We start from the raw sequence: 71,874 nt of genomic DNA on the forward strand, positions 1-71,874 counted from the left end.
AAGCCTGGGAAAAGTGGCGTCGTCAGACTGGCAGACGACTCTCGTGGTGATTTGGTGACCAAAAAGTGTTTATAAACTTAAAGTATTTGCGTTAGACAGTGCAGTGTGATCGCACGATCGTTGACGGACTAAAAACGTTTAAAACTCATGAAATGTCAGCAGTTTACAGTGACTGGCGAGCGAACGGTATATTCCTATATCATAGACCCTACTCTTCTCCTCAATCAGTGGGCAGTGGTTGCCCAGCAATGATACAGGAGGAACTACAGTTCTTGGTGGAATGCCTGTTTATGTAGGTTATTATTAATAATAACTCATTAGTATTCATAATTATCTAAAATATTGTGCATTTTAATATATTTTATGTTGGCCGCCTTTTTATAAAAGCCATAAGCCGCTTGAGGCAGTGGGTTACTGCGATTCGCGTTGGGCCGGAGAGCTTTATCACCCTTCCCCGGATAAAGTCGCAGTAAACCACGGCCTCTCAGGGCTTATTACTTTTTTATAAGTACAGTCAAAAGAAAATTTGTAAATTTGGTGTGAATTATTTATTTATTATATTATTATTATTATTATTATTATTATTTACAGTAGTGATGGGAACCAGGCGTCGCCATGACTACAACACAGATATAGACACTTTATTTACCATCCAGAACCACCAGAGAACCTACACGAGTCTTCTGAGCTTATATGGAATGTCGATGATGGAAAACAGTGGAAAATCTGGAATAATGAGTTTTCTTTGGGGACTATTTTGCCGCACAGCGCCCTGCATGTCTCCCTCCACCATGAATGGAGTTGAAGTTCTCTAAACTCTCATAAAACAGCGTCTCGGTCATCAGGCAGTGAATTCAGAACCAGTTCATGTAGGAACTTTCTGTAGGAGCTTTTAGAGGGACGTCTGGTTCCTATCACCACCACTGGGAGCAGCTCTGACTCGCTCACCAAACCGCTCTGAATGACTCTGTTTACATCTCAACCATTTAATTATGGGGAATTTTAATCTTCAGTATTTAAACACACAAACTAAATAGTTTGAATGCTTGTTTGCCCTCACTGTGTTGTTCTGCTCTCATTTATTTGCTTGTGTTTGCATTTACAGTCAACACAATGTGAGCATGCAGACAATCCCACAGAGCCTCGTCCACCTTCAGGCTGGTTTAAAGGGCAAACGCAGGAGTTTTCAGGTGCCTTTCATTCCTACGCAATTTATGCTAAATAGATTATGCTAAATAGTTTCTGTGGCGCATCTGTCCTTGTTGGTTTAGCTAATGGACTGTAATAACACAGGTCAGTTGTATTTTTCCAGGCGTAATATTTAATTATATACTCGAATTTCATGAAAACTATGATTTGGAGATGGGTAAGATGCTCCAATTGAAGTCCATTATGCTGTCACTGATCGGAATGTTTGTTAAAAACAGAGGCAGGTTTGTGTTTTTAATAGCTTGTACCGAACGCCACACAGGGTCCAGATGTCCCCCTACGTCCCATGAGATCCTCACGTTGCTCTGATCTAGACATGTAGGCACAAAGACTTCATACAGCAATTTGCATTTTAATCTGTTCAGGGAGGTTTATCCTTTAATGTTTCCCTCAAAGTGCCGGGACCTCTGGCCTCTTAACCCCTCCACAGCTGTCATGTAAACAGCTCCCAGTAATGGATGAAAATAGAGTTTGTGAGTCTTTTTTAAACGCGCGCTGTCAGATTGTGTCCGTCTGTTATAGCAGAACAACAGAGCTGTATAATGTAGTTATAACAGAACTCAACAGTGAAAAGGTACAACCAGCGCAGCTCTTACAACACATTAATCAGCATTCATGGATGGATGGATGGATTGGTAGGTACGTAGGTAGATGGATGGATGGATGGATGGATTGGTAGGTACGTAGGTAGATGGATGGATGGATGGATGGATGGATGGATTGGTAGGTACATGGATGGATGGATGGATTGGTAGGTACGTGGATGGATGGATGGATGGATGGATGGATGGATTGGTAGGTACGTGGATGGATGGATGGATGGATGGATGGATGGATGGATGGATGGATGGATTGGTAGGTACGTAGGTAGATGGATGGATGGATGGATGGATTGGTAGGTACGTGGATGGATGGATGGATGGATTGGTAGGTACGTGGATGGATGGATGGATGGATGGATGGATGGATTGGTAGGTACGTGGATGGATGGATGGATGGATGGATGGATGGATTGGTAGGTACGTGGATGGATGGATGGATGGATTGGTAGGTACGTAGGTAGATGGATGGATGGATGGATGGATGGATGGATGGATTGGTAGGTACGTGGATGGATGGATGGATTGGTAGGTACGTGGATGGATGGATGGATGGATGGATTGGTAGGTACGTGGATGGATGGATGGATGGATGGATTGGTAGGTACGTAGGTGGATGGATGGATGGATGGATTGGTAGGTACGTAGGTAGGTGGATGGATGGATGGATTGGTAGGTACGTAGGTAGATGGATGGATGGATGGATGGATTGGTAGGTATGTAGATGGATGGATGGATGGATGGATTGGTAGGTACATAGGTAGATGGATGGATGGATGGATGGATTGGTAGGTACGTAGGTAGATGGATGGATGGATGGATGGATTGGTAGGTATGTAGATGGATGGATGGATGGATGGATTGGTAGGTACGTAGGTAGATGGATGGATGGATTGGTAGGTACGTAGGTAGATGGATGGATGGATGGATGGATTGGTAGGTATGTAGATGGATGGATGGATGGATGGATGGATGGATTGGTAGGTACATAGGTAGATGGATGGATGGATTGGTAGGTACGTAGGTAGGTGGATGGATGGATGGATGGATGGATGGATGGATGGATGGATGGATGGATATGTAGATAGATCAATAGATATGCACATGGATGGATGGATGGATGGATCAATAGATATATAGATGGATGGATGGAAGGATAGATCTATATATATATATATATATATATATATATATATATATATATGGATGGATAGATCAATAGATATATGGATGGATGGATCAATAGATATATGGATGGATGGATCAATAGATATGGGGATGGATGGATGGATAGATTGGTAGACAGACAGACAGAGGAGTTGGGAATATCACCTAAACATCTGTTTGATGCCTGTTTGATGAAGAAACTTTATATATCAGCTTCGTACTCCGATATTTAAACCGCACCCTTTACACTCAGATTAAAACACGTAAATGAGTCGGACGTATAAAATAAAGCAGAGCCGTTTCAGACATGCCTGCGACGTCCCTGCGCGTCCCTCACAGAAAGCCTGACCGGTGGTCCGTCCTCCGTGGTGGAGACTGATGTGATGAAGTGCTTCAGGATCCTGTGATTTTCCATTACAGCCAAAAGAGCATGATGCACTTTCACAAATCAATCAAACCAATCACAGCACACCGTCCACTAAACCCCTCCCCTGAGTGCCGAATGTCCAGCTGGAACTCGGCCAAGCGGTCAGACGCAGATGGAAATGGTCATCTTTCCTTTTACAGACTTTTAAACGACATCAACAAATATAATCTCTGAACAAAAAAGGAGTCGGGTTTCTGATCTGACGCGCTAACCTCAAACTAATATGGTAGCCCCATGAAAACAACAGTGTGTGTGTGTGTGTGTGTGTACACTATATACATTATATACAGTATGTATAATGTGTGTGTATATGTATGAGTGTGTATGCAGTATGTATAAGGTATGTATGTATGTGTATACAGTGTATACATTATATATGGTATGTATGTGTGAATATGTATGTGTGTATATAGTATATACAGTATGTATGTATGTATGTGTGTATGTATATACATTATATATATAGTATGTATGTATGAGTGTATATACAGTATGTATGTGTATGTATATAGTATGTACAGTATGTATATACAGTATGTATGTATAATGCATGCATGAGTGTGTATACAGTATGTATGTATGTGTATATAGTATGTACAGTATGTATGTGTATGTATATACATTATATACAGTAAGTATGTATGTATGTGTATATACAGTATGTATGTATGTATGTATACACACATAAACCTGGAAATAAAAAACAATACACTTCACACTTTTGAAATATGACAGGAAAGTAAAGTAAAATATGAAAGATGTGTTGATGATTCTGCGCCGTTTCTGGGCTGCAGTTGATCCTGAGCAGCGCGCGGCCGGAGCAGATGAAGGTGGGGTTTGTTGTGGTGGGCTGGATGGAGTGAGAGTCTCAGTGACAGTGCGGCCAGAGACGGAGCGGAGCAGAGCATGGAGGCGGCGCCGCGCACACTCCGGAGCGCTTATTAACACCGACACGGCACAAACGGGGCTTTACTGGCGGATTTCTCACACTCACAACCCCTGAATCCGAACCTGAACCCGAACCCGAACCCGAAGCACCACCGCGCAGCGGCTCGTGGACATGCAGCTTCAGGACGAGCGGCGCGGAGCTGCGAAGCTTTGTTGTGTGGAAGGAGAAGAAGACGGGCCTTCCAGGAGGTCCGGCTAGCGGGCATTAGCTGCTTCACCCCGAGCCAAACCGTCTAATTCAACCCAGCCGCTCGCCTCGCCGCTGGAAGGGAGAACCGCGGGTTCCTGAGCGCCGAACTGAAGAACCTAAAGCCAGCTGTTCCTTTGACATGGCACCTGACAGCTAGCTTAGCTTAGCTTAGCTTAGCTTTAGCTTTAGCTTGGCGGAGCTGCGGTTCTGGTTCCGCCGCCCGTGAACAGACATTTCACTGTCGGGTCTTCTGTCTGGTTCTGTGGCGATGGTTCCTGCGTCTTAGTCGAGCTTTATCAGTCATGTTTTTTAAAAAAGCCTCTTTGTTTTGAGTTCGGCGGGTTTCGCTGACGCTAAGCTAACGCTAAGCTAACAATGATGTAGTCCGTCGAGCCTGCTTCGCGAGCTAATGCTAACGCTGGCTAATAGAGCAGAATAGCCAGGTCAGAGGGTTTTATGTCCTGAAAAGATCAGCTGGTCTGTTTTGTTTAATTTGAGGGTTCACGGTCAGCATTTTAACGATTTAATGGCTAATTAAACTGACCGTGCATGCGAGCTAGCTGACGGGTAGCTAACCTAGTATGCTCAAAGCAGCTAGCATAAAGGAATTTTAGCTTTTTAGTCGACATATTTGTCAGAGTTGAACTTTTTTGGCTTGTAACTGGGCAAAGTAACCTCACCAAACCGCCAAACCAGCTGGCTGAATATTCACGACGGCCAGGCTTTTTTAACTGGCCGGAGTCGAGCCTGGGACTCAGTAAATCAGACTGTTCGGGTCGAATATTCGGCTGGGCAGCGAGTGTTAACTGGCTGAACTGGTCTGAGTGACTTCACGAAACCAGCTGGCTAAATATTTGCGACATTCGCCGTTTTTAAACTGGCCGTACTCGAGCCTGGGACTCGATTAATCGCCGCTCGAAGCGAATATTCGGATCCAGCTTTTGGCTTCAGAGAAAGCGCATCGTAACAGCATTAAACAGCTGAAGTTGCTCTGATGCGAGCGAGGATGGGCACTCAGGGCAGCCCTGTGAAGAGCTACGACTACCTGCTGAAGTTCCTGCTGGTGGGGGACAGCGATGTGGGGAAGGGAGAGATACTGGACAGCCTGCAGGACGGATCCGCGGAGTCGCCTTACGCCTACAGCAGCGGTCAGTTCTCCTTCATGCACATACACAAGCCGCACCGTATGCCCTCCTAACGATCCCTCTTTAGGGCTCTTTTGTACAGACAGGGGCTCTATAGAACCAGGAACACTCATAGAACCATTTGCATGCTTAAGTGGTTCTTTGTAGGGGTAAACGGTTCTTCAGATTGATGGGCAGTGTGTTGTGTATGGTTCTGTGTAGCATCAAAAAGGGTATGATGTATGTAGAACCGTACGCAACACGTTCCACATCAGTCTAAAGAGCCAATTAAGCATGCAAATGGTTCTTTTAATGTTAAGGGTTCTATGTAGAACCATCATCTTTACTTACAGCGTTTTTAGTTGGTGTGTTTGTTGTGGTTTAAATTAAAAATCTGGGATTTTTATTTTATTTAACTCTGGAAATGAACTGCACTGCATAATTTTTGAAATCACAAAGAAGAAATGTAAAATGGAAAAAAGTGAAATTGTGAAATTGACCACGTCGAGTCTTTTTGTACAAAGACGTCCGTTTTTTTTTAACCTCTTCTGTTGAAGCTCATGTTCAGACACCTGGGGTGGATTTGATCTTCTGATCAGAGGCTTTTGTATGTTAATGAGCTCACAGCCGTTGTTCAGCTGACTCAGTCCTGAAAGGTAAAGAGGGGCTTACAGAAAACAGAGATTCTGAAATTCATATGATGTTTAAACCCAATACAAACATAAGTCTACCATCTTTTATCTACACTCACTGTCCACTTTATCAGCTCCACTGACCGTATAGCTGCACTCTGTATTTCTACAGTTACAGACTGTAGTCCATCTGTTTCTCTGATACTCTGTTACCCTGTTCTTCAGTGGTCAGGACCCCCATGGACCCTCACAGAGCAGATACTGTTTGGGTGGTGGGTCATTCTCAGCACCGCAGTAACACTGACTGTGCTGTGTTAGTGTGTGTTGCGCTGGTGTGAGTGGATCAGACACAGCGGTGCTGCTGGAGTGTTTAAACACCTCAGTGTTGCTGCTGGACTGAGAACCAAAAATATCCAGCCAACAGTGTCCTGTGGGCAGTGTCCTGTGGGCAGTGTCCTGTGGGCAGCGTCCTGTGGGCAGTGTCCTGTGGGCAGTGTCCTGTGACCACTGATGAAGGACTAGAGGATGACCAACACAAGCCGTGCAGCAGCAGATGAGCTGTCGTCTCTGACTTTACATCTACAAGGTGGACCGACAAGGTAGGAGTGTCTAATAGAGTGGACAGTGAGTGGACACAGTGTTTAAAACTCCAGCAGCACTGCTGTGTCTGATCCACTCACACCAGCACAACACACACTAACACACCACCATCACATCAGTGCTGCGAATGATCTCTAACAGTACCTGCTCTGTGAGGGTCCATGGGGTCCTGACCACTGAAGAACAGGGTAACAGAGTATCAGAGAAACAGATGGACTACAGTCTGTAACTGTAGAACTACAGAGTGCAACTATACGGTCAGTGGAGCTGATAAAGTGGACAGTGAGTGTAGAAATGAGGATGATGGCTGATCGGGCTGTGTGTGTGTGTGTGTGTGTGTGTGTGTGGGGTTGTTTTCATATTTTCTGAGGTGGATAAGGTGAGGCAGGTAAGATCACTCAAGCTGTGTGTAAACGCTGCTACACCTGAACCAACATATCACAGCGTAATTATTCATGACTCAGTGCTATAAATAGCCAGTCAACTCCACGTTCGGTACAGCGCCTCAGTGGATTCTTCTTGTTTAAAAAGGCCACTGATTTTTAATCCGAGTGTCTAAAATCCCAGTTCGGCCAACTAAAACACCAAATAATCTTATTTATTATTGTTTTATTTTTTGGATGATGATAAATCATCTATTACAGTCAGTTTGGTTGTAAAAAATGCACCCATAAAAATGATTGATCAGTGCATCCTTACTGTTATAATGTATTAATCATCGTATTTGCCCCTTTAGTTTGATGATAGAGCTGGGCATTATGGCAAAAATGATTACCTTGGTATTTTAAAAAGTTTTAACAATACTCTGCATGTCACAATATATTTTTTTTGATTTATATTAAGTAGGAAAAGACAAAGTAGCACCACATTAAAAAAAAGTTTTAAAAAATATGGAAAGTGAACATTTTACAGCAGTAAATCTAGTTGAACCTGACTAATCAGAGTCAAAATGAGTATTTTTATTGTTAAACATTCAAGGAATTAGTTTTGGTGACGGCGTACAAGAAAACAGACGGTTAACACATTTAATTAAGGGAAAAATAAAATACTGTAAATACAGTAAAGAATAAAAAGGAGGTGGAAGGGTTGTTGGTGTGAAAGGAGCTGAAGACGTGTGTGAATATATATGATAACATGTCTGTACATGTGCAGGTCTGAATAGACAGGCTCTAAAATATACTAGAAAAATGATTATTTACCAATTATTCTGGACTAATATGAACATTTAACGTCTGTGCGTTTGTGTAAGCCAAGGCATTGATACAGGGTAGGTACTGTAGTACATAAAACACTCGGCGGATTCTTTTTAAGACTATATCTGTGATATCGTGACGAACTTTATCGTGATGATGATGATGATGATGATGATGATGATGAATATTCTCACATTGCCCAGCCCTGCTTGTACTGGCTTCAGGTGCCAGTAATCAGCGAGTGGAAAGCCGAGATGTACAGAAACCCGTCGCTACCGAAACGTTTAATTGTGCCATTAAATAGTCCCAGGTGAGCTTTGGCTGCTGAGCAGGTTTTACCTTTAGGGTGGAAATAACAGCACAGCTGTTGGAGATCATCTCACTTAATTATCCGAATATTAAGGGAAAAATCCACCAAATTCCTCCCAAATTATGCATAATTGAGTGTTTAAGATGTAAACAGAGTCGTTCAGAGCGGTTTGGTGCGCAACGCACTGTTCTAGAGAAACTTACTGGTCAGAATTGGTCACAGTGGTGGTGATAGGAACCAGACGTCTGAGGTTCAGATTCAGAATACTTTATGGGTCCCAGAGGGAAATTGCAGTCATTACAATTGCGACTGTTTAAGTAAAAGAATAAACGCTTGAATAATTTAAACCAAAAGGGAGAAATTTGCAATATGTACATGTTTAAATTCTTACAGATACAGTAAACTGGCCGTGACTGTGGTAATAAATATGAAACGTAATGTATAAAGCAGTTGAAATTATTGCACACATAATAAATTATTATTACATGTATAAACAGTAAAATTTGGGATTGAGTACGGCGCAGATGAACCGAAGAATCTCTACATCACATAAAGCTATTATATTAAATGCTTATGAGTTCATGGTAGAGAAAAACATGTGTTTTGAGGCAAAATAGACTCCAAAAAAACTTCATAGTCAATAAAATGTGTATATGCATGTGTGTTGTGGTCGTGGCGACCCCTGGTTCCTATCACCACCACTGTAAAGACATCTGAACCATTGCACCCCAGACCACCCTGAAATTTTAAAAATAGGTGGAGTTCCCCTGTGAAAGTCACTGTGCAGTTGTGGAAGAAGGTCAGCCTTGAAGAGAAGCCTGTTGAAAGGCCTGCAGGTCAGTCATGGAGAAATAATGTGGCCTTGACACCAGCATAAACAAATGTGGTCACCGCTTCATGTGATGAGTCAGGTCTTCAGGCCGGCATTGACATCCAAGTCAAAACTGGAGCACCGGCTGCCTATTTATATTACAGCGGAGTCTTTTGCTGTGGCTTCTGTTAGGCGCTCAGACCGAAGCAGTTGCTGGGCTCGTTGGGTTATTGAACATTAATTAAATATTAAACAGCCTATTTACATTTTTCTGGATTTTGATCCATTCCTTGAGGTCCACTTATGACTTATGTGGTGTTTTATGTACCGAAAACACAGAAATGTACTTTTATGTGATCATTTTCAATCTTCATCCCTTAGAAATGACTTTCTGCTACTGTGCTTTTAAGACCGATATATGCAAATGACCTCTGCTGTGATTGGCTGCACCTCTGTCTAAAAGCAGCCTGGGCTGACCCCTGTAACCGCAGTGTGAGCGTACACGGCTGAACGTCTGTAGGCTGAGTGGGTGGCTATATGTAAATTTGTTTTTGTGACATCACAATAAGACGGAAAGATAATTTTAATATCGAAATCGAGTGAAATTTTCAGATCACAAACCTTAGATTTTTATTATAGTCACCAAGGACACATTGCAAGTTTCAAGTAACCTAATTAGAGCATGTGAATTGTGATTAATTGTATAATAATTATTAATAATTGTAATAATATAATATTAAATAAGGAAACAAACCGTGACATTGCAACCAGTGTTAATAGGTGTATGCTGATCTTCTTAGCCACAAGAAAAGGCCCTCAGCTTATAGAAAATAATGTATAGAAAACAATCACAGTTTAAATTTAAAATCACAATACTGGTGATTTAAACAAAAATCGCAATTCAATATTTTGCGGAAAACGTTCAGCCCTACATCGCAAAAGACAAAGAATGTCGAGCAGGCGGCGTCTGATCAGCCTCTCGTGCTACATAAAAAATTATTATAATTTGGCCCTAAATTTTGTTAAACAGGACGACTTTTACCCTCTTCATGATGAAACTTGCAGTTGATCAGCGTCTACAAGTACTGACGATAAACTCTGGGTTCAGAAGACCGTATCGTATTCTACTGTCATATAATTGATCATGATGACGATATATTGCCATATTGCCATATTGCCCAGCCCTAACTAAACTCTCTTATTTCTCCGTATGGGCCCTTTTGATGTCGTACAGGTGGAATTTTACTGGTCATATCGAGGAAAAGCCGGGAGTCGCAGCCCAAATGTTAAGGCGTCATTTTGTCCTTTCGGCAAAAATCAAACCACCTTGGGAGCCTCAACGTTTTACATCAGTTTCACCATCTTGGCTGTAAATATGTCTCAGCCATGTGCCGAGTTAACGTCCTAATATAGGATAAAAATATAATATAAACAGAAACTCAGACTCACTCTGCTCTGCTTTGAGCTTCAGCTCAGCTACAGCTGCTTTTCTCACATCTCCAGCAGGAAACTCTTCCACAGAAGTAGGTCAGTTTCTTCTAAAACGTCTCTCAACGTTCGACTTTTTACGAGGCTGAAGTCGCTTCTTATTCACCAGCTTCTTGTTCAGATTTCCCCGTTCCACCTTAAAAAGTGCCTGAGGCAGCAGAATGTAACTGCTGTACCTTTTAAGGTGGAATGGGACAATTCAGACAAGAAGCTGGTGAATGAGAAGCGACTTCACGACTTTTTATAGTTCGTCAGTTTCTCACTGCAGATTAAACGTATCAGGAGACCAGCTGGAGTGACTATAAACACTAATCAGTCCATTCGTCTCCAGATTATCGATGTCCGTCTTAAATCTCTCTCTTTGCCGTTTCGTAGCTACCAGCTGGGCGGGGCTGTCGTCTGTGTTGCTATGGTGACCAGCCGTCTGGGCTGATCTTCAGGGTTAAAGGGTGAATCAGCAGTTCTACATTAACTCCAGCGTTTAAGACCATTTACTGTTAAACTGTGTTGAAGGATCAGCAGAGCTTTATTTTACTGTAGAGGAGGATTATTTTATTATTACCTGCTGATCTGATTCAGCTGTGGAGCCACGACAGGGCGGTACCAGAGCTCCACAGCTGCATGTAATAAGGTGTGAACAAACTGAAATAGTTTCTGAACAGATCTGACGCCTCCTGAAGGTGTAGGGTGATGGCGCACCTGCCAGCACTGGACCCCGTGTATCCGGCGTACGTGAGATTTGTTCTAAATTCGCCTATGAGAATAATAACAATAAAAATATGAATCATGCACCCCGATGCCTGTAGCGCGCTTAAACTGCCGCCTTGCGTCGGGTTGGATTTGATTTCCGTCTTATTTTATTAGTTTTATTTCAGCTCGACTTCTAGGCGACCGACGGTTTGTGTCTGTAGGACTTGGTTATGGTGCAGCGAGAATTCCTGCTGTAATCCGGCTGCACCGCAGCTCGACCGCTGTCTGTGTGAATGGCCGGCACGTTCAAGCAGCTGCAGTGGTCACCCTGTCGCATCGCTCATGTCATGCAGAGGCAGTAACAGCGTGAAACAGGCCTCAGCTTCAGGAGACATCACTGGGCAGGTGGTAAAGTGAGTGGTAGGCTGGCAGCAGCTCTGTGTGACCTTCATTTAAATACTAAAACTCAAGTTTACAGCGCATATGAACGTGCAGGTGGCAAAAAATCCAATTTTTTGTACTTGATTCTTTTCAATCTTCATTCTTTATGCAGGTCGTCTCCAGACCTGTGTACTGTGGGACGACGTTAAGGGAAATCCGCTGATTTTACAAAATTTCTGCATAGTTAAATGAGATGTAAACAGAGTGGTTTGGCGTGTTCTAGAGTCAGAGCCGTTCCCAGTGGTGGTGATGGGAACCAGACGTCCCTCTAAAAGCTCCTACAGAAAGTTCCTACATGAACCGGTTCTGATGACTGAGACGCTGTTTTATGAGAGTTTAGAGAACTTCAACTCCATTCATGGTGGAGGGAGACATGCAGGGCGCTGTGCGGCAAAATAGTCCTCAGGCCAAAATGTGTTATTTCCTAAATAAATGTCTGTATTTGTGTCATCAAACGTCAGAAACGCTCTGAATGACTTTGTACCTCCGAAGCCGAACGTTTGACGAATGTATGGAGTTCTCCTTTAAAGAATAGCTTTGAGTTTGAGTGTTCAAGCCTTCAATAAGGTCGGTCTCGGAGTGCGAAGCGCAGCATGTAATCTAATCTGAAGAGGGCTGTTCTTCTCGCGCCCTTGGCCGTGTTGTGTAATGCAGAATGTGCCATATCTACTGTTCTCTGTTTCAGCCTCGGGCATCGTCACGCGTTGGCCTTCAACTCATTTTTTGAGCTAATGATCAGGCTTAGAGTCTGAAATGAGCATTTTAATCGCACGGATTTGATTTTTAGGCCCGTTTTTGAGCTTTGTGAGGGGTCTGTAGTTCGTCTGTCTGTACTGGTATATCAATTTATATCAACATGTGAAACTCGATCTTTTAGCAGTAAGAATAAAGAGCTTTATAAAGAACTTGGTTATCGGAGAAGCAGAACCAGACAGTCCGAATCAAGCCAGCAGCATTCAGAAAGCGTGGATTCCTTTAAAGGGACAGTTTGACAATGTTTACATACTTGACTAAACAAAACGTGTGAACACTGGTTTTTATTCACTCTTTGGCACCTAATCCAGTTAAACAGGACTAAGTTTGCTCTCTTTATAGTGAAACCCGGCAGCTGGTCAGTGCTCTAGTACTCGGCCGTCCTTCTGTAGTAGTATATCGTTGTAGAACCTATTTAACTTGCCTCATGTTCCATATAAGTGTCCCTGCTGCCATGCTGGTGGAGCTGTGCTCCAAGTTCTAGGAGAAGCAGAAGAAACTAAACTAAAAAGAACTTTTGACTCTGAGTTCTTTACCATTTCTTTACGGGTTTTCTGTATCGCCATGACTACAACACAGATATAGACACTTTATTTACCATCCAGAACCTCCAGAGAACCTACACGAGTCTTCTGAGCTTATATGGAATGTCGATGATGGAAAACAGTGGAAAATCTGGAATAATGAGTTTTCTTTGGGGACTATTTTGCCGCACAGCGCCCTGCATGTCTCCCTCCACCATGAATGGAGTTGAAGTTCTCTAAACTCTCATAAAACAGCGTCTCAGTCATCAGGCAGTGAATTCAGAACCATTTCATGTAGGAACTTTCTGTAGGAGCTTTTAGAGGGACGTCTGGTTCCCATCACCACCACTGTGAGCAGCTGTGACTCTAGAACAGAGCGATTCACACCAAACCGCTCTGAATGACTCTGTTTACATCTCAACCATTTAATTATGCAGAAATTTTGTAAAATCAGTGGATTTCCCCTTTAAGGTGTCCCACAGTACAGACGTCTGGAGCCGACCTGTTAAAAGACCGAAGATTAAAATGAATTAAGAACAAAAAGACGGTGAATTTTCTTTTTGAAGTGTTCATTTGCTTTTAAAACGGTCCTTTAAAGGGACAGTTTAACAGTGTTTATGCAGCTTAACAGGACGAGGGCGTCTGACTGTAAAGCTATGTACCTTCTCATCGGTCGTCATCAGACTGAGGGTCTCGGATTAGACTTAATGATAGACCCTCAGCTGCCGAGCCTGATCAACGTCTGCTGAGGGCATTTTCTCCAGCTCAGCGTCTGCGTGTAGATTAGAGGTGGGCCATAAAATATGACATCACATATTTCGAGAAGTTTTCAGAATGAACAGCGTCATATTTACGTTTTATGACCTGTGACTAGATGGAACGGACAACAAAGAACCAGCCATGCGGCACACAGTGGTTTTAATAGGTTTACACACTGATCTGCACTAAATCAGTTTTACAGGAATATTTATGCCCTTTTTGTGTATATATTAAAAAAATAGGTTTTTTATACAAAAGTTCATTTGTCGTTTTTTTTGAAAGGTGTTTTTCTGATTGATAAAAGATGAAAAAAAGAACAGCAGTTGTAGCTGATATAAAACCAACACTAAACGCTGAACGTTTTATTTAGCAAAAACTGTGTGTGTGTGTGTGTGTGTGTGTGTGTGTGTGTGTGTGTGTGTGTGTGTGTGTGTGTGTAAAATATAAAGTGTGAGCTGCTAATTAGTGGAGTAGCCAGATGTGGTGCTTTTGATGTGACTGTAAAGTAGCTTGGAAATTGTTGCATGAAAGTTTCAGCGTGTGAAGCCAGCAGAACAGCCGGGCCAAAACCGGGCCAAAATCACTGGAACTCAGCACCCGCAAGTGCCGTGCTGCTTTGGTGTCCGTTTCTCTGCTGCGGCGGAGTTTGAGCTGTGTGACCAGAGCCGCCCCGGCGGGTCAGGTCTGTGTGTCGTAGCCTGGAGGATTTCGCCTGCTCGTTTGCTCTTAGACGCCATTTTTAACGATTAAATTAACAATTGAACAAACGTAACTTCCTGTCACAGTGGACTTGATATTTGTGCGTCTCGTTATTAAGTAAACCGGTCAGGCGTAACGTTCTGACCACCTCCTCGTTTCTACGCTCACTGTCCACTTTATCAGCTCCACTGACCGTATAGCTGCACTCTGTAGTTCTACAGTTACAGACTGTAGTCCATCTGTTTCTCTGATACTCTGTTACCCTGTTCTTCAGTGGTCAGGACCCCCATGGACCCTCACAGAGCAGGTACTGTTTGGGTGGTGGGTCATTCTCAGCACTGCAGTAACACTGACGTGGTGTTGGTGGTGTGTTAGTGTGTGTTGTGCTGGTCTGAGTGGATCAGACACAGCAGTGCTGCTGGACTGAGAATAGACCACCAGCCAAAAATATCCAGCCAACAGCGTCCTGTGGGCAGCGTCCTGTGACCACTGATGAAGGACTAGAGGATGACCAACACAAACTGTGCAGCAGCAGATGAGCTGTCGTCTCTGACTTTACATCTACAAGGTGGACCGACAAGGTAGGCGTGTCTAATAGAGTGGACAGTGAGTGGACACAGTGTTTAAAACCTCCAGCAGCACTGCTGTGTCTGATCCACTCACATCAGCGCAACACACACTGAAACACCACCACATCAGTGCTGCGAATGATCTCTAACAGTACCTGCTCTGTGAGGGTCCATGGGGGTCCTGACCACTGAAGAACAGGGTAACAGAGTATCAGAGAAACCGATGGACGACAGTCTGTAACTGTAGAACTACAGAGTGGAGCTATATGATGAAATGGACGTGGAGTGTAGAAGCGTTTACTGCTGCTGGCTGAAGACGTCTGAAGTTATCTGGAAGCCTTTTCTTCTGGGAGGAATCAAAGCGTTTCTAATATTCTGTCTTTTCCACTGGCAGTGCTGCCTGCTGGATTCAGCCAGACGCCCGTGGAGAGTGGCTGTTTGAAAGCTCCTTTTTTTCCACCCTCCATGTCTTGTTTTTCTGAAACTGTGGAAAGAGGAGAGTCCTGGATTGATCTGAGAGCGATCCAAATCCCAGAGCCTTCATTAAAACTGGGCCATGCGGCGAATCGCTGGCGTGTTTACTCCCAGGCGTTCGCGGCCATTGATCTGCGCTTCTCTCTGACTGAAACAGCACATCTGTAAATATTTAAAGAGCGGAGCGGAGCGAGAGCATGTTTTGGTTGGCTGGGCCGTTTTCTGATTGCCGGCGGGAATAAAGCAGAGCATGGTAACGCGGGACTGTGACGCTCTTCTTCCACCGGTTCTCAGAGTGGTGCATTTACCTGAAATGACCGGACCGACCGGTTAAATTTGAGCGGTGTCAGTTAATTAGCTTCGTGCATCAGGCCTCGTCTGTTTGTCACCGTTTCCAATAACCTGGTGTTTATTTATGCCTCAGCTAATGAAGTTCCAGGTTCCAGGCGTGTTGGGACTGGATTTATGCGCTTTTTAAGGCGGGATTGAGCTGATTGAGGCAGTGTTTTCCTACTGAAAGTGGGTTTTTACTTTAGCCAGATATAAAAACGTGCAGAGGATGGAGGTCAGAATCACCGGAGGCGGTGTGATACGATATTATTGATATTATTATTATTATTATTATTATTATTAAGCGTTTTGCGATACGCGGCGTATTGAGATAATTATAATATATATTGTGACCTATTATCTTGATCCTGCTCCAACACCTTCTCCTCCTCCCTCTCTTCACTCCTCACCTCTCCTCCTTCTCCTCCTCCCTCTCTCCTTGACTTCTCCTCTTTTCTCCTCCCTCTCCTCCTCCTCATCTCCCGCTCTTCTCTGTTACCGTCTCTCTCTTCCCTCTCTGCTTCTCCCTCTTCTCTCCTCCCGTTCCTCTTCTTCTCCTCCTCTTATCGCTCTCCTTCTTCTCCTCCCTCTTTTCTTCTTCTCCTCCTCTCCTCATCCTCCTTTTCTTCTCTCTCGCTCTTTCCTCTCTGTCTCTACTTTTATGATTTAAAGTGACACAGTTACCGTTTTCTTCTTATGTTCATGTTTAATAATGGAGGATCTGCAGGCCTGCAGGCCCCCCCACCATTCTCCCCCGTCTCTTTCTTTCTTTCTTTCTTTCTTTCTTTCTTTCTTTCTTTCTTTCTTTCTTTCTTTCTTTCCTTCCTCTCTCTCCTCTGTCTCTCTCTGTCTCTTTCCCCGTCTGTCTCTCTCTCTCCTTCTGACTCGATTGCTCCCCCCCTTTCCCCCCTCAGCCTTGTTCTGTCACTAGATCATCAAAGCTTTACGAAGCATCTGTGACTTCCTCTCTCCTTTCAGCTCATCGTTACTGTCACGACGGCGCTCACATAAACGTCTGTGATGGAACGCGACGGTGCGCCGCGGTGGTTTCTCCTCCGTCTCTAACCGTGTTGGAAATGAGCTTGTTGGACGCCACAACCTGCAGGATTCACGCGGCGTCTTTGTAAACGAGTCTGACAGCTTTTGGAGCCCATTAGAGGCCCACATTATTATGGGCTGCCGGCGCCGAAGGTGATCCGATTATTAGGCCCAGTCCCATTTCTCCTTTGTACCCCTACCCCTTGTTTTCGAGTGTCACCCCAACCCCTCAGAGCTGAGCTACAGGGCAGTGGTTGAGATCTTCCTCTGAAATGAGCCCCTCTAATAAAAGAGCATCACTTCATTATCAGCTACTAGCGCCGCTCTGTAGGCGACCCTGCCCGTCTGCAGGGACAGCAGAGGAGGGGAAAGTTCAGCTCCTCACTGCTGGGCTTTAGTTACATTTAGGGATCATACGCCTTCAAAGAGGGGGGCAGTTATTTATTATCACCCCCCCACTAATTCTTCAGTGATATGAAGCTGAAGTCAGAGATTCTCCAGATTCTCGTTCAAATTTTCCCGTTCCACCTTAAATGGAGCAGCAGTTACATTCTGGAGCTTCAGGCGTCAGAACTGCTGGACTATTTAAGGTGGAACGGTAAAGTTCGATATAATACGATGGTTATTGTATTTTTTATGAAGAAAATACTCAAATTTAAGAGTTTCTCTGGTCTCTTGTTCTCCGTCTCGCTGTTTTTTCTGTTTTTTCTCGTATCTCTCTGTTTGGAGTCTCTGAAAAACCTCAGTTTGGAGGGTCATGTAGCCCCAACACTTCACCCCACCCCTCTATCTCAACAAGAATCGGGACACCCCACCCCTAGACGTGAACGCCAACGCAGAGGGGTAAGGGCTCGGTGGTAGGGGCGAGGGGTGAAGTGGGACTGGGCCTTAGAGTGCGGAAAACGACAATCCGGCAATAAGATGGGCTCTTTTCACCACCGAGAACATTACAGTGGCCTGTTCTGTATGAAAGAGGGGCACACAATGGTCTTCTGTCGGGGGCAGAGTGCTATTAAAATGCAAAGCAGGACAGAAAACGGTCCGGAGCAGCTGTTTCACGTCCCCAGAGCGCGTCCTTGGTCACGTGGTGTAGCACTTTAAACACATCAGACGGATGCAGATTGCAATTAACTCGACAAAGCCTAGGTGTTTGAATGTGGGCCGCTCTCAACTCCTCGTCTGAAGCCAGATGATCCGTTTTGGTGACGCGCCGCAGTCGCGTTATTGGCTCAAATTAAATTGGCCAGCACCAAAACTTCCCGCTCAGCTGTTGTCGCTGTCGTGCCTGGTTTCTGCCAAACATGCTGCATCACCCTCCAACAGAAATCTGCTGATTTTTCTCAACACAAGAGCTTCTCACGACAGGAAGCCTTTAAAACGAATAAAATTAGCCTAAGTGCTTCAGAACAGGGGCACCATTAGACTCCCAGGACACCGCAGCACTTAAAACCATGTTTAAGTTGGAGTGAGTCGGCTGGAAAATGGCCTGCCGGTTCTGATCTGCTAAAAGCCAGCGGCCAACTCCATCTTATTATCCTCTTTATTTATTTATTTCATTTATTTCTTATTCATCTCCCTCTCTGTCTCTCTCCGGCTTTCAGGAATCGACTATAAGACCACCACTATCCTGCTGGACGGAAGGAGAGTGAAGTTAGAGCTGTGGTGAGTACGTTGGCCGAACGGCGTCCGCTGTCGTTGAGCATCAGCCGTCATGAATTTAGCCACAACTAATCTGGACTTCATGCAGTTTGAATGCAACAAAGAATCTGCCTGTGAAAAAGTGTTCACACTGCAGGAAATCCGGTTTAGGTGTGCGACACTCTTTGAATACACGGTTGTATTCAGTCTGTGTATGAAGAGCTCATTTGCATAAGATGATAAAAGCCCTTCTTTTACAAAGTGAGCTGATCCCTTAAATATTGCACTTCAACGTGTGTCCATTAACACATGAATTGACCATTGACGTTCTCTGCTTTTACCAAAGTTAATTGCATTTTGATCAGTTATTTTATGTATTTATGTATTTATTTATCATCAGTTTGATATTACCTGCAATGCACGATAAAAAATATATTTATTGAGATTTATGAAAATTCATTAAACTGAAGATATCTCTTCAAATCAATCCTTCATATTATATTCCTTACCGTTTCACAAAATTACAGCCATTAAATGTTTACATTTTTTGTTTTTTTTGTTTATCATGTGCAGCTTTATTCAACGTCATGCAAAGCTGCGTTTCACAATGTAAACAAGAAACATTATATTACATATCACTCCAGTAAAAGTAGAAGTTCCTCCCTTTAGACCTCCACTTGAGTAAAAGTACTAAAGTATTTGCCTTCAAATGTACTTAAGTATAAAGTAAAAGTACTAAAAGAGTAATTCTGGCTCTGATGTCCTGTTATCATTTTTATAACCAGACTGGCTTCATGAACTCATTTCAGGTGAAAGTCCTCCAGCGTCTCTCTTGGTAAACCAGTCTTTTAATAGAACGTCATTAATTAGCGACGCTGACGTCTATTAAAATGATCAGAAGCACAAAACACTGAAGGTAAACAGTTTCCATCAGGGAGAACCGAGTGGCTCTGAAATCACTTTTTACACACAAGCAAAGTTTCAGTTTCAGATTTATTTACAACTTAGTTCCAAGTTTAAGTTGAATAAAAACTGGCTTTAAACTCAGGATCACAGATGAGCTCCTTTACTATGTTGATCTGTAGGCGTCTGTTCATAAACATAAACCAGCCCAAACTCATTTACTATAAAATGAACTGGTGTTTGTAGAAATTCAGAAAAAAGCCGCGTCAGTCTCGACTGCATATGTGGACATATTTCTATATTGAGCTCTATTTACACAAAGTTAGGTTAGTTCATCATTTATGTTGAACAGACTCTCCCAAAGTTTTACGCTGCTGCGCTGACGTTGAACCGCGTGCTGCACTGGGTCGGTATGACCAACAGGTCAAAACCAGCTCTAAACAAAGTGACCGCTGGGCCCTGATTGGTGCTCTGGCTTTGCGCTTCTTTCGTTTTGACATGTTACGTTTTTATACACACAGAAACCAAAAGGAACGACAGATTTCTCAAAATGTAGGAGGAGAAAGTCGGATATTAGACTCTGAAATGTAGTGGAGTGAAAGGAAAAAGACGCCCAGAACGGAGAAACTTCAGTACAGATACACCAAAAATACTAAAGTACAGAAACCAATTACATTTACTCAGTTACTCAGATACTCAGTTACTCAGGTACTGTCCACCACTGCCTTTACTAAAGACCCCTTAAAGCACCACTTTCTTAGGGATGTACTAAAAGCGCCCTCGTGCAGGTCCTGGATGGATCAGCTCTGCCGGTGCCGGAGTGCTGTAGCTGCAGCTCTTGTCCTTCTAAATGCTGGAATGTGAGAGAGGTGGGGCGGAAGTGGCCGCCGAGCTCCGCTGGCCATCTCCTTTTCCTTTTTGGCTCTTCAGGATGCAGCGTGATGCATGATCTACTGAGAGCAAATGGAGGGCTGTTAATGTGCGGAGTGATGAGTCCAGCACTTCACAGCGGCTTTCGGCGCTCAGACAGAGATGGAGCTTTTACCAGAGAGCCGCAATTATACCGCTAAAGAGACGCCTAGATACCAGTCTCCCTCCGCATCAATCACGGCCTGCCTCTCTCGCTCTCGCTCTCTGTCTCTGGGGTACGGCCCGGCCCGGCCCGGCCCGGCTGACAGCATTATTAGCAGAGTAACATGAAGGGGTTGTACACAAAGTGCGAGAGCCAGAAGTGAGAAATAAGCGGTGCTCATGAACGATGCCTAGTGCTGTATATGTGAAACCAGAGAAGCCTGCAAGGATGTCGTTCTTCAGAGAGAGGGGATTTCTAGGTTTCCTAGGCGGCGTTCAGACGTAGATTCCACAAAAAAATACCATCTGAAAAAATACCATTGAACACAAACTAATCAGGCTCTGTGATAAAATGTAGTTTGTCGTTATTTTGAGCTACTGGCCGTTTCCACAGTTCCTCAGTTCTCAGACCTGTAGCTCTGAAAGGCAGTTGGTATCTGGGTGGTCTTCCCCCGCCTGCATTGCCTGTTGAGTTGAGCCGTCATCTCTCGTTCCCAGTCTCTGGAATCAGAGTTCGATCTCTCTGATAACGCAGGTGTGGTGTGGATTCCCTGACTGCTGAGCTCAGAAACAGGACTAGTCAGGTGTTTTAACGAGGACATGCAGGAATTCCCTGGTTGCAGACAGTTGAGCCCGTTTGTGTTCATCGGCCCGAGTTGTGGAGCTCAACCTGTTAAACCCGTTTTTCCGGGCGCGGACGCCGCCGCGAGCTGCCGAGTCATGTTGTGTTCGAGTTATCCAGAACGTTCCTTGTGATCTCAGATGTTGGCCTGTTTTGACGACGGACTGAAAGGGAGAGTTCTGTGAATGTTCTCTGTCCTGACCCGTTTCTCTCCCGTGTTTTTGTGTTTACAGGGACACTTCAGGACAGGGACGCTTCTGCACCATTTTCCGCTCCTACTCCAGAGGGGCGCAGGTGAGGACGACCAGCGCAGCGCTGGTTCCTGTCTCTTTTGACCCACGCTGACGGGACTTTGATCGGTGCCCTGCGCTGCCCCGACCCGCCCTGCCTTCCTTTGTTTACTCGTTAGAATTACGCAAGCATGAAGTGTTTCTCACGGCAGAGCTCAGTGGTTTGTACTCCACATGTGAGCGTGGTGCACTGCAGGGATGCACCGATATGGGAATCAGTGCTGATATCTGGTATTTTTAAGTCATTTTATCCAGTGATAAATTTCTTTATTTGGTGAAATTATTTTACTGCTTTAATCATTATTTCTTGAAATTGGTAATGGGCCACAGTCTGCCTGTAAAAAGACACTTTCACTAGATAAAATTACTTAAATATGCAAAAATAATGATCTTATAAATCTAAAATCTTTCATTTTGTCTTACACTTTGTTGTTTTCACTCTCTGGGATGTTTTATGCGGTGCAGTATTACCACATTTTAATACGTCTATCAAAACTGCTGAGTACAGTGTTTTATTTAACGTTGCTCACTCTGCTGCACTAAATCCAGTCAAACAGGACGAAGTTTGCTGTCTTTGTAATGAAGTCAGCGCTCTTTAAGTACCCGTGACGTCCGTGACCTGCTTAGAAAAGCATGTTTGTCACCAATACCCAAGATGATCATGAGTACAGTAAATACCTCGTACCTATGTATGTACTTACCTATGTACCTACATGCATGCCTACCTACCTACAAACGTACCTGTGTAGCTTCCTACGTCGTACGTACCTCCTCACCAACGAACCAGCCAAAAAAACCCCCCAGCTAAATGTCATTTGACCTACTTTTGTGTACGACTGCAGCTGCTTAATGATCACCAAACCTTTCAGTTTTTCTGTTTTTTCCTCCCTAAATTGAAAAGTAAAATTAAAATAAAAAATTCTGAAGAATTCTTTGTTCATAAAGTCTCACAATCTGAGCGCTCTGGCTGGAAATGCTCAAGAGCCTTTACTGTCATTTGATCTGCATACGAGTAAATACGAGAGACTTGGGCAGAACGCGGGGCAGAACGCGGGGCAGAACACGGTACTGAGAGAACGTAGGGCTGCGAAGCAAGATAGAACATGCTATGACACATTAGCCGATAGCCTAGCTTATATCAGCATAGCGGTCACTGAGGCGGCCAGAACAGCAGCTTCAGCCCTGAGTTCCTCCGTTCCGCTCTGGCTGGTTTGTACGTGTCCTGCTTTCACTGTTCATGTCTCTGCTGCGTGTCCAGGATGTGGGAAACAATGCTTATTGTTTATTTGTCCTGCACAGGGGATCCTGCTGGTCTATGACATCACCAACCGCTGGTCTTTCGACGGGATTGACCGCTGGATTAGAGAGATTGATGAGGTAAGAGGTCGTTGCTGGGGGATTAGAGCAGCTCCACAGCTGTCCTGCCGGGGCTGCTGTCGATGGACGTGAGCCTGCTGTGTGACCGCTGTGTGCGCATGGATGCCTCCGGCATTAGAATGTGTGTGTACATGGTTTTGTACAGTGTCATACCCTACATATGTGGGTGGGTGGGGGTGTGTGTATATATATATATATATATATATATATATATATATATACACATACAGACACTCTCACACTCTCTCTCTCTCTCTCTCTCTCTCGCTCTCTCTCTCTCTCTCTCTCTCGCTCTCTCCTTACACTGAAGGCAGAGGTTTTTTTTTCCTGTCTTTTGTTCCGACAGCATCAGTCAGTCTGTCTTTATCTATCAGTATATCTTTCTGTCTGTGTCTCTCTGTTTGTCTCTGTCTGTCTATTATTGATTATTATTAATAATATTGTTTCTATCCAAACAAAAACAAGTATCTCCAAAAGTGGCGAGTTGACAGGTGAAGGATTTTATTTCGAGCAGTTTTTGGAGCTTTTCTATTGATCCATTCATCACTACGTTTTCACACAAAGGGCAGCTGACTTTCTCAGAGTTTTCTCAAAACCGAAAAACGTCTCACAAAGTAAAACACGAGACGCATTACATGTGTGTAATTACACGTGTGTGTCAGCCCTGCGTGTTACTGTGAGTTTCTCTATGTGGAGGCCGATATTTTTGGCCTGGTGTCGAGGTGTCGATCTCCTCCTTTAGCAGGGCTGTTCTCCCTGTTTCAGTGAAAAGGACCAGACTTAAATAAATAAAACAGCTGTGGAAACTGATATTATAACTGAGCTTATATTCTCTGTCTCTCTCTCACACTTCTCTCCCTCTCTCTCTCTCTCTCTCTCTCTCTCTCTCTCTCTCTGTCTCTCTGTCTCTCTGTCTCTCTCTCTCTCTCTTTCCCAGCATGCTCCTGGAGTGCCGAGGATTCTGGTGGGGAATCGGCTACACCTGGCGTTTAAGCGGCAGGTTCCGACCGAGCAGGCTCGTGCGTACGCCGAGAAGAATGGCATGACCTTCTTCGAAGTGAGTCCGCTCTGCAACTTCAACGTCATCGAGTCGTTCACGGAGCTGTCGCGCATCGTCCTCATGAGGCACGGCATGGAGAAGTTCTGGAGGCCAAACCGAGGTGACTCGCTGCGCTCGAGAGAGAGAGAGATAAACTGTCCAGGCTGCCGGCTGTGTGGGTGACTAACTGTACTGTGTATGCTTGGAACGTGTCCCTCTAACCACAAACGTCTGACCAAAACAAACGCCGCTGATTCAGCAGAACACACCGTCTTCCTGCAGCTCGCTCTGTTTCGGCTCCTCGCCTACAGAGACGATCGCGGGCTTCAGTAGAGCATTTCAGTCTGAGCATGAGCTGCAGGCTTTGTGTTGTACAAAAATAAACGTAGTAAGTATCGGTCAGGCTCAACGCGGCCTCGCGGCGTCACGGCGAGACTCGGCAAAACACTTTTAGAGCGGCGCTGAGACCAAATACAAGCTTGATGCAGAGCTGGAGTTTCCCCATTATCTGATTTTCTGCAGAGCTGGATTATTAGGTGCATGTAAACATGCTCAGTTCTTTATAGTGACCGCTAATCCCGCTGATGTTTTAGTACGTTTTAGAGGAATGCCATGTGAATCCAAACACTGGAGGTGCTTTGAACACCTGTAGGTGGTGCTTCATTGTGCCTTTCAGACTGAAGGTTCTTCTGTAATGAAAGACTCGTTATTTGAAGCCGTGTTGAAATGAAAGGTTTTATTCAAATACACATTAAAAAAAAACTAGGAAATATTCTTTTTATTCTTGGATATGGTCCATACCTACCAGGAAACTAGTCTCCTCGGTGGTGGAGATACCTGCACATACGCAGCGCTGCCTTGGTGGATCGGAGACGGAGCTGAGCATCGCCTCGCCCCCCAAAGCGCAGCCGCCCCGCAGTGAGGAAACCACCGTCTACCATCCAAACCAGCGTCGTAATTAGAGGCAGAAGACTTTCTCCCCTCTCGCTCGTTCTCCTGCGAGGTGTTGTTACCCCTGAGAGTCCAGCGTCCTGCAGTGCTGTTCAGTGTGCGGTGGTGTTTGCGCTCTTCCCCCGTTTGAGTCCCTGGTGGTTCATTTTGTCCTTTCTTGTTTTTGTTTAGTTTTTTCCTTCCCTCTTTTCTCTCTAACTTCCTCAAACCGCACCGTTTCCGCGCTGCAGCTCCAGCGGAGAGGCTTCCTATTATTATTATTATTATTATTATTCCGATTATTAAAGTACAGCAGCTCTGAGATTCAAAAAGGCACAAATCAGCTGATTTCAGTCCCATCTGTAGGCAGATGTGAGCGTATAAGCCTGTAACCAGCCTTTCACACGATCACGGCGGAATCATCCTGATTTAAAAGCCGTAATCGAGCAGCTTCGTTTAAACACGGGAGTGAGAAATAAGGTCGTGTCTTATTTTGCTAACGGCTTTTAATTAATCTTTATTGTTATAGTTGTTTTCATACGAGAATTCAACCAGTTTCAGTTTAGCTGTGTGGGTGTGGGTGTGTGTGTGTGGGTGTGGGTGTGTCTCCATGTTTGTCTTCATACATTTTTTAAGGCAAAATGCCCTTAATTTGTATTTAAACCAGAGACAAAACAGGACTAACATACAAAGACCAACAAAATCCTCCTGACTTTGTAAAATGCTTCTTTGTTTATTAGAAGAAGAAAGCCGTTTGTTTTTGGTGCCTGAGGTCAAGGTTTGGGTTTAGGTTTAGGTTTAGTGTTACCAATAAAAACTTTATATAGCTTATATATAGCCGTATAGCTGCCCTCTGTAGTTCTACAGTTTCTCTGATACTCTGTTACCCTGTTCTTCAGTGGTCTTCAGCAGCACTGCTGTGTCTGATCCACTCAGACCAGTGCAACACACACTAACACACCACCATCACATCAGTGCTGAGAATGATCCACCACCCAAATGGTACCTGCTCTGTGAGGGTCCATGGGGGTCCTGACCACTGAAGAACAGGGTAACAGAGTATCAGAGAAACAGATGGACTACAGTCTGTAACTGTAGAACTGCAGAGTGGAGGTTCATAATGTTACGCCTGATTGGTGTATAACGTGTGGGATTCCTGTTACTTGTATGTAATTGTAATTGTAAGTCGCTGCTGTTGGAACAAAACCTCGCATCCTCTTTTGTGTCGTTTTTCGTCGTTTACATCGTGTGTAAATTTCATGATGAACGGACCAAAAGAAACGGCCCAAAATAACTCGGAAAAAATTCTGGTTCCGTTAACTTGCATTAAAAGTAAAGTATGTTTTTTTTCCTTCTCCTGTAAAAAAGTTGCTGTTTCATATAAAAATGCTTTGTTTTTCTTTCCTCCAGTGTTCAGTCTGCAGGACCTGTGCTGCCGCGCGATCGTCTCCTGCACTCCGGTTCACCTGATCGATAAGCTGCCCCTCCCCGTGGCCATCAAGAGCCACCTGAAGTCCTTCTCCATGGCCAACGGCATGAACGCGGTCATGATGCATGGCCGCTCCTATTCGCTAGCCAATGCCACGGGCAGCAAAGGCAACAGCCTCAAACGCTCCAAATCCATCCGGCCGCCGCAGAGCCCACCACAGAACTGCACCAGGAACAACTGTAAAATCTCCTAGCCTGTGACCCCGGGGGAGGGGGAGCGCCCCCATCTCTCCCCAGCGCTCAGGAGTACAGACGTGAGGATTTTGGGGCGAAGGTGACTGGAGGTGTCAGTGCAGGGGTGGTGTCCCCCCCCAAGATTTGCTGCAGTCGTATTACTACACTTACAGAATTTACACCTAAACAGCGATTTATTACACAATCTGTGAAAATGTCCATCTCTGATTTCACCTCTATTGCAGTAGCGCCCTCTGGTGGAGACGGAGCGACAGAGAACCCGGCCCGTCCAGCACTCCGATCTCCTCGGCTTGTTAACCTCCAGTTCCGCATGTTTTTTTTCCCCCTCTTTGTGATAAACTTCTGGCCTTGAAGGATGGGGACACATTCGGGTTCTTCCGCCTGACAATGAACTGCTTTTAAAGACCACCGCGTCTTGCGTGCTTTGCGTGGACAGAGCATTGAGGAATGGCTTCGTATGGATTGAACCATTAAAGACGAGAGTTTCTCTGCAAGATCGTGGTCTCTGAATTGGCCCACGCGGCCGATGGTGACAATGATGAACCTTATGATGGTCTGAACGTGTTTATTTTTCCTGGAAATTTTGTAACAGCAGCTGTTGTTTCTGGGCGGATAACGACTGGACTTTGGAAATCTCTTGGCAAACTCGGCCGGAAAATATTACTTGTTGGGTCAGGACTTTCTCTGCGGATCACGCTGAGAACCTCCTCAGGGGTCAGTTTTGGCAATTTAGTTTCTCCTACACTTGGGACGCATCATGCTTGGTCTGTTTCTCTTGCCTTTTACAAGCAGCATCATCGCTCACAGAACCATTATTGGAACACATCCCTGTCAAGCTCCCTAATTTTCCGGTCGTGGTTTTTTGTACAGCCTGTGTGCCAAACCCTCCATAACCTCCACGTAGAAAGTGTTTGTTTGTTTGTTTGTTTGTTTGTTGGTTCTTCTTACCAGTTTGAGGCACCAGGACAGGTTTTTTCAGTTCAGCTGTTCCCCGTTTCCGTTCCCTGTCGGTTTAAAGCGGCTCAGTGTTTTTGTAAACTCAGTGTTACTCTCAGCACGAGTGAAGCGCACTCGTCTCTGCTCTAGCCTTTCTCAACTGCACATAGAACAAAGCATGGTTCCTGTATGGACCCTGCTGACCGCTATCGCTTTTGAAAACCTGCGGATGTAGAACAGAACGTTCGTCTGTGTCTTTTAATTTAAAGATCGAGCACAGGCTTCGTCACGCCGCCACTTTTAAAGCTGTACTCCCGTGTTTTCACCCTGATCTCTGTCTGCTGCACCTTCCTACAGGTAATTACCCTAAACAGTATCGTTACCCGGTACCGAGTCCCGTCGCCCAGGGCTGAACGAGTTGGGGAAAATATCTGCCATTTCTCTCATTAATATTGCGACTGCGTAGATTAAAATCCAGGCCTGTTATTTTGGCCCCAAACACCAGATCATGCAGTTTTTCTGTCTTGAGAGTTGAACACAGTCTGGCTTGATCAGTGATGTCACAGCATACGGTCACTTCTGATTGGTCTAACTTGTATACAGGTTTACATGCTCTGATATTGGGTTAATGTTCCCACGACAACAGTGGTGATAAAAATTGGCTGTAATTAAAATTGCAGCCCTTATGATTTGAAAATTGCACTCTTTAAATCGTGATTTCAATCTAAGAACAATTAATTTTAACATTTTTAATCGAAGCCAATTGAGCTGCTGCTCTGGTAGCTTCTCACTGGGTTTCCTCTCTTGCCAAGCACAAGAAAAACACGACGACGTCCGCGGTAGCTGACCGTACGATGCGAAGCGCAGCAGAAGTCGGGTTAAACGCCGGAGTATTCCTTTAATAAAGCTGTGTTAAGGGACAGTGGGCCTTCTCCTCCACTCTCATCCGAGATCCAGTCCAGTCCATGTTCTGATGCATCCAAACCCAGTTCAGTCATAATAGATTCCCCTCTCAGATCTAAAGAGATTTGACCAGCTGGTCAGCCTCCTCTGTTCTCTCGGTCCTCCACCCTCCTCTATCTCAGGGACTTGCCCCAAATCCCCCCCCCCCCCCCCACAGCAGCCCCACCCAGTGAAGCCTGTGGCCTGGCTGAGCGGTGCGGCAGCCACCGGGGGGCGCCCCTCACCCCCGAACCCAAGGGCTGCAACTCTTCACTGCTTCACGCATAAGCTACTTCGGAAAGAGGAAAACCACGTAGGCCCCCTGCATGTCTAGCGGACAGCCGATAGAGCCCCACTGTGAGAATCCGTGTCTGAAGAGGTTTTTCCTTTAGTGACGTTAAACTTGTCGGAATGTTTTGAAGGAGCGAGTGATTTTCTTCACGTCCGCAGAACCCTTAGTATTAGTTTTAGTCTTGGCGGGGAGGCGGTGGGCTGTTCTTTTCCATACTGCACACTGTAACGTGCAACAGATTTATGTGGCTTAGTTAGAAGAAGTCGATCTCGTCCGTTTCAGCTCTGGTTTTGTATCGTGAGGTGTTTTCTGTTTCTTTTCTTACAAAGAAGCCTCTAATTTTGATCTCATTACATATTCCGAACCTCCTCCTTTAAAACAGAATGAGCTTGAGTGCCACTTTTCCACACACAGCTTACGCCTGTTTTTCCAGAATTGAAATAAATGAATGAGGATAATTGGGTCAGAGCCCAGGCTTGAGCAGTGTGTGGAAAAGCAGCCCCGTGCCGTAACGCGTGCTGTGGGCTGGAGAAAGGGAAGAATGATGTGAATGCAATGAACATACAATTGTGAACACTATATTTTTGTTTCCTTTGGTTTAAGCTAAAAGCTGCTGAGTAACTTAAATAAGGAATAATCAAGTGTTCTTGAAACAACAAACCGAACATGTTTTTAAATTATTGATTGTACAGTTCTTAGTGTATGAAAGCAACGACTTTTTCACAATAAAAGTACAGTATCATTTAAATAAGTTTTAATTTCTTCAAAAAAGTGTTTTAGAATTTGTTTAAAAAGTTGTGCTGCAAATGTACTGATGACAATCTTCACGTACAGAAGGTAAAACAGACTTGAAAAGGTCTGCAAGACACTAAATGGCCTTGAGCGCGTGCCTGTTTTAGTGGTGGTTTGCTGGCTGCTGCTCTGAAAGGAAGCCACCTGCTGGATCAAGCGCAGCAGGCCAATCCCATAAATCCCCGAATCCCAAACCTGTTTTTTAGTTTGCTGTTTCCAAAGTCAACAACAGACTGCGTATTTACTTGGAGTTGAATCGGATTTGCTTTCACAGGGCAGTGCTTCATCCCACCATCCCACCAACTGTCCAGGAGATGGCGCTCTTTCGCAAAGTTTGGCAAAACCTCAACAGTGTCTCACATATCCAGTGGGAACGTGTTCATCCAGTTTTGGTTGAAGTATGTCCTCTCAGTGTATTCCTGAAAGAAAAATCCCACAGAAGAAAGTCGGCAACAGTTCAGAAGTGTCTTTAAAAGCAGTCGAGCTAGAGCCCTACACTGACAGCACCCGGAACCATACCTAGAACACACTACAGCGATGGTTCCACCAAAAGCCAAACTTCCAGTTTCCCTCCCAGCTGCAAATCTAGTTAATCAGCCAAGATGGGCCGAGTGTCCGAAGTGGGCTTCTTTATTTTGGCGCTGGAGCCGCACGGCTGATGCACCTGATCTAGAAAGGAAGCTTAGAGTCGTGTGCCGAAGTCCGAACACCCCCAGTCTAATGCCGTACTGTTTACACCAATCAGGCGTCACGCTCTGACCACCTCCTCGATTCTGCGCTCACTGTCCACTTTATCAGCTCCACTGACCGTACAGCTGCACTCTGTAGTTCTACAGTTACAGACTGTAGTCCATCTGTTTCTCTGATACTCTGTTACCCTGTTCTTCAGTGTCTGATCCACTCAGACCAGCACAACACACACTAACACACCACCACCACGTCAGTGTTACTGCAGTGCTGAGAATGACCCACCACCCCAAATAGTACCTGCTCTGTGAGGGTCCATGGGGGTCCTGACCACTGAAGAACAGGGTAACAGAGTATCAGAGAAACAGATGGACTCCAGTCTGTAACTGTAGAACTACAGAGTGCAGCTATACGGTCAGTGGAGCTGATAAAGTGGACAGTGACTTCTGATTGATGGAAAATGTGTTGTGTTGTATATGGTTCTCTATAGCACCCAAAAGGGTTCTGCTATTGTTACTAGCTTGACACCGTAACAACGGAAGCAGCCTTTTCAAAAAGGTTCTAAATAGAACCTCCTGCAGCACATTCTCCATCAGTCTGAAGAACCCTTTCACAATGCGAGGAGCGATTTAATCATGCAAAGGGTTCTCCGAGGTGTTCACGGTTCTATAAAACCAGTTTCTTTACTACAGAACTCGTGAAGGACCATCCTGTTTTAAGAGCGTAGTTAAGAAATTGACTAAGGCTGATTATAAATTGCAAATCTTGTGATTTCGATATAAAGATGATGAATATTTCTGCCCTACGCAGGAGCCTTACTAAGAACTGCTTAAACAGCGTCTCTCCTAAAACAAGGTTCTCACGGAGAACACGGCAAACGCACATATTATCTGATCCAAATTTAAACACCTGGAGAAAACCGACAGCCGTGTTCCGTCTGTATTTAGTCCCTATTTCTCAATAACTGATTCGTAGTGTGAGAAACCATATGACGAAGTCTGATCACTTAAAGCACGCAGACTAAACAAACCTAATCTGGTATCTGAGCTTCCTTCACTAGTTAGATGCCTCAGCCGTGGAGCTCCAGTGCTAAACTAAAGTAGCTTCAGTCACCAGACTTGTCTTGTTGATTGACTACATTTCGAGGTGAGCAGAGCATTTTATAAATATAATATTAAGCAGATCCATCATTTCGTTCTCACTAGTCTCTGTCAGTGAAATGAGAAGGTCTCCTGCTGGACTGGCTGAAGGCCGACTGCCCTGATCCTGGTCCGTTAGCGTGGGCCTCCCCACTATTGGGTCGGTCCTGGGTCTCAGGTACTACCCCAGGTAGAAGCATGTCTCTCACAGGTAGGGGTTCTAGCCTGGTGTGCCTGTGAGGCCTGTTACCCAGAATCCTGACTGGCCACACAGGTTGGGAGTCGAGTGCTGGGCTTTCATCCTCCACAGAAAGCTCTGACCGAGCAGCTCGTCCCCGGCCTGGACTTCCTCGCCCTAGTGCCCCACGACGTAAACAAAACACCACATGGCTGTTTTTCATACTGCACTGAGTACAGTAAAGGCCAGTGCTGCAACAACTATCAACTAACAAACTATATATCATGCAGCCCTACCTCGCCTGGGGCTCTGCCTCTGACCCCGTGCGGGCTGGACACCCAAAGGTCTGTGAGGGTCTCTGGTGGGCTGTATTGTAGCTCTCGCTAACGCTGACTTCTCCTCTCTCGGAGGCTTCACTGCTGACTCTCTCTCAGCAAATCTGCCTGCTGCTGACTCTCGCCTGCCTCCCTCATCCTTAAAATATATCTGAAACCCATATGCATAAGCACAGTACGCACTGCCCGGGCTGCACTCAGCAACAGCAGCCACTGCAGTACTGATGCCAATCAACGTTCAACCGGCCACAGTTCTGCACTGTGTGAGGTGCATCCTGGCCAATCACAGGGTTTCTGTGGGTGTCGATTCAAAGTATATAATCCAACAGAAGTAAATCATGAGGATGGACTGATCAGACGGATGTGTGATAAAGTGGTTATCGCACTTTGACTGTGCACACTTACACCGGTCAGGCATCACATCCTGACCACCCCCTTGTTTCTACACTCATTGTCCATCTTATCAGCTCCACTTACTGTATAGCTGCACTTTGTAGTCCTACAGGTACAGACTGTAGTCCATCTGTCCAACATGTTACTGCTGGACTGAGATTAGTCCACCAACCAAAAATATCCAGCCACTGACCACTGATGAAGGACTAGAGGATGACCAACACAAACTGTGCAGCAGCAGATGAGCTGTCGTCTCTGACTTTACACCTACAAGGTGGACCGACAAGGCAGGAGTGTCTAACAGAGTGGACAGTGAGTGGACACAGTGTTTAAAAACTCTGCTGTGTCTGATCCACTCACACCAGCACCACGTCAGTGCTGAGAATCCACCACCTGAACAGTACCTGCTCTGTGAGGGTCCATGGGGGTCCTGACCACTGAAGAACAGGGTAACAGAGTATCAGAGAAACAGATGGACTACAGTCTGTAACTGTAGAACTACAGAGTGCAGCTATACGGTCAGTGGAGCTGATTAAGTGGACAGTGACTTCTGATTGATGGAAAATGTGTTGTGTTGTATATGGTTCTCTATAGCACCCAAAAGGGTTCTGCTATTGTTACTATCTTGACACCGTAACAACGGAAGCAGCCTTTTCAAAAAGGTTCTAAATAGAACCTCCTGCAGCACATTCTCCATCAGTCTGAAGAACCCTTTCACAATGCGAGGAGCGATTTAATCATGCAAAGGGTTCTCCGAGGTGTTCACGGTTCTATAAAACCATTTTCTTTACTACAGAACTCGTGAAGGACCATCCTGTTTTAAGAGCGTAGTTAAGAAATTGACTAAGGCTGATTATAAATTGCAAATCTTGTGATTTCGATATAAAGATGATGAATATTTCTGCCCTACGCAGGAGCCTTACTAAGAACTGCTTAAACAGCGTCTCTCCTAAAACAAGGTTCTCACGGAGAACACAGCAAACGCACATATTATCTGATTCCTCACTGGAAGATGAGAGAATATTGCATTCTCTTGCACTCTCCCTAAAGCAAAGTGACATTTTCATTTTTTTACATGGCTGCTGATTCTCATATTCAAAGCCGTTGCCGTACGTTTCTGGCTGTGTTTAGATCTGTGGGCGTTTAATTCCTTGCGGTTTAATATTTCACAAATGACCTGTCTAACACTCCAGCTAACAAGAATCAACAACAGCAGCCTCCCTCCACAGCATGCCTGCCTGGCATTCTCCAATTGTGCATTATTCATGAGCGATCCATCTTTCTAATTTGCTCTGATTCAGATCTGAAAATGCACATAACACAGAGTAAACTAAAGCTAGTCTTCACAAACAAAACCATTAGTGATGGGAACTGGAGTGCTATTGTTATTAAGGGCGGTAAGAAGTCACCTGGGGCCTGAAGGTCAGGGCATCTCTTTTCTGTTTCCGGGCGTTCTGTAGTCTATTCAGCAGGAAGGCCTTGTCCTTTCCCTCCTAATAAAGAGAAGGAAATCGGGGATTACGGAGGATAAGAGGAATATCTGGCAAGGAAATCAAAGTATTTCTTTTCTCTTCTGTGAAGCTGCTGCAGTGGTTCTGCTGCGCAAGACAAAGAGAAGTATGTGGATATGAGCACACCAGGCTAGGGACAGGCTGACCAGCCCTGAGGCTCTCTGAGCTCAGCACTCACATTGACAATCTGCTCTCGGAGAGTCTTGATGAGCTGCTTCCGGCCCTGAGAGACCTGCCAGACTAAATAAGTAAAAACGCTGAAACGAAGAAGAGATAAGGGGGGAATTAAACTTCCACTTGAACCATAAAGTCTGTGTATCTTCTGGTCATTCCATTTTCATCTCAAAACCAGTATATATATATATAATTCCCAGCCACTTTATTAGGTACCCCTTGCTAGTAAAAGGCTGGACCCCCTTTTGCCTTCAGAACTGTCTTAATTCTTCTTGTCAGACGTTCCTCAGAGATTCTGGTTGGTTATTTGAGTTCCTGCTGCCTTTCTATCATCTGGAACCAGTCTGCCCATTCTCCTCTGACCTCTCACATCAACAAGGCATTTTCGTCCACACAACTGACCGCTCACTGGATATTTCCTCTTTTTCGGACCGTTCTCTGTGAACCCTGGAGATGGTTGAGCGTGAAAATCCCAGCAGATCAGCAGTTTCTGAAATACTCAGACCAGCCCGTCTGGCACCAACAACCACGCCACGTTCAAAGCCCCTTAAATCCCCTTTCTTCCCCGTTCTGATGCTCGGCCTGCACTTCAGCAAGTCGTCTTGACCACCTCTACAGGCCTAAATGCAGTGAGCTGCGGCCGTGTGATTGGCTGATTAGCTGTTTGTGTTAACAAGCAACTGAACAGGTACCTAATAAAGTGGCTGGTGAGTATTTGTGAATTTGATAAGCAGGAAAACTCCATCCATCCATCCATCCATCCATCCATCCATTTTCTAAGCCGCTTCTCCGTCAGGGTTGCGGGGAACCAGGAAAAATATTTTTAGAAATACTGTCAAAAACTTTTGAATACATTTTTAAGATTTCAAATACTGCAGTAAACCAAATCCAATTAAACATGACTAATTTTGCTCTTTGTCATGAAACAAGCAGTTGCTCAGTGTTTAAGTACTGATGACATGCACAGTCATTCCAGAACAGAGTGCTAATATATCGTCATATTGCCCGTCACCAGTATATGCCAAAATAAATGCTACCAAAAGAAATCATATTATTAAAAAATAAGAGTAGACTAAGGCTACGTTCACACAGCTGGCAAAAGTGGCCCAAATCTGATTTTCTCACCAAATCTGATTTTTTTGTTTGGCTGTTCACAATACCTTGTAAATCTGATCTGCATGCGACATCAGTGAACAGATCAGCTCCTAAACTGCGCAAAAGAACAGAGCTTCACGCCGCTTCACGCCGCTTCACGCCGCTTCACGCCGCTTCACGCCGCTCATCCAGAGGTAAACAATCACGACTATGAACGCCAGTCGCTCCCAAAGGTTTCAGTTCCATCTTCACCAGCATCACAGAAGCCATCACGAGGTTCCGATGGCTGACAGCTGGGCTCATCACCCAGAACGTGTTCAAGCTCGGATTAAAGGCGCGCTGTTCCGCCACAGTCACTTCTTCGGTTCGCGTCCTCGGATTCATTAAACTTTGCTTTCAGACTTTTAATTGTTCTTTGGCGCTGCAGCCTCATTCTCCTCCGGCAGGGATGTCTCTTCTAATTTTTTGCACAGAAACATCAGCCTAGGGCTGGGCGATAAAACGATAACGATAATTATCACGATATAACTTTTCCTCGATAGAGCAATAAGAAAGTTTTCTACTGCAAGGAAAGCGACACTACTCTGCTGTCGCCAGGAGAGGGCGCACTTCAGAGTTTTTCGACATGATTAGAAAGGGAGGGAGCGATGCGACCTTTCACCTGTAAACGCAGCCTAAAACACAGACATAGCGACTTTCGCCCTCCAAAGGTTAAACAGGCTGGAGAGCGGCTAAGGTGTGCATTAAGGCCTTACAGGACGATGAGAGTGATGAGGTAGAAGAACAGCTCGTTTCTCAGCACGTGCTCAAATGTCCACCAGGCCCATTCCGATCCTGGAATATTCTGGACGCCTTTCATCCAGTCGAGGACGACTTGGAAGGGTTTGCCGAGGTTCTGGAATGGCCCACACTGCTCGGAAGGCTTCAGACTGCAAGGCAAACAAAATGGGATACTGGTGGGTCTCATCACTGGGATTAATGTTCTTCATGCTCTACTACACCTGATTCAGCTCATCTAACTGCAAAACCCCTCATGAGTCAAATGAAGTGTGCGATCATCATCTAAAGCACAATCTGAGTTTCTTAGTTCTCAAATGAAGTCAGAACCAACAACAACGGCCAAAAACGGCCATTCCTATTGGACAATATCAACCTTTGACTGAAACCTGCAACAGCTTGAAATAGTAATAGCTTGGCAAAAAATTATATATATATATATATATATATATATATATATATATATATATATATATATATATATATATATGTATATGTATATATATGTATATGTAATACACATTTTTCACACTTACAAGTGTGTAAATTTGGCCGGGGCACATTTGGTGTTTGACGTTTGCTTCTTTAGTGTTTCCCTGGAGCCATGAGGCTGATGTACCTCCTACCTAATGTACCTAAGTAAGTAAGTAAGTGATACTTTTTGGATCCCACAACTGGGGAAATTCCACCTCCGCATTTAACCCGTCCGTGAAATGAAACACCACATACACACTAGTGAGCACACACACTAGGGGGCAGTGAGCACACTTGCCCGGAGCGGTGGGCAGCCCTATCCACGGCGCCCGGGCAGCAGTTGGGGGTTAGGTGTCTTGCTCAAGGACACCTCAGTCATGGACTGTCGGCTCTGAGGTTCGAACTCTGATGTTTAAAAGGTTTATAATTAAATGATTCTTCTTCCAAAAAAATCTTCATTTCTTTCTTAACTTTGGACTGGTCATGGACTGTCGGTGCTGGGGATCGAACCGGCAACCTTCCGGTCACAGGGCCAGATCCCTAACCTCCAGCCCACGACGAACGGAAGCTTATACCCACTAATAAACATCAACATTTCACATTATGACCACTAAAAATGTAAAGCATGTGGCCTGAGTGCCCAGCTGCCTTCGAGATCGTTTCCTGCTTTCTTTGTTCCGTTTTGATGAAATGTCGTTAACCATAACCAGTGCTATATATAACATAGGGTGTGGGGACTGTAGGGTCACCCCTGCTGAACTGGTTCTCCCGGCATCACTGATGCTGTTCCAAGGGATAAAGCTGCCTAATTCCACACTAAAACAGCAATTTTCTCATTAATGTAAAGATTTTCTATAAAGATTCTGTTTTATAAAACAGCACCTGACTGTTTTTGGTCCTGAAGCGTCTCTGTTAAATGTAAACACAATGCCCACGTGATTTAATTGGCTGGGGGCCCCAGTTTTTTCTTTGTGTGTGGTGTTTATTAGACTGTTAAATATAAAAATGTTGCTGCTGTTGGAACAAAACCTCGTTTTTTGTCATGTTTCAGGATTTTGACATCATTTGGAAATGTCTGTTGCCCTTTACATGGTGTGTAAATTTCATAATGAATGGATCAAAGGAAATGGACCAAAGTTCTGGTTCCACTGACTTACATTAAAAGCAAGTTTTTTCCTTCTCCTGTAGCGTTTTCACCGTGGAGGTTTTGTTCCGACAGCAGTGATGATGTACAAGCGTCGTAAAACATACATTTTGTTCAAATCTTTGTAAATGTTTATACAGAGCAGCATATCAACCGCCATTCTTATTGCAGGGCTCCAGACTGTGACTAAAATGGTCGCAGGTGTGACCACAACTATTAATTTGCGAATAATAAAATTAATTAAATTAATAAAATTAATCAGTGGCGTCAGGGAGCAACTTTGGACTTTCTTTTTGAGCTGCTGTTTATTACTGTTGTCCTGTATTTATTACCTTTTTGTTTTTATGTTTTTTCCTTTATCATTTTTTCATCTCAAAAAATAACTGACAGGCTTTAGCATGACATGGATGCGTCCACCTATCAGAAATATCAGATATTTTTCCCATAGTACACGTCTCTGTGAGACCTCAAGAAGCCACCTGCTCAACCCCAGCCTGACCCCCAGTGAACCAGTGAAAGACGCAGACGAAGATGCACTTAAACAGCCTTTCATGAAAAAGTACAAGCACAGAAAGATTTCCGTTCTTCACCTCTTGGCTTCAGGAATTTGTGCCGCTCAGGTATGTCAACATCAAGCAGACTAGATTGCGGATTCTGTCCGAAGGCAAAGAGCTGGAAAATGGATTTCTTTACAGGAACACATCATCTCAAAAGAAGAGACTGAAAAAACACGGCGAGAGCCAAATGTGTAAACATGCAGGCGGTGTTATTATCGCAGTGCTTCTACCCCCTTAGCCAGCGGAGCGTCACCCCCGCTGAGCTGGTTTCAAGGATTCAAAGAGCTTAATATGATATTTAACGCAGCCCACACGACAGCACGCAGAGAACGACCCTCCACCACATTCAGCGGACTGGATGTGTCGAAGACGTCTGAGAAAATGTAAGACAAGAATCAGACACTGTGGAAGGATCGCAGAGCTGATCTAAGGTGTGTTGAAAGGCTTTATTTTATTGATTTACTTCATTTTTTTTTGCATATTATTATTTGGCACTTAAAAAAAGCTACTGGCACCTTTTTTTTGTTTCAGGAGCTGGTGGCTCCTTATTTGTCTGGAGCTCTATATTGCCAATGACCGCCTGCCTGACTGAAGAGAACAGACCAGGTTTAGTGTCCTACCTCCACACTGTGTAGGCCACCATGGACAGCGCGCCTACGAATGAGGGGAAGAAGAGGAGAGCGATGTACACGGTCTGCATCTGGGCTGCCCTGCCCGTGCGCTTGGGCGGCTGGCAGTTCATGCTCAGGCTGACCTGGATGAGGGCCAGAAACCCAGCTGAGAACCAAGTTCACGTATGGCATGTTATCGCAATGTCAAGAGACGTGGTGATGTCACAGCCTGACGTACCTTTTTCAGGTAAAAGATAATAAACAGCTTAACGACTTGAATGACGGGAAGGAGTGGAGAGAAGTAAATTCCAATCCTGTAAAACAGGGCGAAGTAGAGTGAGGTCTAATTTTAGTGTCAAGATATATATAAATATAACAAACTGATAAGCACTCTGACTCAATTATCCAAGCAATAAAATATAATAACAATCCACATACAATAACATACCATGCCAGTGTCTGGGCGTAGATAAGATTCAGTACATTTGTAGCAACGTCAAACTCTGGGACACCCAGACTTCGAAAACATTTAGTTCCAATTATGCTGCAAATGCAAAGCAATGACATGAAATGACGGGTTACAGAAGGCAGGATCAACATTCTCATTCCAGAGCTTTCATGAGCAGCAATTTACTAAACTCTGTAAATGTCACTTTTGGAAATTACAGTCTAGGAATTACAGCAGGACGGTTATTGTTTAAGGATTAAACAGACTTTATTCTGAAGGACGGTTGCTGGACTTACTTGGGCAGGAATTCTGTAAAGAAAGAGCCAAGCAGGCAGAATATGAAGTCGACTACCACCAGCCGATAAACGCTCTGACCCACGAAAGATTCCCAGCACTAAAAAAGAGCAAGAAAACTTCACAGGTTTAGTAAAATACGACATGATAGCGACGTGGGATTAAATGACGTTTAATATACTTACTGAAAAGTTAGTGGGAACATCACTCAGCCAGTAATAACAAAGAATTCCCAGGATGGACATCTTCAGCAGGACATTTCTGAGGAGCATCATGATGGCTGAATCAACTTACACTATCTTTTTAGGCACATGTTTTTACATAACAACTGGATTTTTAAGCCCATTTTTTTGGGGTTGTTCGGTTAAGAGGTAAGAACAAAGTTGCAAGTAACAAGTTTCAAGTCTTCACTTAAGTCCCAAGTCAAGTCTCAAATTAAGGCAGTCGCGTCTCGATCCAAGTGCTGAGTCTGAAGTCGAGTTCCAAGTCAATAGTCCTAATCTCCGAGTCCTAAAGAAGTCGGTCTGCTTTCTTCAGCTAATTTAAGGCCGTGACACTTTTAATGACAGCACATTAGCAGTGTATGGCTGCATATTCAGTTTTTTATGATTATTTTTTTTACCCTTCCAACTAAAGTACGAAACCCATGGTTTCGATAACCATAAGAGGCATGCTGCACACAAAAAGAGTACTGCGCAATTAAAAAAAATATATATATATCTCTTTGAAAGTACTTTTTGATGATTTTCGGGAACACTGGGTGCACAGGATTAAAATTAAAACCAGCTCGGCCACCTAAAAACAACCGCTAGTTTGAACTGAATTTAGAAGACATCAGAAGCCAAAACGACCGAGCTGAACACAGTTTACAGAAAACAGCACAAAGATGCTGAATCCACGAAGCTGACGTTGACTTGTTTTGCCAGATTCTTTCGATTTTTCCGCTCCACCTTAAACGGTGTAGCAGTTGCGTTCAGGTGCCTGACTGACACACATGCTGAAGGCCAATATGTTTTGTTTAGAACGTCTTGCACTCGATATGTTCTCAACATGCAGTACTGAGCAGACCTTAGGATGATGACGTAGACGTTTGTACGAGGGTTGGTGTAGTGCTCCATTTTATTAACGAGGGCGTAGATGAGAGGAATGACGAGGTTGATGAGAGACACTACAACAGGCACGAGCAGCGTGGAGGCTTCCTCTTCTAAATTCCCTGAATCAGATATACTTGGCATCTGGGATGAGGAGGGAGAAAAGACAGCATGCAAGCAAGAAACGTTTATGGGCCGAGCCGTGTAGATTCTCCTCGGCTCATAACTACATAACTACTGTGAAAGTAAAAAGCAAGTTCTGCAGTTATGAGAATGAAGAATTAAACTCACACCCAGATCCTCAGGGCACCTGAGACACGTTAAGCACAACATTGTATTTAGCATTTCAGAGATACCTACTGGCAGCAGACATGAACCAAATTGTGCTTGTAGGTTCTAACGATGGAGCACTTTGATATTCCAACATGGTTCAGGGATAAAAGGGGTGAAAAGTCTTACCAGCTCATTCAGATTTAACTCCAGGAAGTAGATGCCTGTGCAGGAGCCCACGGCAAGCCCTAAAGACAGCAGCCAGGCCAGGAGCTGCAGAGAGATCTGCTGGAGCTTAGCTGACACGGAAACTACAGCTTTCTTCTGCAGTCGCTCGGATAAAGACTCCTGAACAACACAGGCAACGATGTAAACAAATAGGGACACTGCAACTTCAACAGGGACCAGTCATGTCAGTGAACAGCCCTGATCAATTCCCAAGCTCTCTAAATAAAACAAAAACATGACATTTTGCAGTACATGTCTAAAGATATTGGCCGTTTTTGAACCAAGAACCTACAAAGCTTGATCTCATCAAAGCTTGAGTTCATCTGGACTGTTACAGCTGTTGGGGGTGGTGCTATATTAGGGGTGGTGCTATATTTCACTGCCGTGTTGCAGCTCCACAACAGAATTAGATTTGTAGGTAAAAATCAAAGTAATCCTCCTTTACAGTAAAACTTTTACAATTTGAGTTAATGTTGAGCTGCTAATTCACCCTTTAACCTGGCATGCAGGCTGCTAGTCACATACAACAGGGACAACAGTCTCGCCCAGGTAGTAACTAATGAAACGGCAAAGAGAGAGATTTAAGACGAACATCGATAATTTACAGATGAACGGACTTATTAGTGTTTATAGTCACTCCAGCTGGTTTCCTGACACGTTTAACCTGCAATGAGAAACTGACGAACACTAAATAGTCATGAAGCTGAAGTCAGCTTCTGGTTCCAGCTTCTGGTTCGAATTGTCCCGTTCCACCTTAAATGGCGCAGCCTCAGGCATCATTTAAGGTGGAACAGGAGAATTCAAACAAGAAGCTGGTGAATGAGAAGCGACTTCAACCTCGTAAAAATCGTACATTGAAAGACGTTTTACAAGAAACTGATCCACTTTTGCAGAAAAGTTTCCTGCCAGAGATGCGAGAAAAGCAGCTGTAGCTGAGCTGAAGCTTAAAGCAGAGCAGAGTAAAGGAAGTCTGCGTTTTTGTTTATATTATTTTTTTTTTCCTACAGTGAATAAAACATCAGCACATACTGAGATGTATTTACAGCCAAGATGGTAAATTGGACATAAAACTTTGTGGCTCCCAAGGTGGTTTGATTTTTGTTGAATGGCTCTTCTGAACATTTGGGCTGTGACCCCTGGGCTATATCAACACTTTGCCAGTGGGTCTTAAAATGTACAATGTCTATGGAATTAAGGTTTTAACTCTGAGAATAACACCTTCTGCAATAGCAGTAAAATGCAAGAGGAAGACGGAAAGACCTTTAGCTGGATGGAGAGGTTGTCCTTGTTGTGCTGGATGGCTTTCTCGTTGATAACGCTGAAATCCCAGCTGCACAACAGACGCCACGCTCCGCCGTAGGCGGGACCAGCCACTAACACAAAGTTCCTCTGAAAGGACCTGGCCATGCTGAGAACAGAGACTCCCATACAGTCAATCATACTACCACTGTTTTAGCAATGCAGCGTAATTCTGTCCACCTTCATGGACAAAAAGAAACTGCATAAGTACGTCTATCTGAGATTATGTAACAGCTGAAGGAGAATTCCACCAAGTCTTCAAAATTTCTGAATAATTCAGTCCTTGATAACAGAGTCATTCAGAGTGGTTTGACGTGAAATGGTTCACTGCAGACTCGGGTTTCTTTACAGTGGTGGTGATAGAAACCAGGGGGCGCCATGTCTACAAAATACATAGCCATTTTATGTACCATCCAAACCCACCACAGTCTTCTGAGTTTATATATATATATATATATATATATATATATATATATATATATATATATAATGTTAGCGGTAAAAACATTAGCACTACTGTGTCTGATCCACTCGTACCAGCACAACACACACTAACACACCACCACCACGTCAGTGTTACTGCAGTGCTGAGAATGATCCACCACCCAAATGGTACCTGTGAGGGTCCATGGGGGTCCTGACCACTGAAGAACAGGGTAACAGAGTATCAGAGAAACAGATGGACTACAGTCTGTAACTGTAGAACTACAGAGGGCAGCTATACAGTAAGTGGAGCTGATAAAGTGGACAGTGAGTGTAGAAACAGGGAGGTGGTCAGAACGTGACGCCTGACCGGTGTATTTCTTTAAATGTATAGTCCAGCCAAATTACTCCAATGTGGTAAACAATTAATAACACTTTGTCTTGAGAGGCCAATTTTACGACTTAGGAATATTTCCTAAACCACCACATTAAATGGCGTTCCACTCTTCAAACTGACAGGTGAAGCAGGTGAAGGAAACAGAATACTATAGAATTCAAAGTATATTCCAGCATGTACCACAAAATAGTGTTGTGTATATCAGTTTTGGTGTACATTACCTATAGATAAGGGACACTCCACAAAGCACCAAGTAGGCTGCTATGGTGAAGAGATAAGCCAGCTGCATGTTGTAGGAAGGCTGTGTTTTAATGACTTCACCATTATAGCCTCCATAGAACAACACTGTCTGATTGAAATAACCCTGTAAACACAAAACGAGCCACGTGGCTGTAATTCCCCTGCTAGAATTGATGGAATTGATCAAAAATGTTAGGATACAACTGCCAACACGGCTATCAATAAATGATCTCATTCGTCCTAAGTAACTTAAGACCGTCTGTGATCAAACATTACGTCTTTAGCAGAACTAAACTCACCGCTCCTGTGAGCAGCTCCAGTCCTCTGAAGCTTATCGGGTGTGTGATATTTGGAGAGCGCACAATTTGGGGGATTGTGATGAAGCAGAAATTGATGAGGAGGGAGAAGATGTTGAACATGAGCAACCATTTCAGGAACTGGAAGTACGAGAGGACGGAGGTGCCGAACCTGCCCCCGATCTCCTTCAGGGTGTCCTGCCATATCACCAAGCGCTGCCTGACTGAGGCCCAGCCTGCGCCAAACCTGCGGAAAAACTGAGAAATGAAAGGAAAGAAAAATGGAGTAAATTAAGAGTGAAGCACTCATATCAGTTGATCTTTATTAGCTCCTGCACGGCTCAACCTGAACGTATTACGGTTGTTAAGGTCAGGTGACTGTGACTAAAGTTAATGATTCATTTACTGGTCTGATCAGACTCATAAATACTAAAGGTAAAAATAATAAACAGGGTAAATAAATATTTCACGAAACAAAAATAAACAGCCTTAAATGTGCAGAGCTGCTGAAAATGACCTCAAGACCACAGAAACTGACCACTAAGGGCTACAGGACAGCCAACCCAATCCTCAGCATGGCACAGCCATAGCAGGGGGGTTTCTGATAAAGTGTCCAGCGAGTGTAATGCAGTCCTCACCAGAGAGACTTGCTGATTGCAGTCAGTGCAACACGTAGGGAGGATGTTCTTCTCGGAGAGTTTGACTGAGATCACTCTGCTCCTGGAAACAAAACAGAATGTGTCAATTATTCAAAAGCTGCCACACTTCAGAGGCAGTGTGTGCCGCACAAAATGCTGGCATAAAAGGTTGAGAACTGTTAGAAAAATAACCATAAATAACCTGATATTTCGTCTCTCGCTGAAACTCATGGGCAGGGATCGTATGGCCTGCATTCTAGCTCTATTTGGGAGCTTAACAAACTCTGAGACCAATTCATATGTGTCTGGAAAAAACAAGGGACCACGGGTGGTGTGGTATCAGTCAGCCTTTGAATCTGTAAACATCCTCACAAGATCAACACATCACACGAAATAACTATCTATTTCACAGAAAGTACAGCTGCTTACCATTCTCCACCTCCTCTCTGATCTCCTCTTCTGTCAGCCCAAGGTTTCCCAGAGAGGTGCCCCGGCGGGGGAATAAACTCATCCTCCGCATCATCTTTTTCTGTTTATAAGGTCGTCCTGACAAAGACAAATAAACCCGCTCCTAATATGTTTATCATTTGAGCGCTGGTGGGAGAGTCGCCTCATTCGGTTCCATTGTGTGGCCGAAACAAGGAAGTGGTGGTTTAATTATTGAGGAGGATACAAGGTACAAGCAGGGCGTCGCTCTTCTTTATCTTTGCATGGTGTCGTCCAGGCAACGAGCTGTCAGAAGCCGGTTGTGTGCAGGGGGCACATTACGGGCAGGTGTCAAATGACAGACAGAATTAGTGACGCACGGCCTGTGCTGTAAAGTGACGGTGGAGGCTTTTATAAATATTGTAGGAAGACACTTCTACTGACTTATAATTCTTCATCTTGTTCATTTTTCATATTTTATCTTATATTTTTCTTATTTTTTCCATTCAGTATTCTATATATAGTCTATATAGTAACAAGAAGGGCTGAAAAATGAATCGTTTTTATATCGAAATCTCAACGTTAAAGAGTTTTCAAATCGCAAGTGCTGCAATTTCCATCATAGTCTTATGGTCTGTTTCCAACTCCAGTCTTAAAAAAAAGATGGTTCTCCAAGGGTTCCAAGGAAAATGGATCTGTATAGAACCATGAACACCTCGAGGATTAGATTACATGGCTCCTGGCATCGTCAAAGCGTTTTTGAAGCTGACAGAGAATGTGCTGTAGATGGTTCTACAAAGAACCTTTTAGAAAACGGTTCTGTGTAGCACCCAAAAGGGTGCTTCCATTGTTACGTTGTCAAGCTAGTAACAATAGCAGAACCCTTTTGGGTGCTACACAGAACCGTTTCACAATGGAGAAAAACATTTAATCAGGCCAAGGGTTTTTTGAGCGTTCATAGTTCCATACAGAACCACTTTCTTTACTAAAGAACCCTTAAGGAAGTGTGAATGTTAATCCGTTGCGAGTTTTAAGTCGGGAGGTTTAATCACACGGAGCTTGTGAACTGCTTTTAAATGAATTCGACGAATCACAAGTGACGAGCTGTGACATCACAACCGCAAATAACTGGCGGGAGGGTGATCTGCTTTAAGTGCTCAAGCTTCAACACAAAAACGCACACGCTGGTCTTCTTAGTTTAAAAAAAGGCCCGTGCATCAGTTTGTAGTAAACATTCACAATTTAAATCACAGATATTTTGCCAAAATCATGCAGCCTGTAAAAGCCTGTTAATTGATTAACGAGGTTAATTACTTGCTTATTAATTCTCTTCTTGTTCCTTCTTTTCGTTTCCTCTGCTTCTGTAGCACTGTGAATGAAGTCTCCTGTTGTGGGACTGATAAAGAACCTTTATTTAACCTAAACTAAACTGAACAACGAATCTGAGAAATGAAGCAGATTAATCAGTAATAAACACATAAACTCACCCACGCGTTTGTTACCGAGTGCTGTTCTGTATCTCTCTGCGGTGTTCAACGCTGTCCTAATTCTGCCTGTGGAGGAAGGCGGCACATCAAATCATTTTACATTATTCAAGCGAACTCGGTTTAGGCTCAGGTGTGCCTACGCCACCCACAGTCAGTAAGACCTGAAGGCCTTTATAAGGACAGTTAAGGAACAGAGGGAAAAGATCCCATTTCAGCTCAATAAGACGTAAACAAATGATACGGTAACAGGAAAAGCTGTTAACTGTACGGCTGATGGTGAGGATGTAGGACTGGTGGACGGCGTCTGCCTACTCAGCTCACTTAACGACAAGTAATCCAGCAGTCATGAAACACGAGGACGACCACAAGCCTTAATGGGCTAATGGAAATCAGCCTCTCCGCTGTGTTTCAAACACTGGTGATCAGAGAACCTTCATATTATCACAATGCACAGCTGTGACCCAGGAGCACATAGAGGTTCTAACTTGGTTTGGGTTCCACTTTTGGACCATCTAAAGTGACCCTGAATGATTAGTTTGCTTCCTTTTCTATTCTCTCTCCTTTTTGAAAATTTATTTGTTATGTATTTATTTATTTTTGAAACAATGGGTGTTCGGGCTATTGTGTGGGGAGGGGGTGGGGGGATTTATGGGGTTGTGAGCACACCTGCCCGGAGCGGTGGGCAGCCCTGTCCACAGTGCCCGGGGAGCAGTTGGGGGTTAGGTGTCTTGCTCAAGGACACCTCAGTCATGGACTGTTGGCTCTGAGGTTCGAACTCTGATGTTTAAAAGGTTTATAATTAAATGATTCTTCTTCCAAAAAAATCTTCATTTCTTTCTTAACTTTTCAGATCAATTGTATGAACAACGCAACAAAAATGTTCTTCCAGATTTTCTGAACTAACATCAGCCTCATTAGACCTTATAAATTGAGATGTTAAACCTCTTTAATTGTATCTTCTAATGAGATTTGTAAGATATAACAAATTAAACTACAGAGGATTTCTCCTCCTTTTGGCTCTTTCCTCCACCTTCACGTTTGATTATTTTATTCAACACATGCAATACATAATACACAGAATATGCAGCTTGGACAAGATATCTAATCAATTATACTTATTATAGCTTAAATCCTTTTCATGCCTGTTCAAAACATTATTTTTAACCAATAAGAGAGTTCTGGAATTGCCTGTAGTAATGACCCCGTCTTTCACCCTCTCTTTACTCTGTGCTGTAACGGGACGGGGCCCCAACTTTTTTGGAACACATTGCTGGCATCAAAATCCCAAATGGGCAAATATTTTTCAAAAAAACAATATTTCTCAATTTCAGTGAAATATAGGCTTCAAAAGATTCGCAAATCATTGCATTTTATTTTTATTTACATTTCGCACAGCGTCCCAACTTTGGATTTGTTGATATTTGTTGATATTTTAGTAGCCCTACATCATTTCTTTCGTACTTTTGACCATAATTCTCATTGTTTCCCTGATCCACTAGTTCCTCTGTGCCTGTTCTGTCAAAAGAGGGCGTCATTCCAACTGTACATTCTGACATGATCTTTGCTCCATTTCTACCCACACTGCATCTGTCTCTAGTTATCCACATAATTACAGCTCTAGGATGTGCTGCCCAATAGCACTTTTTTAGAGTGGGTGAGTTTAACCCTCACTTCTCTTTCAGGCAAAGGAGTCTGCTACATTTTCTGAATGTTTGGTTTGGTTTGATTTGTTTTACCTACAATTGTTCTGTCCTCAGGTGCTGATATGATCAAACTACCAGTTATAACCGGTTAACGGAAATAATTTTTATCATAATCTTTTATATTGATAATCTATACTCACTGGCCACTTTATTAGGTACCCCATTGCTAGTAAAAGGTTGGACCCCCTTTTTGCCTTCAGAACTGTCTTAATTCTTCATGGCAGACTTTCAACAAGGTGTTGGAAACGTTCCTCAGAGATTCTGGTTGGTTTAAGTCCCTTAAATCCCCTTTCTTCCCCGTTCTGATGCTCGGTCTGCACTTCAGCAAGTCGTCTTGACCACCTCTACATGCCTAAATGCACTGAGTTGCAACCTGGGATGATGATGAGGTCCGCACCATCATCATCATCGTCATCATCATCGTCGTTAACCGTTTAGTCCAGATAGGCCCTCACCAAAGACTTTAAATTGTTATACATCAAATTACTAAACGTTATTCAAATTAAACTCTTTTCTTTCCTTCACGTTCATCTCTGGAGTCTTCCTGGCAGAACTTCTTTAAGATCCTTTAATAGTTTTTCCTTAGGAAAGCTTTTGTGAATCCGGTGCAAGACCGGCAATCATCAGAACAAGGATGAAGGAGCTTGGAAAGATCTTCAAATGTAATTATTTGTTTCTACAAACAGACCAGAACTGTCCAGGTTATTCCCTTTTCTGTGGTTCTTTATGGGCTCAAAAGCTGGACAATAAAAAAGCAGGGCAGGAAAAATGCTGATGTCCTTGAACTTTGGTGCTGAGAAGACCTTTGAGAGGCTCGCATTTAATCATCTGACGTCAAATGCTGAGTATGATTAAATGGATTCATAGTTTGTGAAAGTATTTTAAAAAGTGGCACAACATTGTCTGTTCTAACTTATTAGACATCAGGAAGAATAAACATTAAAAAAACTACCTTTAATATTGTGATATTACATTTTGCCATATCTCCCAGCTTCACTCAGGGGGACGAAGTATAATCATATCAGATTTATTCTCATTTAGCTAGAGGACGTTCTTAATCTTCAATACAATCAAGAAGAGTTTTAAGGACGGGCTGAATCCAGATTTATCCCCACTTAAAAATCATAACTGGTCTTTCCACTGGACGCATTCCTTCTTACTTTGCAGTCTTTGAGGACTTCCAATCTGCGGTGGGAGAGGAATAACTGGCTCGTTAGGTCTGTCTCCTCCCAGACTGGAGCTCTGGACTGGATTTGGGTTTCCGGGGTGCAGCCCTCTGAGAAAAGATCACAAAAAAGTGCTTTTACAGTACCGTTTCAAAATACCTGTCGTTTTAATACATTTTGTGATTTAATACACAATAATAACTTATACAATGTATATATAAATATTACAAAAGACAAAAAAGTATACAGATGCACTGTTTTATGGGAACAATAGTACTTCCATACTATTCCTATTCCATAGTACATATACTGACCCTTATTATAAAATTATCTAGCTTAATTAATTAATAATTTTGTAAATATTTTAAGTAATTTTATCAGGTAAAATTCTCTCACTATACTGGCAGATCATTTTGCTGGTTTCTTAAAACAGGCAAAATTATCTGCCAAAATAGTGACAATTTTACTTAATAAAATGACTGAAAACATAAATAACATTAAACTAAGCTTAAAACAATCTCAACAGGAGGAATATTAGATTTATTGACTAGATTTAAGGTAATCAGTGAAGGTGGAGCAGTTTGGAGATAAAGCCAGAGAGGCCAGGTTGAGATGGTTTGGACATGTGTTGAGGAGGAATAGTGGATATATTGGGCAAAGAATGTTGGAGATGGAGCTGCCGGGTAGAAGGAGAAGAGGTAGACCTCAGAGAAGGTTTATGGATGTAGTGAAGGTGGACATGGAGATGGTTGGTGTGAAAGTAGAGGAGGCAGTGGATAGGGCAAGATGGAGGCAGATGATCCGCAGTGGCGCCCCCTAAAGGGAGCAGCCGGAAGAAGAAGAAGAAGATTTAAGGTAATTTTACCTGACAAGATGCCACTTTTTTGCAGCGTACAGTAAGTTTCTCTTATATTAATTGTCAGATTTGTTCTCAGACTTTTTCACACAAACTTTTTTCCAGGCATTTTGATTATTAATTTTGTTAAACCGTCGTTCTACAGCTTTCTCAGTCACAGGATCAACTACAGCTCTGTTCATCGTTCTGAACACCTTCCTACCAATTTTCTGGAATCAATGAAGGTGCATAGTTGAATGTATCCGCAATCAGATGTACATATTATTTAAAGCACCGACTCCAAGCTTCTCAATGGCGATTCCATACTGGTACCACGTCTATAAAGAAATCTGGGCCATAAAACACTCAGTCTAGGTTTCCCATGCCTCTAGTCCAGCACCGTGGCGGTTTCGGGTTTTATCTGTGCATGCAGACAACTGTAACAGGGAAACGCTGCATTAGCCCATAAATAAATAAACACTACAATTTTATTATAAATAAATTCAAGAGATGGCTCCATGGACACATTGCTGTGTCCGGACAGCAGAATGCCTGGACAGAGAGCAAGAAAGCAAATCAAGCAGTCACCAAATAATAAGCGATAACACATTTACTATTCTGCTCATGCAGACTCCCAATTTCACATTTATAATGCAAGACTCTGAAAATCCTCAATACACAGAAGAGGCATTGAAGCTACAGCAGAGAGGCACTGGGCTATTATTCTGTGGAATGGGAAAGAAGAAAAACACACAAAAGTGTTTTGTTCAACCAAACAATGCGGAACGAGCAGCTAAAACCTTTTAATTAAGGGTTTAGCGAAGAACCGAATATCTGTTAGAATCACTCACACTCGTTTTCTTCTTCTCTGGATTGTTTTTCAAAATGATTCTTCTGAGCAGACGAAACGAGAAACCACCACACGATCCGCCTTCGTGCGAGGAACTTCACGCTCCTGTTTTCTTGGGTTTTTCCTTTAAATAAAACATCGCCTGGCCTGGGGCTACAGCCCTGAATGCATTTAAACCGGCCCCAAACCTTACACACTCAGAAAAGACGGTTCTTCAAGGGTTCTTGAGTAAAGAGAATGGTTCTCTATAGAACCACTGAGACTCAAAGAACCCTCTGCATGATTAAAGGGTTCTTTGGATGGTGAAAGGGTTCTATATTGCACTAAAAAGGGTTCTAATAGGGTTGAGATGTCAAGATTGTTACAACAGAAAACGTGCTAGATAAAACCCTTTTCAAGAAGGTTCTATATAGAACTATGTGCAGCACATTCTCCCTCAGTCTGAAGAACAGAAAGTACTTCACCAGGCGCCGTTTATTCCCAGGAAATACAAAGTGGGAATTAAAGCACAGAGGTTGAAACACAGGTTATTTTTGGTGCTCTGCTGAGCAGCTGTGTCCGTCGGACTCTGTGAGCTACGAGAATCTGCGTGTTGTTCATGTGAACAGCTGCTTTACAGCTGTTTAGAATGACATATGACATACACACACACACACATATCTATATCTCACTGCTGTCAGAACAAAACCTTGTCTTGATTTTTGGAGTTTGTGGCTGAAAATGCCTGTTGTTCATCACATGGTGTGTAAATTTCATTAAGAATGGCCCAAAATTACTTGGAAAAATGTCTTCAGTAACACTGCTGTGGTGGTGGTGTGTCAGTGTCCACTGTGTCCACTCACTGTGTCCTACCTTGTCAGTCCAGCAGCGACACTGGGGTGTATAAAAGCTCCAGCAGCACTGCTGTGTCTGATCCACTCGGACCAGCACAACACACAGTAACACACCACCACCACATCAGTGTTACTGCAGTGTTGAGAATGATCCACCACCCAAACAGTACCTGCTCTGTGAGGGTCCATGGGGGTCCTGACCACTGAAGAACAGGGTAACAGAGTATCAGAGAAACAGATGGTATCACAGCTAGAGAACTCTAATTACGGCATTATTGTGGGAAATAACACTTTTTTCTGTTACAAGCACGTTTTCTTTTTTCTTTTCAGAGCTGGGTGATTTGGCAAAAGCACAGTATTGTGATACTTTTCATGACACACAATATGTCACAAAATGCTTTTTAACATAAAACAGAAAAAACAGCCAGTAATGCTACATTATAACCTATAAAACTGGAAATGCAGTAATTTTTATTCATATCTGACACCAAATCCAGTTAATCGGGTCTTATTTTGACAGGTATGTTTGGAAAGCATACGGCTGATCATGTTAATGATAACGATATAAAGCCACGTTGCCCAGCCCGACTTCTTCTGTTGTTTCTGACTTTATTTACGAGATACACCCGTCTGCAGTGCTGAACTGATTCAGGTAGCTACCTTATTGTCGATGTATAGATCCTCATGTTGAATAAAGAAGTAATATCTGCACATTTCACACATTCATTTTACAAAATGATGTAACACCCACGGTAAATCTAGGCAACCCACCTGAAAGCAACCAACCCACCTGCCACCACCTGGAGTGCTCTTCTTCATTCTTCTGCCTTTAGGTTATATAGCCTGGCTTGGGTTAAATAGCTTGGCCTAGGTTAAATAGCTTGACTTGGGTTAAATAGCTTGGCCTAGGTTAGATATCTTGGCTTGGGTTAAATAGCTTGGCTTGGGTTAAATAGCTTGGCCTAGGTTAAATAGCTTGGCATGGGTTAAACAGTTTGGCATGGGTTAAACAGCTTGGCCTGGGTTAAATAGCTTGGCTTGGGTTAAATAGCTTGGCTTGGGTTAAATAGCTTGGCTTGGGTTAAATAGCTTGGCCTGGGTTAAATAGCTTGGCTTGGGCTAAATAGCTTGGCCTGGGTTAAATAGCTTGGCCTGGGTTAAATAGCTTGGCCTGGGTAGCTGGCATTTTCTTCATCCTACAGGCAAAAAAATAAATAAATGTTAGAAACAAACTTCACAAATTTAACCACTGACGAAGGTCTGGGCCACACAACTAGACTAATTTCGGAAAAGTTTATTGGCCAAGTAAGTAAACCGGTCAGTACATTAGCTACTTAGCTTAGCAAACATTAGCCCGAACGGCTATAAACTTCCCAGTTTTTAAAGTTAATGTCCTTATAAAAGCTCTTACTTTGGGTTTTTCCAGCCTTTGAGGATAAATTAACATTCGCCCTGTTACTGCAGGTTAATATTATCCGAAATAAAACCTTAATTTAAGTCGTAAATCTAACGTTAGCCAGCTACTCAAACAGCGGCTGGGCTAGCTCTGTCGTTATTAGTGCTACGACCGTTACGCGCGAGGGGTAGTGATGCAGAGTCGATTCCGAAAGAATCGGTTCTTCGGCTCCACCACGCCTGGGAGTCGCGGTCGAGTCCTGCCCAACGACTCTAAGAGTCGAAACGCTTGAGTCGACTCTTCAGCTCTGTTTTGGTTCAGTAATTCGCTCGATGGACATTTTAGTCTGAGGTTCAATTACTGAGCTTATTCCTATTCCTTCCCACCTTAAAACGTGCTTCGTTTACATTACATGGATAAAATTCATTACAAAGTGTGTTTTATTCCATTTATGTCTATCCATTCATGGTGGAGGGTTACCTGTAGGTTGTTGTGGGAGAAAATAGTCCTGAAGGAAAACTTACTATTTCAGATTTATGAATATTTTCCCATCATCAGCATTCCAGGTGAACCTCAGAGGACTCGTGTAGGTTCTCTGGTGGCTCTGGATAGTAAATAAAACAGCTATAGCTGTGTTGTTGTCATGGCGACGCCTGGTTCCCATCACCACCACCGTTAAGACATCCAGGTCAGTAGGTTCCTCGAGAGTGGGGTGTCTGAATACTTTTGGATATATTGGCTAATGTCACTTAATTCTTAGATTGTGTCTCTGATATACAGATATACTGCAACTGTAAAGCAGTTTGACCAGAAATTGTCCAAATGTAGAACCAGAGTGCATCATAACAAATTACTCTCCACTCCTAACTGTAGGTGGCAGTGCTGTAACACACATTACAGAACCTGTGCAGGCCTCAGTCTCAGACTGAGGACGGCTGTGTTGTTAAAGGAGAATTCCACCTGTTTATCAAAATTTCTGCATAATCCGGAGTGTGAGGTGTGATCAGAGAGATTCACAGGGTTTGGTGTGAAATGGTCCAGACGTCTTTACAGTGGTGGTGATGGGAACCAGGCGTCGCCATGACTACAACAGAGATATAGACACTTTATTTACCATCCAGAATCACCAGAGAACCTACACCTACAGTCCTCTGAGCTTATATTCCATCATCCTTTCGATGATGGAAAATATGCTTAAATCCAAAATAGTAAGTTTTCCTTGGGGACTATTTTTTGTCCCACAACACCCTGCATGTATCCCTCCACCATGAAAAAAATAGATTTAAAAGCCAAAATCTTCTCAAAACTATGGAGTGTCAGACATCAGGCAGTGAATTCATAACCATTTCATGTAGGAACTTTCTGTGAGGGAGCTTTGTTTTTTGAAGGTGGACGTCTGGTTGGTTGGTGTCGTGGGTAACACCTCTGCCTTCTACGCTGTAGACTAGGGTTCAGTGCCCCACCTGGGTAAGACTCCTCGGGCAAGACTCCTAACACCACCTTCGCCTACCTGTGTAAAATGATCAAACTGTAAGTTGCTCTGGATAAGAGCGTCAGCCAAATGCCGTAAATGTAAACGTCTGGTTCCTATCATCACCACTGAGAAGAACCACCAAACCACTCTGAATGACTCTGTTTACACCTGAACTGTTTAATTAGGCAGGTAAAAAGGTTGAACTGCCCTTTAACAGTTCTCCAGTACCGTACTTTTGATTTAGATCACAGATGTTTTCCTCCTTGCAGATAAAACCACCTTCAGTGTTACATAAAACGTGATGTCACCAGTGCAGTCACACAGTTTGGAATATTAATGAGGACAGAATTTGACTCACATCACGGTTGTGCTTAAAAGAGCTCAGAGCAGCTCATTTGTCTTCAGCAGAGCAAATGTAGTGCTTTAAAACACAGAGAAAGAATTTGTGATATTCTCATAAGCGAATGTCTTTAAAGGGCCCATATCATGAAAAAACATTTTGAATAAAATTGTTTGATGTAGCACGTAAACATTTTTAGTTTTAAAGCATACTGTTCACTCCCCAGTACAAACAGTCCATATATCGCTGTTGTCGGAATACAAAACCACGTATCTCCATTTTTCTCGATTTTCAGTTTTTGACATAATTTGAAAATGTGTATTGGCCTATATATTGTGTGTAAATTCCATGAAGGATGGAGCAAAATAAACGGGCAAAAATTACTTGGAAAAAATTGTTTTTTGGAGATACGAGGTTTCGTTCTGACAGCACCGATATGGAAACTAACCTGCAAAGGTGTGCTGTTTGGAATTTGTTGTTTTTGTGATGTCATAAAAACCAACACACTCACATATAGTACATCTGTCTATTCAGCCTACCGCAGTTTAGCCCCGCCCACTTACACTGAGTGTTTTAGCCAGGACTGTTTGTTGAATGAGGCACAGCGAATCAGAATAGAACTAATTTACATATATCAGTCTTAAAGGCACAGTAACGAAACCAGTCTGCTTAACTCTGTAGAAAAATGAAAGGGTGGAAAACGGTCATGACTTTCTCACATGCAAGTCCACCTTATAATCACTACAGAGGAAAGAACAGTGCTGCATATGGGCCCTTTAACGTATACGACTGCTCAGGCCTACTTATAGGTCTTGAGTTTCCCCTCAACAACAGGTGCTTCAGATTAATATATACTGCATTTGGTAACACTTTACTGTAGGCTGCTGTTCATAAGGCTACGTGACACCTACATAAGCTTGTTATGATGACCCTACATACATTTTTCTATATGCTTAAAGCAGCGCCATTCACTATGAAGGTTAAATTTGCTAATTTTGATCACAGTTCGCTAAAGCAGCCTTGATGACGCATATTGGAATAAATATAAAATATTATGTAAAAATATAGTGTCTGTATGTTTATATCACTGCTGTGGGAACAAAACCTCGTATCTCCAATTTTGTCATTTTTCAGTTTTTGACATATATGAAAATGCATGTTACCCTTTACATTGTGTGTAAATTTCATGATGAATGGACCGAAAGAAACGGCCCAAAATGACTTGGAAAAGGTTCTGGTTCCATTGACTTCCATTAAAAGTAAAGTAGGTTTTTTCCTTCTCCTGTAAAGTTACTATTTTGGAGATATCCATCCATCCATCCATCCATCCATCCATCCATCCATCCATCCATCCATCCATCCAAGCCGCTTCTCCATCAGGGTCGCGAGGGGGTGCTGGAGCCTATCCCAGCGGTCATCGGGCTGAAGGCAGGATACACAACCATAACACTGCCAAACTGTACCGAATGTGTCAGTCGTGACTATTTCAGCTCATTTTGAGCTCAGAAATTCAGCAAACTCAGGTTAGAACAGCTGCTCACACAGAAAATCATCATATTCTACATTAAAACACTAAAAAGAGCTGAACTGCAGAAAATACGGCGATTCTTAATGTTCCTCACCGACGTTCAGACTTTGGGACACGTTTGCTTCAAAACACTGGGATCTAACTGCTCACCCTGTGGCCATGAAGGACAGGGATGCAGCATCACTGATCTAAAACACAGGGGCGTGGCTAAAACAAGGCTCCGCCCACACATTAAAACTCTGTGTTTCAATAGTGAAGTGAAAACATAGGACAGCATTAAAAAAAAAAAAAAAAAACAATTGACAAATGTGAATCTTCAACTTCACTTTAAAAGAAATAAAAAAAGATATTTAAAAAAATTTATTTGAATTGCGAATTCACTAAAACGGTCCGTGTATACAGGACATTCATGGTATATTCATGTTTTGTAGCCATATTCAGACAAAAGCCAAATAAAAATATTCGTAAACTGCTACGCGCTGTAATCTGAACCGTGAGTGTGAAATGTGGGAATAACTGTTTCTCTGTGTTTAATCCAGACTGGGCCGCCTGCTCCTCCTGCTCACCGTCAGAATCTCTGCAGGTTCTGGCTGCTGACAGGCCGGGTCTGACCTCACGAACGCGGGCCTGAGCGTGGGCCAATTAGCAGGTGAGAACCTCACAGCGGTTAATCTGCACGCACGACCAGGGCCCAGCGAGCCGCCGCCGGGTTTATAGCTTTGACCTGAATAGCATGCGGCTCCAAAGGCACGGCTTTCACGCCGACGCATGACAGCCTGACGCAAACACCAGCAGCCTGGAAGGCCGAGCAGGTCACCGTGCCTTCGCTGAGCTCTCGAGGCTCCGGTCTGTCTTCCTCTCCGCGGATGAGGCTTCCGTAAGTGAACCGGTGTTAAAGGCGGACACATTTCAGCCTTGTTTCCTTACAGCCATGATCTGTGTATTTGCTCTGCAGCTGGGAAAAATCGTTTTAGGCTCTTTTTCAAAGCTCATTCAGCCACACAGTCGAAGCATGAGTGGAAAATGATGAACCCAGGATACAGCAGGGCTGAATGATGCTGTGGAAAGGTTACATAGATAGTTCAGGTTTTTGTGATAAATATAGCAATTTTTAATTATTGATTTTTAATATAAAAAAATATTCCAAGCCCATTTCTAAGAATATTTACTTACTCCTTTAAAATTAGTCATTATTTCAACACATTATCCCAAAATCTTGAAAGAATAAGCAATTCAATTTAAGATGTAAAATCTATATTTTTGAGAAAACAGCTATTTTTTGACATACTATCTTAATATTTTGAGAAAAAAAGTCTTTTCTGACATACTAAGTCAATATTTGCAGAAACAAGTCATTTTTTGAGATACTATTAATATAATAGTTACTATTTCAAGAAAATGTGTCATTTTAGAGACACTAAGTCAATATTCAGTGAAAACAACTCATTTCAGAGACACTACACAAATGTTGTATTTTTCAAAATATTAAGTCAATATTTCAAGACAACAGGTAATTATTTTGAGATGCTAAGTCAATATTTTGAGAAAACAACTAATTTCTATGCCAATATTTTGTGAAAATATCATTTTGAAGATGACCAAGTCAATATTTCAAAAGAAACGTCGTTAGTTTTAGATACTGAGTCAATATTTTGAGACAATAAGTCTTTTTTGAGAATCCATACGTTAAATCGAAGTCATTATTTTGAGAAAATTTGTATTTTTTTTATATATTAAGCCAATATTCCTTAATTAAGATACTAGCTTAAGATACTAAGTCAATATTTTGAGGGAATAAGTCATTTTAGGGATAGCAATGAAATCACTATTTTAAGGTACTAAATTGAGAGAATGTAATTTCAGAGGTATTAAATCAATATTTAGTCAATACGTAGACATTTTGACTGCTACCAGAAACAGACGGAGAATTCTCTGCCTGGCGTGAATTGGCTTCCATAATAATCAGCTCCATTTGGAAAGTTTGGAGTGATTCAGAGGCTAATCTGCATAATGCGCACTTACCAGAATTGCCAGAGTCGCGGCAGCGATTAGGGAACACTGTATCGTGCAGCTCTAAGCGCTACAGCCTGCATTAGACTGATCAAATGGGCCACGACAGGCCGCGGCAAAACAAGAAGGATCCTCAACGCTCGAGAGACTCTCTTCAGGCAAACGTCGCCGCATAACGTTACCACTACAGATCGCGTTTCGACGGGGAAAAACGGGCTCTGACCCTTTTGCCCATTAACATTTAGTGGACCGATGCCTTTGGGCCTCTTCGACGGTCTGAGGGTCACTTCGTGTGGGGGTTGAGGGGGTCAGTGCCATTCGCTCCAGGAATACTATGGAGATGTTCCGGACACAAGGGCACTCAGGCAAGAGGATCCCAGGGGGAGTGTGGGGCACAGGGCCATGCTTGGTTTAGTGACTCACTCAGAATGTGTGGATGAAGACACAAACAATGTGAGAGGATTGGCAGCGGAGGGTGGGGGGGGGAGTGAAGGGAAAAAAAAACATCAGCACATTAATATAAGGCCTCAGTGACTCTTCTATTCTGTCAAAATGACTCATGAAATATTCATGACAATAATGGGGCGGATTATTCTAGTGCGGCGAAACCCGATCAGAATGGGTAATTGTATCTACTGCGCAGGAGGACGGAGGGAGCGGTTGCGGTGGTGGTGGTGGGGGTGGTGGTGGTGGCAGGGGGTGCAGAGGAGAGGAAAAGAGACGAGTCTCTAAATCAGGAACACACAGAACCCGGTGTCAGTCTCGACGAAGGCCGGGGAACACGCTGTGTCACCGCAATGAAATGCAAAGTCAAGGATGGATGATATCCCGGTGTAATTAAATGATGTGGCAGCCCGTCTCCCTCGGCTGTTCTGATCCGACGCGTATTGCTCGTCTCCCCAGCTGCACTCAGGCAAGCGAGCGTGACTCTGGATGAAGGGCCGTGTACTGAAGGGCGTTGCATAACGTCAAACAAACAAACAAAAGGCACGCCGGCAGTGCTCCAAACCAAAAACATGCAAATGCGTGAGCTCTAATTTTGACGGCCAGCCGCGGGACGCAGAGAAAGGCCGCTCTGCCCTAAAGGAGGAACATGTTTTGTTTTTCATCAAATGCAGAGCCATTATACTTCAAACGCAGAATCATTGTTTCTTTGTCCTGGAGTGCCGTGATGAAGCAGGCGGGATCAGATTCTACACCCACTGGCCACTTTATTGGAAAGCCCTGTGTTGTTCTTCCACCATGCTGGAGTTCAGAGGGTAGCATGTAGTAGTGTGAAAAGACCAGTGGTGGACAGTAACTGAGTAACTGAGTAACTGAGTAAATGTAATTGGTTTCTGTACTTTAGTATTTTTGGTGTATCTGTACTGAAGTTTCTCCGTTCTGGGCGACTTTTTCCTTTCACTCCGCTACATTTCAGAGTCTAATATCCGACTTTTTCCTCCTACATTTTGAGAAATCTGTGGTTCCTTTTGGTTTCTGTGTGTATAAAAACGTCACATGTCAAAACGAAAGAAGCGCAAAGCCAGAGCACCAATCAGGGCCCAGCGGTCACTTTGTTTAGAGCTGGTTTTGACCTGTTGGTCATACCGACCCAGTGCAGCACGCGGTTCAACGTCAGCGCAGCAGCGTAAAACTTTGGGAGAGTCTGTTCAACATAAATGATGAACTAACCTAACTTTGTGTAAATAGAGCTCAATATAGAAATATGTCCACATATGCAGTCGAGACTGACGCGGCTTTTTTCTGAATTTCTACAAACACCATTTCATTTTATAGTAAATGAGTTTGGGCTGGTTTATGTTTATGAACAGACGCCTACAGATCAACATAGTAAAGGAGCTCATCTGGGAGTACTTGGAAGTCAGAGACCACCTTCATTTACTTCATTTCCTGTCAAAGCAGCCATTAAACAAAAGTTATTTTACTATCATGGAATTAGAATGAGTTGCCACATGGGAGCCACCACAGATGTAGAGTCACCAGAGCTCCATCTCCACTGGCTGATCTGCACCGTTTTGACCACCATGGATCTTCATGCTGCACCATGCTGTGCAAACCTCACCCTCATGAGCTGACCCTCCTCCTGCTGCAGCTGCATTAACTCAAACTGTCTGATTGCTCCACCTGTTTTTCTTGTATCCGGTGTGGTCCAGATGAGGATGGGTTCCCCTTCTGAGTCTTGGTTCCTCTCAGTGTTTCTTCCTTTGCTCTTAGGGAGTTTTTCCTTGCCTCTGTTGCCATTGGCGACGCTCATGGGGGCCTCTGTAAAGCTGCTTTGTGACAACGCCTGTTGTAAAAAGCACCATATAAATAAACTTTGACTTGACTTTGACTTTATCAGCATGAAAAAGCACAAAACAGAAGGTTGCACACCAGCCTCAACGGCTAAATGTGCTCTCAGCTGTGTGAGGGTCAGTGAGTTTCTTCACCTTCATTCCAGCTTCCCTTCTTCTGAGGATCCTCACTTTCAGCTCCTCAAAGAATCTGCAGACATGCCTCCAAAGCTCAGTCTGAGAAGCTGGTTGTCTCTGAGCCCACACCTAAATTTACTTTGCTTGAAAATAAGTAAAAAAACAGATTTAAAGCTCCAGAGAACATATGGCTCCTAACAACCACCTGGAAGACCTGGTTGACCCCAAAACTGCCCCCATCAGATAAACAGCACTTAAAGCTTTGATCTCTGAGAGAGAGGAGAAGATCAAGCTGCTTCAGATCTGAAAACATCCACAGGTGTTTCTGTCCATCCTTCCACTGTGAGGAGACCACTCAGCGCTGTGGGTCTGAAAGGAGGTGTAGCTGATCAAGAAGAACCTCACTGAGAAAAGGAGACGGACACATCAAACAAAGAAGCTGGACGATGGACTGACCACCCCAGAGTCCAGACCTCAGCACCACTGAATGGGGTTGATCATCAACCAGCTTCTCAGACTGAGCTTTGGAGGCGTGACTTTATGAAAGAAAAGAATTCAAATGTTCTAAAGATTTAGCAGTTTAGCTCCGCCCACTTACATTGAAGTTATAAGGAGTGTTTGAACGAGGTGCAGCCAATCAGAACAGAGCTTGTTTGCATATATTAAAGGTGCAGTAACAAAAACAGCCTTTGCTGCGATTCTAAGGGACATATGCAGCTCCACATAATGAAGGAAACACCAGAGACGTTTTTAAGGATCAAAGCCTTTTACAGAACATCAAACCACACGCTGTCCATCAGGGAACGTCCACTAAAATATGGAATTTTATCCATTTGTGTTTCTATTTTTTCACAGTGACCTCAGAATAAAGTCGGTCACACCAGTGACGTCAGCTAGAAGCTTCATATGAGACTCACCATGAGCTTTTCTTCATAGATCCTCAGACAACAGGTCAAAGGAGGTCGAGTGACGTCATCGGCGTGACTTTTATTTCAAAATAAGAGACTTTTAGTTATGCAGTGGCACCAGTGACTCGACTCCTGGGGAACTTTCATTACATATTTTATCATATTTATTTGGCAGTTGTTTTCTTTGTTATTTAAATCATATATTTCATAGTTATAATACAATAATATAGATTATTACAGTTAAAATGGGAGAACAACATTTTTTTCTTCAAAATACGGCCTCAGCCTTCACACACGGCTGTGGGGACGAGCTCTTCTGCGGTGCCTGGAATTCTATATGATTGATTTAAACACCAATATTGCTAAATTGAGGCTCAAGAAGGTGGAATTGTTAAAATAACTTGTTTTATTTTAAAATATAAATAAATTGTAACCCTAACAAGTTCTGAAAGTGTAATATCTGTGTCTGTATATGAATCTGTAAACGCTAGGGACACAAAAATGGACATTCCTTAATGTGAAAAATGCACAAGAAATCTAGAACATGGGCCCTTTAATGTAACATCTGCACAGTGGATAGAGAACAGAAGCCCAAAGTGGGGATTTCTAGTGCATCCCTCTGTGAAACTGTGCCAAATCCAGGTGTTTCAGGCTGCTTTGCTCCCATGTGGACAAAATTTCCATCCCTCACCCTCCTCCTTTTGTTATTGTAGCTTTGGTCAAGTTGATCTGGTCTCCCAGGCCTGCGAGCCGGTCCGAGCCTCCAGTCCCTGATAGCAGCGTTATGTCCGTCATGGTGCTTAAACACAGGCAGGTAAGCCGGCCCCACCGTCACACCGCAGGCTAAAGCTAGCCTTCCACATCAGATAAGAGCTCAGGCATGAACTAATTCAACACAGTCTCAGTGTCTGAGACTTTCTTTCACTCTGTCCTATCTTTCTATACACACACACACACACACACACACACACACACAATATATATTGCCGAAAGTATTCATTCACCCATCCAAATCACTGAATCCAGGTGTTCCAGTCACTTCCGTGGGCACAGGTGTATAAAGCCGAGCCCCTCGGCCTGCAGACTGCTTCTACAGACATTAGTGAAAGAATGGGTCGCTCTCAGGAGCTCAGTGAATTCCAGCGTGGTGCCGTGATCGGACGCCACCTGTGCAGCAAGTCCAGTCGTGAAATTTCCTCACTACTAAATATTCCACAGTCCACTGTCAGTGGGATTATAACAAAGTGGAAGCGATTGGGAACGACAGCAACTCAGCCACGAAGTGGTCGGCCACGTAAAATGACAGAGCGGTCAGCGGATGCTGAGGGGCATAGTGAGCAGAGGTCACCGACTTTCTGCAGAGTCAATCACTACAGACCTCAGAACTTCATGTGGCCTTCAGATCAGCTCAAGAACAGCGTAGAGAGCTTCATGGAATGGGTTTCCATGGCTGAGCAGCTGCATCCAAGCCTTACATCACCAAGCGCAATGCAAAGCGTGGAATGCAGTGGAGTAAAGCGCCGCCACTGGACTCTAGAGCAGTGGAGACGTGTTCTCTGGAGTGACCAATCACGCTTCTCCGTCTGGAAATCTGATGGACGAGTCTGGGTTTGGCGGTTGCCCGGAGACGGTACTTGTCTGTCTGCATTGTGCCGAGTGTAAAGTTTGGTGGAGGGGGGATCATGGTGTGGGGGTGTTTTTCAGGAGTTGGGCTCGGCCCCTTAGTTCCAGTGAAAGGAGCTCTTAAAGCTTCAGCACCAAGAGATTTTGGACAATTTCCTGCTCCCAACTTTGTGGGAACAGTTTGGGGACGGCCCCTTCCTGTTCCAACATGACTGACCACCAGTGTACAAAGCAGGTCCATAAAGACGTGGAGGAGCCAGTTTGGTGTGGAAGAACTTGACTGGCCTGCACAGAGTCCAGACCTCAACCCCATAGAACACCTTTGGGATGAATTAGAGTGGAGACTGAGCCAGGCCTTCTCGTCCAACATCAGTGTAATAACCCATAAACACCACATAAACACTCCTAACCCTTGTGGAAAGCCTTCCCAGAAGAGCTGAAGCTGTTATAGCTGCAAAGGGTGGGCCAACATCATATTAAACCCTATGGATTAAGAACGGGACGTCACTCAAGTTCATATGTGTGTGAGCCAGACAGCCGAATACTTTTGGAAATAAAGTGAATATATATATATATGCATGTATGTATATATGTATGTATACAGTGATAACGTGTTACTGACAGAACATCCCGGAGCTTCTGCCTCCTACAGACCTGCTAAGAAGCTTTGCAGAAATAGATTTTGCTTTTCAAGCTTTTTTAGAAGCTGCTTGTTTTTTTTTCTTTCAGGTTTTGGGAAGATTTCAGCACCGCTTGCCAACACTTATTTGTTTTTCAAAGAAGAAAATAAACACATTTTTAAAGTGAGGCCCAGGAATGAGAGTTTCTATTTTCAGATTCGAAGCCTTGCTGTCTGAAAACGCGTGTGTGAGGAGAGGAGGGTTTTTTTTATCTGCATGTCATGCATTTATATTATTTCTGCGTTTTAGAGACATTAAGATCCCAGAGAGAGCCAAACTGCCTCTCAGGCCTTCGCTATCGACACAAACATGCCTTTGCCAGTTAAGCTCTGTGGCGTATGCTTTTAGATAGGTGTGCGCTTAGCTGATAGAGCGGCCTCTGTATATGCAGAGCAGGTTGGCTTGGGCTTTGAGGAGAGTCGTCTTTTTTCCCCTTTCTTTTTTTTTAAAATAAAAGCGCAGAGAAGAGCAGCTGGTGGTCAGTAATGGCCTCCTTCCAGATGGAGAATTATACCTTTTTTAAGATGGCTGTGCATTAAAGAGCTCATTTCACAGAGAACCATTTCAACAACATCTACATACTCCATCAATCAAAATTTACTACCACTCAAAATTTTAAAACGTGCCATTCAATGTCCAGTACATACAGTCCATATATGGAAACTTCAGTTTGTTGATGTCACAAAAATAAGGAGTCCTACTGGTAACAATCCATATAAATAAAGTAAGTTGTGGCCACTACTTATAAGGCATGGGAACAAGATCCAAACGCGTGGCCATGACTTACAGAGGCATGGTAATGAGATAGTTAAGCAGGGCTTAAAGAGCTTAATGAGTAAGTAACAGAGGAGAACCATCAACTAATTTCTAAAAGTTTCTAAAAAATATATAAATATATATAATTTCTTCAAGGTTCTTCATAGAACAGGTTCCTCATGTGTTTCATATCTAAACGCTCCGTTATCTTCATCACTACTTTCCAAACCTGCTGCAGCAGCTTCAGCAGCTGGAAACTCTCTGACGCCGTTTCACACGAGTCTCCGATGTGGACTGAATGAAGAATGAAGGGTTTCCGGCGTGACGGTCAGTCCTTAGTGATCTCCTGAGTGTCCGTCGGTCAGTTTCACACAGAATGTAGCCGGACACACGAATCCAGCATCTCCACGTGGTGAGAGGCAGATGACGTGTATCTCAGCCCCTCTTCACAGGCTCATAACTCCGGATGTGAGTCTCGTATGATCCCGTGATGAGATGGAATGGAAAGGGCGGCTCTACGGATTCAGGAAGGGTTTGAACTGGATTTCTGAGCTGGATCATCACAAAGACACACAGAGATTCAGAAACAGAGGATTTGATGCATGAGTGAGTTTGTGGACCCCAGAGGGTTAAAAAAACAAAAAAAAACCAAGGATTTTATAAAAGTCTGATTTCCTGACTGGATTTATGCCAAAACATGCAGGTGCCTTTTTGGGGGTTTTAAAGGTGCATATCAGAAAATTGTTAAAGCTGAAAAAAATATTTTTCTGATATTGTTTTAAAACATTGCCCTAAGCCACGTGTTTAGTACCAATAAGTATCATTAATGCCGTTCTTATTATCTCTCAAACTGCTTGTTTTGATGCTTTCTCAGGAACCTGTGAAAAAGTTCTACAGTTTTTATTTGCGGACAAGATTGCTTATATTAGAGCTCTCATCTCACCTGCTTATTATGACCCATCCATCACAGTCACTAGCCCTGCTGTTTGTCTCTTTCTCTTCTAGAGGAAATTATCGGTTATATGAATTCTTCAGCTTGTCCCACAGATTTTGCCCTCCCCCCTCACCTGTTTAAAGACATTTTTGAGACTTTTGGACCAAACGTCCAGCATATTTTGAATAGTAGTCTTGCCTCAGGCATTATACCAGCAAATCCTAAGCATGCAGTAGCACAGCCAGTGATCAAAAACCCTAATTTGGCCAGCTCAGTCCTCTAATTTTCAAACTTCCGTTTCTCTCAAAAATTTTGGATTTTTATAGAGCTGCAGTCTTTTTTAGATGTACATGGTATTTTTAAGGTGTTATGGTCTGGGTTTAAAGCCACTTCACAGCACTGAATGTGCACTTTTAAAACTTTTTAATGATCTCTTATTTGCTACTGACCCAGGGGGTTCGGCGATTCTTCTGCTTTTAGAACTCACAGCCGCTTTCGACACAGTAAACCATAATATCCTCATCTCTCACTTGGAGCACTGTGTTGGTATTGTAGGTACTGCTTTAAGGTGGTTCTGAAAGACGTTTTTCTGTCAGCCTTGGCGATTTTGTATCCTCCTCAGCACCTCTTTCTTGTGGGGTCCCCCAGGGATCTATCCTTGGCCCAATCCTGTTTTCCTTATATATTTTCCCTTTAGGTTTCATCCTTTTGTGGCATTTTTTTTCATTGTCATGCAGATGACAACCAAATTTACCTGCTTAACAGTAATAGAAGAAATTATGAGTATTATTCATTTTAAATTATATAAGGTGATACACAGCTTGACTGCCTGTGTGATGCACTGTAGTTGTGGACTGAGACTTTCCCCCGTAGCTAAGGACTCTTTCCAGGCTAACAAAATGGTGGAACCCCCCCATGCCCCCCCACCCCCAACTATGGGAACTATGGAGTTATTGTTATGTATAGATTATGTATTACTTTCTTATTGTAAACCATGCTTGAGCATGAGAAACGTGATTGATGATGAGCAATATTTATATTTATTTCACATTTTTATTAAAAATGAATAACATTACTGTGTTTTTCTGACATGGAGGGGAAAACTAATATAGCATTTACTATAAAAAGTATTCAGCATTTAAATTTTTCTTTCCTTTTGGGTCAGAGCTGCCTCTAATTCTCACTCTGCTTCCCTACCCAGATCCTCCAGGTAGTATAATCACCGCCAATGGCCTGCCCTCCCTCGCCGCTGGCGTTGGAGGTGGGGTCACCAAGCTGGAGACAAAATGTGTAATTTAAAATTCTGGGCCAGTGTAATTTGTCAGTTGGGTGCTCCATTACTCACTGTGTCAGGTCAAGCAAATATTTATTGTGTGCCTTCAATAATAAATGGAACATTGGAGTGTCCGTCACTTCAGGTTTGGGCAGATGAGTAATGGGCAGGTATTTGAGGGCCGAGCTGAAGATGCCCTTAGTGCTCTCTGAGCTCCTCCTTGTGGCGCAGCACAGGCGCTCATCTCATCAGCTACCTGCCACCGCGGGGCATTAGTCATGAATGAGCTCCAAAATAATATCAAAGTCTGTAATGAGGTGAATTAATAAGCTTACCCAGTAAGGAATGTGCCATGTACCAAAAAAAAGGCATCAGTGCTCAGTGTACCTTGAATCCCTCCACTTCATCTCCGCACATTTATATTCCCCGGCTTTTCCACCTCCTCAAAACGAGGAACTAATGGCTGCCAAAATAAAAACTGAAATGCTACATGCTTCACAGCAGCTAGATTTTATGCTTTTGGGGACCTAATGTGGCATGCTACTGTAGGTCGTTAGGATAATGGTCCTGCCAGCAGAGACGCCGGGAGTTGGCTTTGCTCTAAGCCCTTCATATCTCAAGTGCTCCTCAAGTATCTGGATTATTTATTATTTTTTTGTTTCTCTTGCCCACACAGTCATCTAAAATCCACCTAGAACATGTAGCGGCTCTGGAAACGAAATTTCAGCTCATATAGCACAACGCTAACAAACCGAATGGGCACTTCTGTCATTGTGAAGGATGTCAAATGGGCTTCGAACTGCCTCCGGTGCTGTATCATGGGCTGGGTCCCTAATCGTTTGGTGCAGTCCATGCGACTCTATAAGCCTTCAAAACAGACATTCATCACATGTGTAGAGGGCTCGACCTCCTCTAGCCTAATATCAGTCCCAGAAAGCACATCTACACACTAAACAGGGTCCAGGCAAACATTTCCATTCATCGCTTCTCAAGTCCATTCAAGCACCGACCCCATTGGCATAATTCATTTTTAAGTGCATATTGGCTCCGGTATCGTTTTAGTCTACTCTATCAGGTTTCTCAAGCAGGATATTTCCCTCTACTGTTCCAAATACTGGAGTTATGAATATGCAAGTCAATTAATTTTCATCCATTATGGCGTTGTTATTGTGATTACTTATGAAAACAAGCGCTGTGTTGCCTGCGGAAAGAGAAGCCTTGGCTCATTATTCTGCTCCGATTGCGTACGTCTCCCAGAAGCGAGGCTTCACGAGTACGAATGCTACCGAGCAGGCAGCCTTTTGACATCAGCATGGAGACAGTGGAGACAGAGGCCTCTGCCAATAGCAGATGGAGAGATAGTTAAGATCACTTGATTAGATCAGTGTCTCTGATCGTCTGTTGATCCTTACCAGTGATTAGTGTGTCTGGTGGAAGAACACAATACAGCACATTTTACAGGTTTTTGTTTATTTGCTTTGTATTTTTTAGGGTATGTTTGTGATTTGTTTTGAAGTTTTCCCACTGGCACGGACGCTTTTCTAGGATCAACTGAGAACTGGCTAAAAGACTTTTCAGAGTTTGGCTAGGATGCAAGCTGCAAAACTTTTCACAGCTGTAGTGGACCAACAAGGCTGCAAGGCAGAAGACTTCGGCAGGATAGCAGAGTTTGACTGGGTCACAAGCTGGGATATATTTCACTGTTGTAGAGGAGTTTGACTGGGCTGCAAGCTGGTACACTTTTCACTGTTGTAGAGGAGTTTGACTGGGCCACAAGCTGGTACAGTTTTCACTGTTGTAGAGGAGTTTGACTGGGCCACAAGCTGGTACACTTTTCACTGTTGTAGAGGAGTTTGACTGGGCCACAAGCTGGTACACTTTTCACTGTTGTAGAGGAGTTTGACTGGGCCACAAGCTGGTACAGTTTTCACTGTTGTAGAGGAGTTTGACTGGGCTGCAAGCTGATACACTTTTCACTGTTGTAGAGGAGTTTGACTGGGCTGCAAGCTGGTACACTTTTCACTGTTGTAGAGGAGTTTGACTGGGCCACAAGCTGGTACACTTTTCACTGTTGTAGAGGAGTTTGACTGGGCCACAAGCTGGTACACTTTTCACTGTTGTAGAGGAGTTTGACTGGGCTGCAAGCTGGTACACTTTTCACTGTTGTAGAGGAGTTTGACTGGGCTGCAAGCTGGTACACTTTTCACTGTTGTAGAGGAGTTTGACTGGGCCACAAGCTGGTACACTTTTCACTGTTGTAGAGGAGTTTGACTGGGCTGCAAGCTGGTACACTTTTCACTGTTGTAGAGGAGTTTGACTGGGCTGCAAGCTGGTACACTTTTCACTGTTGTAGAGGAGTTTGACTGGGCTGCAAGCTGGTACACTTTTCACTGTTGTAGAGGAGTTTGACTGGGCCACAAGCTGGTACACTTTTCACTGTTGTAGAGGAGTTTGACTGGGCTGCAAGCTGGTACACTTTTCACTGTTGTAGAGGAGTTTGACTGGGCTGCAAGCTGGTACACTTTTCACTGTTGTAGAGGAGTTTGACTGGGCCACAAGCTGGTACACTTTTCACTGTTGTAGAGGAGTTTGACTGGGCTGCAGACTGGTACACTTTTCACTGTTGTAGAGGAGTTTGACTGGGCCACAAGCTGGTACACTTTTCACTGTTGTAGAGGAGTTTGACTGGGCTGCAGACTGGTACACTTTTCACTGTTGTAGAGGAGTTTGACTGGGCTGCAAGCTGGTACACTTTTCACTGTTGTAGAGGAGTTTGACTGGGCTGCAAGCTGGTACACTTTTCACTGTTGTAGAGGAGTTTGACTGGGCTGCAAGCTGGTACACTTTTCACTGTTGTAGAGGAGTTTGACTGGGCTGCAAACTGGTACACTTTTCACTGTTGTAGAGGAGTTTGACTGGGCCACAAGCTGGTACACTTTTCACTGTTGTAGAGGAGTTTGACTGGGCTGCAGACTGGTACACTTTTCACTGTTGTAGAGGAGTTTGACTGGGCCACAAGCTGGTACACTTTTCACTGTTGTAGAGGAGTTTGACTGGGCCACAAGCTGGTACACTTTTCACTGTTGTAGAGGAGTTTGACTGGGCCACAAGCTGGTACACTTTTCACTGTTGTAGAGGAGTTTGACTGGGCTGCAAACTGGTACACTTTTCACTGTTGTAGAGGAGTTTGACTGGGCCACAAGCTGGTACACTTTTCACTGTTGTAGAGGAGTTTGACTGGGCTGCAAGCTGGTACACTTTTCACTGTTGTAGAGGAGTTTGACTGGGCTGCAAGCTGGTACACTTTTCACTGTTGTAGAGGAGTTTGACCGGGCTGCAAACTGGTACACTTTTAACTGTTGTAGAGAAGTTACAGTGTTTTCACATATAGGTTGTTTTCAAAGAACTGAAACGAGTTCTGTTAAAGTGAACCTGAAAGGGAACCAACTTTTGTGTTCACAATGTAAGTGAAACATAATTTCTGGTCCTTTGAGATCTCAGATTAGAACTTGGACCCCTTTCACAGCACTTACGATGCGCAACGCTCGCCAAGTGGGCCACGTTCTCTGATAAATCTGACCTATCAGGGGATGAGAAGACCCAACAAGACCCTGCTGCTCTCCTACTGACCGCGCTGAAATGACTGGCCGAAGGGCATCGCACAAAATTGCCCCTGTGGATCTGCCGTGGTGGGCTTCGTTTTCGGCTGTGTTCCTCACTGAAGCTCCATGACTATGACTCTCTGCAAGCCAGGACACTTCATCATTATAGCAGAGCTGTCTAGGGAACAAGCCGGGACACTTTTCACTGCGGTAGCAGAATTTGACTCAGCCAGTACACTTTTCCCCATGGTAGCAAGTTCTACTGGGCCATGAGCTGGAAGCTGGAGCACTTTTCAGTGCAGAAGCTGAGTTTGAATGGGCCTCAAGTGGGGACACATTTCACTTCTGTAGCAGAGTTTGACTGAGCCACAAACCAGGAGACTCTTTAAAGCAGTGGCAGAGTTTGTCTGGGCTGTAAGCCAGGATCATTTTCACTGCAGCAGCACAGCTAGATTGGGGTGTGATCTGGTGCGCTTTTCACGAAAGCAGAGTTTAAGCAGCCGTCAAGCTGGGACAGTTGGTGGATTTTTCTCTATAGCGGGAGAAACTGGTCTGCAAACTTTTGCACTTCTACTGTGTTAGTGGTGTTTGACTGGACTGCGAACCAAGTGGATAGGTGAATTGGCTCTATGACAACAGAATTTGACTGGGCCTCAAACTGGGATTCAGTGCAATAGCTGAGGTTGACTAGGCCATGATGCAGAATTTGACTGGGCCTGCTTATTAGTACTTGTAATTGTAAAGCTATCCTTGGCTTTGAGAGGTGCATTACATAAATTAAACCTATTATTATATTATTATTACTATTATATTATTGTTGTTCTTTTAACCTATACCATTTGTCACATTCACCAAAAAGGCATAAGTCATTTCTAAAGCCAAGAGAACCTGTGGCACAACCTTTGGCCTCTAAACCCTCTTGACCCATCGACCTAGAAAACACACCCACCCCTGAGCCTCGTTTCTTCTGCTGCATTCACTTCAGCACTTTCTAATGGAGGCAATGTTGCCTTAATTGAATCTGAGCTAATTTATACTCTACAGATGGCGCCTCGCCACGCCGCAGTCTAAACTGTAGTGGCAGCTTTATGGCTAATTTGTATTTATGTTCTCTTCTGGAACAAACAGGGTTTTAGGTGCAGACATGCTGCGGAGAGGTGGGCTCGTTTAAGCAGGCAGGATTGATCTCTTCGGCAGCGGGGGACGGACCCGGGGCCCCTTTTAGGACAGTGAAGAGAAGAGGAGCCAGAGATGCCACGTTTGAGGTTTACACTTGGCCACCTCACCTGCCCCGGCTTGCACGACGGAGGGACTTCTGAGCATCGTAGGGAAAAACACAGCCTTGTTTTGTTTTGGGGGGATTCAGCTCCTTCCAGGCCATTAATCTAATTTCTTTTCCAGTCCAGATCCCTATTAACGATAACCTGGCACACAGCGCTGAATCACA

General features: G+C 43.7%; 2 protein-coding genes across 3 annotated transcripts; one reads left to right on the forward strand and one right to left on the reverse strand.

Moving 5' to 3' along the window:
- The first annotated feature begins 4,234 nt into the window (after positions 1-4,234).
- On the forward strand, positions 4,235-27,022 carry rab40c (RAB40c, member RAS oncogene family). The gene is made up of 6 exons (XM_017718327.2): positions 4,235-5,688; positions 18,577-18,637; positions 21,443-21,503; positions 22,799-22,876; positions 23,814-24,036; positions 26,256-27,022. The coding sequence occupies exons 1-6, from the start codon at positions 5,535-5,537 to the stop codon at positions 26,525-26,527; spliced, it is 849 nt and encodes a 282-aa protein (XP_017573816.1). The 5' UTR covers positions 4,235-5,534; the 3' UTR covers positions 26,528-27,022.
- Positions 27,023-29,294: 2,272 nt separating this feature from the next.
- Positions 29,295-53,029, reverse strand: tmc5 (transmembrane channel like 5). 2 transcript variants are annotated; one of them, XM_017718328.2, is made up of 21 exons: positions 52,901-53,029; positions 52,280-52,685; positions 48,966-49,081; positions 46,103-46,168; positions 44,619-44,735; positions 44,392-44,494; positions 44,190-44,271; positions 43,555-43,809; positions 43,237-43,379; positions 42,157-42,304; positions 40,858-41,016; positions 40,376-40,542; positions 39,493-39,568; positions 39,310-39,407; positions 39,014-39,109; positions 38,804-38,879; positions 38,575-38,708; positions 35,758-35,931; positions 33,912-33,990; positions 33,632-33,715; positions 29,295-29,909 (listed from the first exon to the last, which is right to left on the reverse strand). In XM_017718328.2, exons 2-21 carry the CDS (start codon positions 52,306-52,308, stop codon positions 29,847-29,849), a joined length of 2,265 nt encoding a protein of 754 aa, XP_017573817.1. In that variant the 5' UTR covers positions 52,309-52,685; positions 52,901-53,029; the 3' UTR covers positions 29,295-29,846. The 2 variants fall into 2 exon arrangements, with proteins under 2 accessions (XP_017573817.1, XP_017573818.1); XM_017718329.2 differs by lacking the exons at positions 52,280-52,685; positions 52,901-53,029 and adding an exon at positions 45,930-46,011 and having other exon boundaries at positions 48,966-49,009.
- Positions 53,030-71,874: the final 18,845 nt, after the last annotated feature.

Source organism: Pygocentrus nattereri, chromosome 14, assembly GCF_015220715.1.
Source record: "Pygocentrus nattereri isolate fPygNat1 chromosome 14, fPygNat1.pri, whole genome shotgun sequence".
Lineage (NCBI taxonomy): Eukaryota > Metazoa > Chordata > Actinopteri > Characiformes > Serrasalmidae > Pygocentrus > Pygocentrus nattereri.

Bases quoted from the DNA above. Each gene is read 5' to 3' on its own strand.
- rab40c (XM_017718327.2), top strand. From the start codon at position 5,535: ATGCGAGCGAGGATGGGCACTCAGGGCAGCCCTGTGAAGAGCTACGAC. The intron at 5,689-18,576 runs GTCAGTTCTCCT...TCCGGCTTTCAG, and splicing joins GCCTTACGCCTACAGCAGCG to GAATCGACTATAAGACCACC. The intron at 18,638-21,442 runs GTGAGTACGTTG...TTGTGTTTACAG, and splicing joins AGAGTGAAGTTAGAGCTGTG to GGACACTTCAGGACAGGGAC.
- tmc5 (XM_017718328.2), bottom strand. From the start codon at position 52,308: ATGAAGAAGAGCACTCCAGGTGGTGGCAG. The intron at 46,169-48,965 runs GTAAGAAGGAAT...CTTCCTCCACAG, and splicing joins AAGTCCTCAAAGACTGCAAA to GCAGAATTAGGACAGCGTTG. The intron at 43,810-44,189 runs GTGAGGACTGCA...TTCATTTCTCAG, and splicing joins GCAATCAGCAAGTCTCTCTG to TTTTTCCGCAGGTTTGGCGC.